Genomic DNA, 72,089 nt, shown 5'->3' on the forward strand with positions numbered 1-72,089 from the left:
ACCCCATGAACAAGCGAAGTGTGTGACACTGTTTTGGGAGGCCCGAGAGGGCTGGCCAAGCAGTTAAAGCGCACTTAGTAGGGTGTTACCACTCCTCCCCTGCCCCCGCCTCCACACACAAATCTGCGTTAATAGAGAAAAATAAAATGATAATAATGTGAGTTATATTATTTTCTCTTTATTTCACAGCTAAAAAGCAGTGAGGCGTTGCTCCTCTGCCTTAGATGAGGAGCCGCCACCGATTAAGTCTTTCTATGAAGATGGAGTGGTGGAGGATGCACTGGATAAAATATTATCATAGGTCGATATTACAGACCTCGATGTAAGGACGTCATACAACTGTGCTGACGCGTGCATTTCTCGGGGTCAGTGCACGTTGTGGATCCGGATGGTCCACGGTGACCCTCTGCTGCTTGTGTTGTTAAAAGAGTAGTTCCAACTTCCCCCATACACACCAGAGTGGAGATGAGGGTGCTTCAGTCTCTTGTTTCCTGTCCAGTCTGGGTAGCTCAGTTTGTGAAAGGCACCAGATGCTGGAAATCCACCTCTTGGTGAGGTCAAGGAAGGCATGGGTTTGTGAGTGAATTTTCTATTTCCAGCCCGAGCTGCAGTTTTCTTGAATACAATGGAGTGTATTTTTTTTAAGTGCAGGCGGAGGTCCCCAGATACCATGCTTCTCTCACTTAACTAGCTAAAAAAGTCAGGTAAGTCGAGAGATGCCCTTTAATAAGTGCAGTTGTGCACTATTCAATTCAATTCAAAAGACCTTTATTCGAATTTCATAAAATTCATAAAAGTACATACAATAAAAACAATCTCATCTCTAAGCAAAACTATGTACAGTAATCATGAATCTTAAAATTTGTTACAGTTCTCATAGATCTAATTATTAGGGGTTTTCCATCATTTTGCGTACACGAGTTATCAGTCTCAAGAAAGTGCTGGTGCGGAAGGTTAATTCATCTGTTTCCAGGGAAAGCAACATTAAATAAGACTCTCCTAGAGAAAGGGGTTTTCGTTTTCTAAAATATGGAGTTAAAAACCAGTTAATATACTTTAAATATAATTTACAAAAAAATAGGAAATGCAAATCATTCTGTGTGCTTATTCCGTCACACGGACATGGGTTATAATGTGCTGTGTGGTGATAGCCCAAAGGAAAGCCCTACAAAAATTTTACTGAGCCTGCCCTTAGGCGAAATAACAGCAATCTTTCCCAGTTAGTCATTGGGAGAATCAGATGGGGTGGGAGAGGTTGCCTACACAGTTCATTCCCCAAGTATGTCACAACAGTAGATTTGAGTGCTTCTCTTTCCATTCTTTCTGAATTATAAAGTGCATACAATGCATTTTTAATCTTGTTCTTATCGCTGGACTCAATCTTAGATGGATCCGAAAAGAGATCTCCCCTTCCCACAGCACATAGTGTCTTAGAAACTCCCGCAAGCCAAGGGATAGCTAAGCCCTTTTCGCATTTAAGCCAGGGATTTATAATATCCTGTGTTAGGCAGGCTAGATTATTCCTCCAGATCTTGAGCCAGAATAAGGCTGGCCTTGACCTAATAAAATCGCATGTATGGGGGAGATTTAGTTCATTGTGACAAATAAACTCAGAGGATGAGATTGGGGCACCCAGTATTTTTCTGCAAAATCGGTTTTCTTCTCGTTGGATACTGGGACTTATCCCTGAACCCCAAACCTCTGCCCCGTATGTGGCTACTGGTGTGCATTGTAACTTAAAACATTTTTAATGGCCCTTGTGGCACCTATTTTCTTTGGGCGTGGCAGGCTCAGGACGGAATTGGTGGCTTTCGAGAACTTGCTCATGGTGTGGGCCAAATGCCCACTCCACGAGCCATTTGTGAAAGGCACCAGATGCTGGAAATCCACCTCTTGGTGAGGTCAAAGAAGGCATGGGTTTGTGAGTGAATTTTCTATTTCCAGCCCGAGCTGCAGTTTTCTTGAATAAAATGGAGTGTATTTTTTTTAAGTGCAGGCGGAGGTCCCCAGATACCAAGCTTCTCTCACTTAACCAGCTAAAAAAGGCAGGTAAGTCGAGAGATGCCCTTTAAGAAGTGCAGTTGTGCACTATTCGCGTGCGTGTCAGCGATCCTTCTGTAAACCTAGCCTTTATCTATAGTCTTTTCACCCCCTCTCTCACTCCTTCCGCGTCTCTGCTGACTCCCCATCTCTGCGTGTGTCCGTTCAGACTTTCCTGCATCCCCTGCGATCAATGCGCAGCTCTGCGGACCCGGCTCCCCTTACACACGTCCTCTCTCCTGCTCTGCGCTCTTTCTCAACTTCTGGGGGATCAGCAAGATTGGCATGCAGTGCACTGCATGGCAGGAGCCATGGTCAAATAACAAAACATGCAAAGACAGGGGCAGGGCCCTCGGCTCCGAAGAGGGAGAGCAGGCAGCAGCATCAGCCCCATCTCAGCAAAGAGCCATATTACAAGGAAAGAAAAGACAACACCGGCTTTTTTGATAGTGAACAAGAATGTATCCAGGTGCAAAATGATAGTTTGCCTCATGTGCCATTCCTGTTGAAGGGCAATCTGTGAGTGAACACCACCAGGGCCCTTAATATAGATAGAGTGTCCTGTCCCCTTCTGCACTATAACCACCTCGAACTGTGGGGCATATTACCAAGCAATAGCGATAATTATCTTTATGCATGGTTAGCGGCTAAAATTATATCGCCGCGCTCCGACAATTTTTACCGCTGAGATACCTTGATATTATCAAGGTTTATCTAAAAAGCGGTAAAAATCCGGCGAAATGCATGAATATCGCTGAAAAATCAGCGATATTCATGCATTATCATGACAATGCTCTTAGCCATGTTATCCACCTTCCATTGGATAACATGGCTAAGAACTGCTCTGGGCAGGCGTTAGCTTTTGGAGATATTCGCGCATAGTGAGAATATTTCCAAAAGTAAGGCTTTGTTGATAATTGGAGATAGCGATATTAGCGACTGTTTCCAGTCGCTAACATCTTGGCACGCCCACTTTGCATGTCATTAGTGATAAATATCACTGACATGCAAAGTGGGCCCCAAGATGATCGCTATCTCCTACTAGCTGTCGCTAACTGGTGTTAGCGACAGCTAGGTAATAGGGCGATAAAATTATCGCTGCTTTACCGGGAAAAAGTCCAGCTAAGGCGGTGATAATGGCCCTTGGTAATATGCCCCTGCCTTCTTCCGGAGAAGGTCAAGATAGTGCACAAAGCTACAGAACATGCTCTGGCCCAAATTTATGGGATTTTGGCGTAGGACAGCGCACCATGGTGCAAGGGGGCCTGCATTGTCTGCAGGATTATTTTTGCGGATGCATTAAAACAATCCATACAGGCATTTTCCTCTTTCTCTGAGTGCTGCAGAATCCAGCAGACAGAGAAAGAGGACAAAAGGAGGAGAAAGACACATATTTCTCCTCATTGCGCCTCACCTCGGGAGGCGTACAGATTTGGCGCTTCCCTAGGATTGCATGATTTTGCAAATCTGGGGCAGTGTCAAAATCCATGGATGTTGTGTGGAAAACCCACTGCAATGTCCAGGGAACGTGTGCCAGGTGTAGAGTAAGGCGATGCATCGATTTGCGCCTTATTCAAGATTTATGCGGCCTCACAAAGCCACGCAGGTTGGCTTTGCGTAGCTTCATGAATCTTTATGAGAGCCTGTATCCCACATGCATCACTTTAGGCAGTGCAAATTTGACGCAAGCGCTCTCATAAATAGGACGCTCTGTCCTCAGCAGCGTCGCAAACTCACACCTGCCTTGGAAGCCGGGCAATAATGAAAGGTGGACCAGCTGTTGGAAGCCACCAGACCACCATTATCTGTGCCTATCCCAACCCAGCCTGCATTTGAAAGTGCCCAGCTCTCTAATGCAAACTTTTTTAGTCACAGGCGAATACGGAACATGTGTGTGCTCCATGACATTGGCCTGTGTTGGACTTGGCCCTTTTGGCAGGTTCACCCCTGAACTTTTTGCCTGGTGTTAATAAATAGATATAGTGATTTCTGGTCTTTGCGCACTTTGACCATGTGGCGCAGGATAAAGTGCGTGCGCTCCCTGAGTGCGTGTGTGAGATTGGCCTGCCCTCCCCCAAGAATGCATGGGGAATGTCTGTGTCCCTGGTAGTTCCTGATGCATGAGGTTATGTTATGTTATGTTATGTTATGTTATGTTATGTTATGTTATGTTATGTTATGTTATGTTATGTTATGTTATGTTATGTTATGTTATGTTATGTTATGTTATACATTTATTTTTATAGCGCACGGCTACTCCAGAGGAGTGTCCCGGCGCTTTATCGAGGCAGCTCAGAATAAAAAACATAACACCATACAGCGAACAACTGAGAAAGAACAACAGAGGTACTAAAGGTTAAAAAGCCAAGTCTTCAGGCTTTTCCTAAAGTGAAGCAGATGAGGTGAGTTTGGTATGTGCGAACTCGTGTGCTTGAATGCTTCGCAACGATGTATGTGGCATGATTGTGTCTTGTGCGGAAGTGCCACTTCTAGGAGTTGGCATATTAGTGTAAAATATGCCTGGTGTGTGATTGGTTGGAGCTGGCTGGGATGCCAGGCTCCAGAAGTCTGTGTGGGTCTGCCCCGGTGGTGAATGGAGTGATTAGCATGCTGATGTGAGGGAGGGGCTGCACCTGGGACCTGGATGAGGTTGGGTTTTCCCCACACAATGCTGGCTCCGCCCCCTGTGGTGCGACTGATGACCCTAGCCTGCCTGTTGAATGAAAGGGGTGGTTGAGCCATCAAGGGTGCTCCAAAACCAGCTGCGACTGGTTCTCCCCCCACCCTGCACCTGAAGACAAAGGGAAAATGTGTATAAAAGAGGGGCTGTGACCCCATGAAAATGTTCTTGTTCTCAACTTGAATCTGACCAGGGGCATGCTGCTGCTGGGGCCCGGGAAAAGGCTTGCCTCCCTGGGCCCTGCCCAGCCCCTGGACTCCTGAAGGACTTTTGTTGGACTGTTGGCTCTTCTTGCGCCTGGGGGCCCTGGATTTCTTCTCTAAGCGCCTGGGAGCGCTTGTTCTTTGCCTCAAGCGCCTGGGAGCGCTTTATTTGCTATTCTAGTGCCTGGGAGTGCTTTTCTTTCACCTATAGCGCCTGGAAGCGCTGCATTGTTGCTAAGCACTTGAGAGCGCTCCATGTGCCTTGGCCGGTGCCCACCCGGCATTTGTCACCGCGTGTGGTGGCCGAGCGGCGCAGGTGCCACCCCGCTCATTGCCGTCTTCAGCTTGCCGCTGTTTGCCCCGGTTATGAATTCACTCGAGAGAGCCTACCTCTCGGTGAGTTTAACCCCCGCCTACAATGCCCAGCCGGGCCGCCGCGCTGCCCGCGACGACCCGGAAGTGGTTGGCCGGCCGGTCAATTACACCGCGGCCCGGCCGGAAGTCCCACCCCTGCAGCCCGGGGAGAGAGGGGAAGAAGAGGAGTCCTGCAGCCGGCGAATTCCCCGGGGGCTCCCAGGAGTGAGGGAGAGCCCCGTGGTATCCGGCATGGAGCGGCAGAGCACAGAGTGTGACCGGAAGCCGAGTGGAGAGCCCCGCTGCCAGCCGCCTGACCGCCAGACCCGGTGAGTGCGTTAAGGGAGAGGAGGGGCGTCGGGGCACAGTGCCGGTGCCCGTCCCTCCCCTCCAGAGCGAGACCCTTTGTGCTCAGAGACCCGTGGGGCCTCCCCTGATGCCGAGTCCCCCGAGAGGGACTCCGCTTATCTAATTCCGAGCCCGAGAGGCTCAGGGGGGCAGTCCACGATAGCGAGTCCCCGGAGTGGGACTCCACCAACCCCCCACCCGCATATTCATGAGCCTGAGAGACTCAAAGGGGCCTAGTTGTTTCTCGAGCCCTGAGAGGCTCCACCTTTTGCGCATTGTTCTTGAGCCCTGAGAGGCTCCAACGTTAGCTACATTTCTAAAGAGCCCACGAGGCTCAAGGGGGCATATTGGTTTCTCGAGCCCTGAGAGGCTCAGCCCCAGTACCTTTGTTCTCGAGCCAGAGGGGCTCCACCTTTGGCATATTTGTTCTTGAGCCTAGAGAGGCTCCCACGATGCCCCTCATCATCCTCTACAGCTGCCAAGCACTTTGTGGGCAGCTGCCACGTTTAAGTCTTGGCGCAGTGGCGCAACCTGGACCCTGGACTTTGATATAAATCATGTGCTATTGTGATTCCTGCGTTAACTGTGGTTTAGAGGCTGGTATGATCTATGTCCTATTGCTTTCGGGTGTTAGGAAATTTACTGCGTGTTGTATGTTTTGCGCACCCTGTGTCCTGCACCTCTGAATGTGTTTTTATGCATCATGTGCCTTGTCCTTACACCGCTGAATGTATAGTGATGCATCATGTGTAATGTGCCTATGCCTCAGCAATATAGGTATTGATTATCAGTATTGTAGTAGTCTACACAATACAGACGAAAAAATGTTTTGAATTGAACTCATGACAAATTGGTCACAGACCACGTATATATTTCTGTACTATACCCAGGTCCGGTTTGACTCATTGGGTTACCCCATTATCTATAATGATTCACCAGGAGTTAGGTAGCACGAGCACGGTGTTGGCATCATGCCATATATAAGTATGAGCGGAAAATCCGTTCCGCTCGCGGATTTTGCGAATTTTCGGTAAATTCGCGATCCGCGAACTCCTGCGAATTTACCGAGAATTCGCAAATCCGCGAGCGGCGGATTATTCCGGGGGCAAAAGTTGAACCTGTTGTAACTATTTTAGGATGGCGCCGGCAAGCTGCCAGCGCCATCCTAAAATAGTTACTAAGTTAGCTACAACAGGAAGCTCTAATAGATAAAATCGAGCAGGTGCTCGATTTTATCTATTAGAGCTTCCTGTTGAAGCTAATTTAGTAAGTATTTTAGGATGGCGCTGGCAGCTTGCCGGCGCCATCCTAAAATAGTTACAACATGCCCTTCCAGTAGCGTCGTCGAGGCAGGTGTGCCTTCTTCACAAATCAACCGTGGAAAATCAGCTGTGATGCTGGATAGAGGCTTTTGCATCCTTGACTTTCACGAGCACAATACCCGTGCTGTTCTTGTGACCAGGGGTTTCTTTCTCTTCATCTGCTGAACTGATCTTTCTCTGACCTTTTATACACACAAGAAGCATGTTGAACGCGCATGGTAGCCCTGCCCGTTTGGCCCCGCCCACACACTCGCGGTTTGCACCGTCTGCCCGCCATTCACCCACTATGATGGACAGCTCACTCAAGGGACCCCTGCGCCCGTCGGGGCGATTGCATAGTAACACACACATGGTCGCTCGAACTAGTTGATGCTCAAATTCAGTGACTCATTCATTAGCCCAAAAACAATCGTGAGCGTCGTCGAAGCTGGACAGGTGTGCCTTCTTCCCAACTCTACCGTGGAAAATAAGCTGTGATGCTGGATAGAGGCCTCACAAGAGGCATGTGCACTCCCATAGAAGCCCCGCCCCCGCCCCAAATCCGCGGATCCGCAAATCCGCAAAATCCGCGGATTTTGCGGATCCACGATCCGCAAATCTGCAAAATCCGCGGATCGTGGATCCGCAAAATCCGCCCATGCTTAGCCATATAGTGATCAGAAGTAGTAACCAGGACCTTTTTACCCTTTGTCTCGGGTCAGAGGCCAACAGGCCTAACTCATCTTTTTAAACGTTCTGCGGCTGTGTGCTTTACTCACCCTTGGCCTACACCAGGTAGTTGTGGAGTAAAGTGCAGCACAGCACTCCACAACTCCACAGTTGGTTATATGTGTGCCTGGCATGGCTACAGTGCAAGGATGAAGCAATACTGTGCAATTGATGTGTGGTTGGTACATGTAATGGATGTATGTATGACTGAGAGGAACATATTATATGAGAGATTTAGTGCTGGGCAGTGAATGTGTGGATAAAGGGAAACTACGCAGTCATTACATCGTACCACCTTTACATAGCAGTCATTACATCGCAACATCCTTTACATAGCATGTCATTACAACACAGCCATTACATTGCATGTCACTACATTGCATCTCATTACGACGCATGTCACTACAAAGCAGGCATTACATCGCAAGTCATTACAATGCATACCATTACAACACATAGTACCCTTACACTATCCAACACTTACCCTACTGTTGGACTCACTGGAGTTAGAATAGTAATTTTACCCCTATACCATCCAACACTTACCTTAAATGCGATGTAATGGTATGCATGGTAATGGTATGCGTTGTAAAGGTATAATGCAAAGTAATGGAGCCAACTTTCAGCTGAGTATCTTAAGGAAACTTAAACCCTTCCTCCCACAGACTGATCTAAAAATGACGGTCCAAGCCCTAGTACTACCAAGACTGGATTATGGAAGCACCACTCTTTGCGGTCTTCCAAAATACAAACTAGCACCGATCAGGGCATCGCTTAACGCTGCGGCCATGCTGGTCACCCCGGCCCTTAAGGCCTTAAACTGGCTACCATACGAGTCAAGAGTACAACTAAAGATCGCCTGCATGACACATGGGCCTAGATGTATCATCGTTCCTATTTGCGATTTCTTAATAGCGATTTTTACCGAATCGCTATCAAGAAATCGCAAAATGGGATGTATGTTTTAAATCGCTATTTTTTTGCGATTCCTTATTATTCCTAATTTGCGAAATCGCAAGTTGGGAATTCGCAAATAAAGAATAATTTCCCATTCATTCCTATGGGCCAGGAGGCCCATAGGAATGATTGCGAAATAATTCTCAAATTGCGAATTCGCAATTTGCTAATCGCAATTTGAGAATTATTGCAAAGGGTGCAGGGGTGTCTCATGGACACCCTGCTGCAGCCCTGAAACTTACATGTGTGTGCATATGGCGCACATACATGCCCTATTACACTTCAAAGGACTAGTCTTTGATTTAGAGATAGATCACAAGGAAGTGGCTTGGAGACATCTCAGAAAGGGGGTCTCCCTGCTGGGTTGGGGAACATCACCCAGGACACTAAGATCACCTGCCCGGGTGCCTGAAGCACCATCAACTACCTGCTTGCCAAGACTAGTGTGTCCTGTTAGAGAAGAACGTTGGAGGGAGCGAGGTCCAGTGGGCAGCCCTGCATGGAGATTCTGAGTGTGGTGCAGGGGTGGCTCCTTCACTAACCCCCACTGCTTTCTGGCAGTGCAAGAAACAGAAACATAAAATGGTAATAACTTTCGGTTATTGCCATTTAATGTTTCTTTCCGCATTGCGGGCGGGCAGGTGGGCAGAGCTGCCCGGGCAGAGCAGGAGTGGATTATGTCATAGGGGTCACTGATGAACCAAATTATGAGCCAGGTGCACAGGACTTGTGACTGCAAAAATCCCCGTATGCCTGGATCGCATAAGGAGAGTTTGTGTTCGGATTGTTGTAGGAGAGTAGGGTCTGCTTCCTAAGGTCACCCCACTTTTTGCTGTGATTCTCTGGTTTTTCGACTTTAGTGTAGCTGTGGGCCTGCTAATCAGACCCACAGCCCAGCTGTTCTCTCTCTAAATTGATACCATGTACTTTAGGTACATACCAAATTGGGTATTTGGTCACCTTTTTGAGCCCCTCTATAGTGTACCATAGGTACCCAGGGCATAGGTGCATCCAAGGGCTACCATGGGCGGCAGCAGGTATTATGCCACCCCTGGCTGACCCCTGGCTGGCCCTCCAATCTGACACCACAGGCTGATCACTCAGCTTGGGTAAGGTGGTGTAATCACCCCTTACCTAGATATATAGATATAGTATACCTATATCTCCCTTATATATAGACATATATGCACCTATAAGTCACTCCTATGGTAAGCCTCAACAATCCTGGAGGCAGAGTGCTTGGTTTCCGTGCGAGGGTGCCCTAGCATGAGCTGAGCCCCTCTGCAGCTTTCGGAACCATCTCCTTATAGCTGTTCTATGATATAGCCATATCATAAACTCTTACGTGCATTATAATACTTGTGGTTAATGCTAACTTTGGTTTTGGCTTTATCAAAACATGTTGTGTAAGGTGTCAAAGTCAAACACTTTGGAATACTACCCCCCCCCCCCGCCAAGTCTGGAGACGGGGTAGCATTCCACCCTTCTAGAGGGAAAAGACATGTAAGTTACTGCTTTACCCGGTTAAAGTTAAACAGAGCTTCAGCATCACAAAATGGATGCTGCTGCCACAACCACCTGGTGCTGGGGGAAACTGGACAATAGGTTTCCTGTCCAGGGAGGTTCCAGCACCTCCCCAGACAGGGGTTATGTGTATTGGGGCAGGGAGGGCTGCATTCAGTGAATGCATCTAGACAATGCCTGGGGCACACAAGGTGCTCCATGCATAATTGCTGGGGCACTCCAGCCCCAGCTCTGGCACGAAACAGGACAAAGGGAAAGGGGTGTAACCACCCCCTTCTCAGGTCCACCCATAGGAGGGACCTAGGCAGGTAATCCGGCCCCTTAACTTAGTATAAGTACAGGAGCTGTGTCTACAGACTTTAGATTATCCTGGAACGAAACTTTGATATAGAACTCTTGGACCTTCGACGTTCTATTTTGACTAGAAGACTGAAGACATCTCCCTTGTGGTCAAGGAGTGACCACCCTGTGCAAACAGGCATCACCAGTAACTTGCTGGTCTGCTTTGTTGATGCTCCTGCCGCAACCCGAAGACTCAGCGACACAGGAACTAGACTCTCGGACTTCTCTAACTCTGAGCCATATCGACAGCAAAGCTGAGACCCGTGGCAGACACGAGAGACGTGGGACCGGACACCATGGACAACCTACATTTTGCTAACAGCTCAACTACCGAGGTACCCTTGCAGTTGTGCATTAGGGTACAGGAAGCCCCGGACCCGAGTGCCATTTGCACTGAAGCTCAGCCCTCCACACTCCAAGAGTGCAGCGTGGGGCCTGCTCTTGCATTTCAGCCCAATGTTTCTTCCTGGTTGCTAGCCTGCTCGCTAGTGAGCCCCCTGAAGACAAACCTTTAAAACCAAACTGCTTTCCTGGTTGCTCCAGGCTTGCTCCAGCTTTACTGCAAAGGAGAAGCTCCTCAGACCTTGCTGGTCTGACTGGAAGCCCATCTTCACTTCCTGCATGGATTGCGTTTGCCATGACTTGTTGGGTTCAATCCAGATACCGACATCGCAGTTAACTAGATCCTTTGTGGGACAGCTCGAATCCAGCTCTTGGTTATCATTGACACCTCCTGGTCCTCGTGGCTGCAGAGACAAGCTTCACCTCTTTACCTAAGATTATCGCTACATCGCCTGGTTCCTTCCTGGTTCCTTCCAGGTCACTGGCTAGTGACCCAGACTCTGTCCCCTCTGCTTTCAGGTTCTTCACTTCATCGATCCACCCTTGGATCCACCCGGACACTTTTCCTCTGGTCGCCTGCAGCACTTCTGTGCAGTTCTCCATAGAAAATGACGATGAAACCCGACACCAAAGGGCACCTATGCACCCGGCTTCCCTGGGTGAGGTAACACGAGTACTCTAGTGCTCCCGTGGGTCTTGACTCTCGAAGCGTCCTAGTCTAAAGGGTTTTATCGTACTACATCCTGAAGTGTCCTTAAATAGTAACTTTGTAACTTCTTCGTTCTCCATTATAGGTCAATGGTACCTCGCGACGGTGTTTAGACACTGCTCGCGTCTCCCGTGGGTCTCCTACTTCCTAACCTTTGGTTGTTTAGTGTAGCCCCAGCGATTCCCTAGGCCCCAGGCCTACTCACTATTTCTGTAGTGGTTCTTATTCCACTTACTTAGTATATGGTTTGTGAGGCCCATAGGGCATAACTGTATTTGTGCAACTTATCATATGCTAATTGAGTAACTTGTGCTGTACTTCGATCTCTGACCTCATAAAGAGTACAGAGGGGTTGTGTTAGAAATAAATACATATATATTTGATATATACCTTGTGTGGTGTCCTTTCATTTGGTATTCAAGGGATTATGATTGGTAAAACAGCTTGCTTCACATGCTCTCTGAAGTCTTAGCCTATGACTGCTGGTCCATGCTACCACTAGGATAGCTTGTCTATAAGGTTGACTTTACAACCACCATCAATAAGGGTTGATTAGACTGGTGCAAGGTGCCCACTAGAATAGTGGACATCATATGCCAGGCTAACTTCTCACAATTGTGATTACCACTGCAACCACCTATGCCAGGAGGGCCTGTTGACACCACTTTGACCTAGCGTTCGTGTCATTGCACAGAATGAAGAACTGCTGTGACAAGAGGATCGAGCCTGCATGCTGTGATATGCACTTGATGTAGTCCCACATTCATCAAGTCGCTGCCATGGATGTTGCATCCTCATTGGAGCACCAGTCAGGGGGCGGAGAATCACACCAGATCTCCCACACCCACTCTGCTAAGTGTTTACCAAGCGAAAGCAGCTCTGATCACTGAAACATACAGGCAATGCTGCTCAACAGGAAGAGCCTGTACCACCGGGGTCTGCCACGTTCATAACAAATGGCCCGGCTTTGCTGTACAGGATCCAGACTTGTGAGTGCCGTAGGAGAGGGTAGTTGCTGCGCCGCTGAACATTACCATACCGCCGATGCGGGTAAGACTGAACCTGGGCCTTCGGCCCCCGGGGCAATTGCTGCTAATGGTGATGCAGCACCATATACACTTCTGACTAACTCCTAAAGAGTTTAAGGGAGAACTCTTGAGAACTCAAGCAACTGGTGTCCACCCCCACCCACCTCGCCGGACACACACTCGACGCAGTCTTCTCTTCCAGCACAGACATCGACTTCAGCCACGCCACAGAGCTTCAATGGACGGACCACAGCTGCGTCCACTTCACCATCAAGAGAACGACGACCCCCACCACCACCAGCAACAGGGCGCCCGCAGAAGCTGGAACAAGATCACAGCAGACCAGCTCGCCACCTCCCTGAGCCAGCACCCTCCTGCCAGCTCAGCGAACCCCAGCCAGGCCGCCGACAACCTCACGAAGTGGATCAGCATCTGCGCGGACGAGCTCGCCCCGCTGAGGACCCCGCCCAGCAGACCCGGCAGCAAGAAACCCCCTGGTTCACCGACGAACTCAAGAGCTCCAAGAAGAACTGCCGAGCCCTCGAGAAAGTCTGGAGAAGGGAACCTACACCGGACAACAGGACCTCCTTCAAGCTTGCCACCCGGAAGCACCACCAGCTGATCCGCGCCGCCAAGAAAACAGCATTCAAGGACAGGTTGGACAACAACGCACACAACTGCAAGGAACTCTTCAACATCGTGAAAGAGCTTTCCAACCCCAGCGCAGGAAACAACGACATCACCCCATCGCAAGACCTCTGCAACTCCCTCGCTTCATACTTCCACAACAAGATCGCGGACATACACAACAGCTTCAACAACCAACCAACGCACACCATGACCGAACAACCACCCCCCACCACCACCCTCCACGCCTGGACCCCGATCAGCACCGAAGACACCATCCGCACGATGAACTCCATCCACTCCGGATCACCGACCGACCCCTGCCCTCACCACGTCTTCAACAAGGCCGACGCTGTCATCGCACCCCACCTGCGAGACATCATCAACACATCCTTCGACACCGCCACCTTCCCTGAGAGCTGGAAGCACGCCGAACTCAGCGCTCTACTCAAAAAACCAACAGCGGACCCCACCGAACTCAAGAACTACCGCCCCATCTCGCTCCTCCCTTTTCCAGCCAAAGTCATCGAGAAGACCGTCAACAAGCAGATGGCCGCCTTCCTCGAGACGAATGGATCCCTCGACCCCTCACAGTCCGGCTTCCGAGCCAATCACAGCACCGAGACCGCCCTCATCGCCGCCACCGATGACATCCGAGCCCTGATGGACAATGGAGAAACAGCGGCCCTCATCCTCCTAGACCTCTCCGCGGCATTCGACACTGTCTGCCACCGCACCCTAGTACAGCGCCTCAGCAACATCGGAATCCAGGACAAGGCGCTGGAATGGATCATCTCCTTCCTCGACAGAAGAACACAGAGAGTCCGCCTACCACCGTACAAGTCAGAGGCCTCCGAAGTCATCTGCGGCGTCCCTCAAGGATCATCTCTGAGCCCCACCCTCTTCAACGTCTACATGAGCCCCCTCGCGGCCATCGCACGCAAACACAACCTCAGCATAATCTCCTACGCCGACGACACCCAGCTGATCCTCTCCCTGACCAACGACCCCGCCTCCGCCAGAGCCAACCTGCACGAAGGGATGAAAGAGGTAGCCGAGTGGATGACGACCAGCCGCCTGAAACTGAACTCTGACAAGACGGAGGTCCTCATCCTGGGCTCTTCACCCTCCGCCTGGGACGACTCCTGGTGGCCTCCCGCCCTGGGCACCGCACCCAAACCGACAGACCATGCACGCAACCTGGGCTTCATCCTGGACTCCTCCCTCTCCATGACCAGGCAAGTCAACAGCGTCTCCTCGGCGTGCTTCAACTTCCTACGCATGCTACGGAAGATCTTCTGGTGGATCCCCACCGAGACCAGGAAGACCGTCACCCAGGCCCTCGTCACCAGCCGACTGGACTACGGCAACGCCCTCTACGCCGGTACCACCGCCAAGCTCCAGAAGAGACTCCAGCGGATCCAGAACGCCTCAGCCAGACTCATCCTCGACATCCCACGAACCAGCCACATCTCCGGACATCTGAGAGACCTTCACTGGCTCCCCGTTAACAAAAGAATCACCTTCCGCCTCCTCACCCACGCACACAAAGCCCTACGCTACCTCAACAGCCGGATCAACTTCTACGCTCCCAAACGCCACCTCCAATCAGCCAACCACGCCCTCGCCGCCGTCCCCCGCATCCAAAGAGCGACTACAGGAGGAAGGTCCTTCTCCTACCTGGCCGCCAAGACCTGGAACTCCCTCCCGACCGACCTGCGCCTGACCCAAGACCACCTCTCCTTCAGGAAGAAGCTGAAGACCTGGCTGTTCGAGCAGTAGCGCGCTCTATAAGTGTCATTGATTGAGTGCGGCCTAATAGTTTGCATTCCTTGGATGCGGCCACAAGTGAATGGGGAATAACCCTAAACATGTTACTCAAAAGAGGGTGGGACAGAGATTTGCTAGACAACAACTAGAGCTCCGGCCTCAAGGGTCATTGTGTTAGTGCTTCTAAATCTTATATACCTTTGCTTCTCTAGGGTTAGAAATAAAATGCTTCCTTTTTTCTATAAAAGTGAAAATTGGACTGGACATTGATCTACTGTATGCACAATTTGCTTATTGAGTTATGAGTCCTGTTCACTGATCTGTATCTACATCGCCCCCTAGGGAGCCTTTGGCTGCTGGTCTAAAGCCACCGCTGAGAGTCAAATGCAAAAAGCTTGCTTGGACCAATTGCTTAGGATCCATAGTAGCTAGGTTCACTAATAATAATAATAATAATCATAATACTGTAATTTGTAACGCACGAACAGCTACCTCCTAGGAGGTGTCCCGGCGCTACACCAACTGGTGGCATGCAGGATGACCTGCTAGCAGCAGAAAGTACAGCAGGTTAGTCCAGATTAAAAAGCTAAGTTTTAATTGATTTCCTGAAAATAGTTTCAGAGGTGATTGATTTGTCGCATGGCGTTGGGCAGAGTATTCCAAAGCATGGCAGCCCTGACAGTAAAGGATCTGCCCCCCAATCGAGCTTTCCTAACTCGGGGGATGCATAGCAGGTTCTGAGAGCTAGATCTAAGTAAGCGAAGCTGTTTGTACGCACCAAGCCTCTGCTTCAGATAATTGGGGCAGGACCCATGGAATGCCCGAAAGGCTATGGTAAGGCCCTTGAATTTTATTCTGTTGGTGACAGGCAGCCAATGCAATTCTTTGAGGTGCGGAGATATATGTTGCTTGAATGGGACATGTTTGAGCAATCTAGCAGCCGCATTTTTGACCAACTGCAGTTTCTGTATCTGGTACGCTGGAAGTCCTAGATAAAGCAGTGGCGTAACGAAAGATGAGGGGGCCCCCTGCAAGGTACAATGGAGGGGCCCCCTCTCCAGATTTAATCCGGAGCTCTCAGGCCTGAGTACTGTGTTAAGGCGGTCTCCTGCAGCTCGGGGCCCGCAGAGAGGGGGCTGCGGGGGCCTGTGTTACACCACTAGGGGTAAGTCTGTTTTTACTGCTTTTATCAACTTCTCAACAGCTTGCGGTCATGTCGATAAACCAACTCTTTGGGAAAAACGATCTGCCCTCGAGATCCCCTTCTGAAATTAATAACTGCTGTAGGCTCTTCCATGTGGTGTACAGTAGTTATGCGCGGAGATAGTGGAATCTCCGTATACATAAAAACTCTGAATTGTCTAAGATAGAGATATCTATTAGCTCCCCTTCTATTTTCACTATACCTACATGATTTACCTGGAATATTTACTAATCGAATGGAATCTCATTCCATTTACCTTGATGCATGCTGACAAGTTGATTTTGTTAGACCTTATTCCTCTTGGTCTGAGACATCATTTGCTTAAATGCACATATTGCAAGTAAACATTTCCTTAAGAGCAACGCGCAAAAAAGTAAGGTTGTGACAGTTAATGGCAGAAAGTAAAATAGCTCTCATAATTGGGTGTTAGATGAGGACAAAAGCAACAGCCTCAATCCTTGTCCGGGTGAACCACAAAGGTCAATCAATTAACCGGTGCTTAACCCTTTGGTAGCTTGGCACAAAAGCAGTCTGGCTTAACGTAGAGGAAATGTGTAAAGTATTTATGCAGCGCTTAAACAGTAAAGTGTGGACAGAACACAAAAAAAATACCACACATATTTAGAAAAGTGGAGTAAAATGTAATATTATTTGACCCCAAAATGACTAAAATCCGATTAGTAGAACTGACATGCAATTTTAAATATTTAAGATTAAGCATTGAGCTTGAAAGCAAAAAGCAAAAAGTGCCTCTTGCGGTTCTCTGGTCGTGCAAGTCCGGGTGAAAGTCCCAAGTTCAAGCAGACCCTGCTGGAGCGCACGCCGGATACAGGGACCACGTTAGCCCCGCTGAAAAAGTTACCTTCTAAAATCTAGCATAAAGAGTCCAGTTTGCGGTGGAAGAGGCCGTGAGGAGGAAGGACAGTGTCGGGGATGGTCGGCGCTGGAGTGCGAAGAGTAGGTCAGAGGTCGTAGTCGGTCATCCCTGTGGCGCGAAGGTCCTGTTGGGAGTCGCGCTTTGTTTTGGCTGCCACTGCGGGCTGTCGATGCTGTAGCGCTAAGTGAACATCGTGCGAAGGCAGCGGTCGCTGTAGTATGAAGAGTCTGGTTCAACAGAGCTTCTCTTTGGCAGTTGAAAGGGCATCAAGATCTTGGCACAAACTGACCCATTAACACTCACAAAGAGCTCAAAACTTCAAGATGTCTCCTTTTCTTCTAGGAATAGCTCAACTGATGCCACACCAAGGGTCCAGGAACTAGAAGGCAGGACCTCACACCAACAGAAACCAGGCAGGTCCACTTGCAGGTCCAGTGTAGCAGGTCAGCTAGTCCGTTGCAGTGAAACATTTGGAGCTTGTTATATCCTGGTAGCTCAGAACAGGAGGGCAGTCAGCTGACCCTTGGAGCCACTTCAGCCTGGGATGAAGGGTAAAGGCTCAATTCTTCTTTCCCAGACAGCAGTCCAGCCCTCAAGCAGCAGGGCAGTCCTCCTTCTGTAAACACATGTCGAGGAGTGGTCCCTTTTTATACCTGTGTCCACTTTGAAGTGAAAATTTTTTTTTGGGTTCCCCCGAATTGTCTGGAATTTCCTGCCTCCGTGCCTTGGTTCCAGGCTGTCTGCAGGCACAATTGGCTAGTGAAGAGTCCTCAGTGTGCGAGCTAAGGCAGTCTGTGAAGTGCAAGTGTGACAGGTGACTGCTCAGCACCTCTCATCAAGTCAGGATGGGCCACCCTAACCAGACCCTCTATTCTGTGGCTGTCTGGGAGGAATACACAAAAGCCAACTGCCAACTGCCAACTACACTAGTCATGAGACCGAGGAAACAGTCTGCAGGCACCAAATGGTTAGGACTAGAAAATGGCAACTTTCTAAAGGTGCATTTTCAGAATTGTGACTGAAATCTGACTTTACCATTAAAGAGAGTTTTACATTACAATTCCCCAGTCTCCAAACATAACAGTCTTACCTGCTCTCAAACAAACGTTATCACTTATTAAATGTAATAAGGTATCCCAATGTAATCCTATGGGAAGGGTAGGCCTTACAATAGGAAAAAACAAATTTGAGAGGCATGTAAAAGTTTAAAGTGCATATCCAACTTTTTAAATACAAAGCACCCAGCCCTATGGGTTTTTAGGGCTTACCCTATGGGTGACTTATATGTAATAAAAAGGAAAGTTTTGGAAAAAGGTCTATTCTGTCAGGCCGAAATGGCAGTTTAAAACTGCACAAACTGGCTGCAATGGCAGACTGAGATGGGGTTTAAAAAGGCTACTTGAGTGGGTTGCACAATAAGTGCTGCAGGCCCACTAGTAAGAATTTAATATACAGGCCCTGGCTACATGTAGTACCAATTTACTAGGACTTACAAGTAAATTAAATGTTGTAATTGGGTGTAAGCCAATTTTACCATGCTTAGAGGAGAGAGAACAAACACTTTACCACAGTGTGGCAGTGGTAAACAGCGCAGAGTCCTAAAAGGAAACAAAAACTGGTTCAGATAACAGACGGGGTGAAGGCCAAAATAATGGGGGTGACCCTACACAAAGGGCTAGGTCCAACAATCCTGTACTCCCTTTGCTCGGTGGGGATCTCTGTCCCAGTGCAATCTCTGCAGCTTGATTTTGGTTATTCAGGCATCTACACCTAGCCCTGGCTGCGGTTATCCACTGCAGACACCTACAGGGCACTCAAAGGAGGGCTCGCTGAAGTTGGTTTTAAAGCAAGACTTAACTTAAAATAATTTGTAACATTGTGCTTTTTCTAGGCATTTCAATGATGCACTACTGAGTTTTTAATTGCCTTAGAAGAATGTAACAGATAGTTCACCAGCCAATTAAAAGTGTCCTTGAAAAGGGCCATCCCACAGGCTATTTACATATTAGATAGTGAACACTGCATGACATTTAAGTGAAAAAAGATCTTAGCTTACTCAGCCTTGGTCAATATGCAGCGATCCTATGTCAATTTCTCTTGAAACCAAGGGTAGAATGAAATTTTGTTGAGAACAGACAGATTATCATTACAAGCTTCAATGGGGGTCTGGTGGCCCAAACCCAAGACTGGCTGATTTGTCACCACTGAAAGGCAGGTGTGTATAACCTTCCTCGTGTATTATTTACCTGATAATGAAAACACAGCCATGTAGGTTTTTATATCCTCAGTTTATGAAATGTGCGGAAAAATCATCAAGTGAGGTCTACACAGAAATATTGTCTCCTCTCAATCAACATATCTGTTACTCTATATTTACATTTTTATAAAGCTTCTTAAATATATATTAATGTATCGTATAACAATCTTTATTTTTCATGTTACTAATGTATTTTTAATGTCTTTGAAGGCTCATATACATTTATAATAATAACCTGAATATAAGTTTCATACAGTGCACTATTACCAAAACAAAGTGTTGGTCCTAGGTCTGGCCAAACAATAGTGTCAACAAACAATATGCAAAGTGTTGGTCCTAGGTCTGGCCAAACAATAGTGTCAACAAACAATATGCAAAGTGTTGGTCCTCGGTCTGGCCAATCACCAGCGTCAACAAAAAATACCCAAAGTGTTGGTCCTAGGTCTGGCCAAACACCAGTGTCACCAAACAATTCCCAATGTGTCGGTCCTAGGTGTGGCAAAACACCAGTGGCTGAAATACAATAATAATAGGTTGCATGTACATAGTCATTGCATACTACTGCCATTTGTGCATGCTGTAACTGACAGATATTATTTTCACCCAGTTTATGGCTCTCATTTTACCAACCTCGAGGCATGGAAGTCTCAGCTTCCCTTACCAGAATCCGAACTTCAGACATTCAGGTCACTAAGCAGTGAACCTTCCTGTTCATTGAGGCCCATGCCAGCTTACCTGGTTAGGAAAATATACCCATAATGAGATATTACACTGTCAAAAGTATTAACTCCGAACGCAGGGCTTTCAATACTGAGCTTGGATTTGGACAGGTTCAATTAACTTTCATATTAAGTCAATTGATCATTTTCTAGAAATTTCACCAGACATTAAATTTTCGGGCCTGTGGTGAGTGCTGTGCATAACTATGCTATCAGATTGCCTTAAAAGTTTTCATTACTCACCTCTTTTCACTGCATCATAGGGCGTAAATACCAGCGCTCAATGTGTTGCTTAAAATATTGATCTATTTAAGAATTTGTGCTTCAAGACTGTGGGTCTGGTTGTTCAGTGAATAATTCCATCCGCTAAAGTGAACTACGATTGAGCCCATGTTTATAGGTTCAATCCCTGCTGGGTCCACACAGGCTTTCATCTTTCTGAGGATGATAAACTGAGTATCATTGGGCTGGGCAACCATAAACATCTGTTAACTGTCAATAGCACCAAGAGTCACTTCGGAGTGCTCTCCACAAATATGACAGTTGTTAGGAGTGTCCTGCTATGCTTATTGCCGCAGAACCTGAGCAACTACAACATTAGTGACTATCAAGTTTTAAAAAAACAAGTTACACACTTAACACGTTCACAGACAACCACATGTCTCTCCCTGGCTAGCTTTCTTGCACCAGGACGCAACTCAACAAATACCAATCAGAGCCTCATGGAATGGATTAAAACAGGAAGCAACAAGGAAAAAAAGAACTTAAGAAGGGAAGGCACTGAAGAACGAACTGCTTACCTTGCATAGCTGTAATATTTTGAAACACAGCAGTGTTTTGATAAATTGGTAAATATTTCACTGTGTAACGTCAGGATTCAATTAGGAGGGCTGCTAATTTCAGGTGGAAACTGCAGCGCTCAAAAGAATGCAAGTAGTGGAAAGTATTGGCGGCCTCAGTTCAACGCTCAATAAATATTCAGTGCGGCCCATACATTTTTCTTGAGGCTCCTTCCAGAAAGACCTCGGCATGGTGGCAGTTACCGAGTGTGGTGAACTGATGGGACAGTTACTAGGGAAACGTCACGAGGGCCATGTGGGTGTCTAGAGACGTAGTGGTAATAGAATTTTCATGGTGGAAGAAAGTCCGAGACAAACCTTTAGGCCAATATTACCTTTTACTTTTAATCACAGCCGCCCGCGCCACGACGCATCTCATTCCACCCTAGCCCACCCTCTGACACGGACTGACGTGGACGGATGGACAGACTCACCTGCTGGCAGCAGAAAACAGGGCAACACTGCAGTGAAAAGCCAGCCAGGAGCTAGAAATATTTAAATGATGCCCTGCGGCCTCACGGTCCCTATCTGTCATCTCTGGTCTCTGTGAGGCCTTGCCTCACACACGCGATTTTAATTGAGCATGACAATGGTCCCTGACCCCAGACAAGCCCAGCCCCACCCTGAGAGTGAAGAACTCGCAGCCTTCTGCGCACCTTGCACTAATATGCAGAGGCCACGGCGAGGTGCTGCTGCAATGAACGAAGTCGATGCCGTTACCATTTAATCACCAAATATACTGTGACGGATATGTATTCCTTGCTGGGCTGGCTCGGCTGATGGGGCCCCTGGAACGTGGGGGCCCCCCCGCAATGCGTGGGCTGCGGGGGCCTGTGTTACGCCCCTGAGATAAAGGGCATTTGCGTAATCCAGCCAGGAGGTCACTGTAGCATGAACCACTGAGCGACGGCAGTTTTCTGGGAAAAGGTGCAAGACTTTGCGCAGATTCTTCAGACTACCAAAGCAAGCGCCTGTCACCTGCTGAATTTGGCCCAAAATAGATAGATCCACCTTCCATTTTATTCCCAGGTTTTTTGCGCATCCTGCGGGGGCGGGGGGACAACTCAGTTCCTCCGACCACCAAAGGTCCGCGGAGGGAGGTTGGTTGTTACCGAAGAACAACACCTCCGTTTTTTTGGCATTCAACGTGAGTTTGTTGTTATTCATCCATTGCGCTATGTCTTTTAACCAACTCTTAAAATTCAGGAAAGAGGCACTTGACAGATCTTTGAAAGGAAATACCAGCTGGGTATCGTCGGCGTATGAGATGATCGCCTTCACTCCCCTGTTGGCAATCACTGAAAATAATGGCGCCAAATAAATGTTAAAAAGCAGTGGGCTCAGGGCTGACCCTTGAGGGACCCCACATCATAGGGGCTTGTGTTTGGACTGATGGGGTTGAAATGCCACCCTCTGCGTGCGTCCAGAGAGGAAAGGTTTAAGCCACTGCAGGTCTGTGTCCTCAATTCCCAGATCCTGAAGGCGCTGGGAAAGGATGGAGTGGTCCACCATATCAAATGCTGCAGAGAGATCCAGGAGCACCAGCATAGCTGATGCCCCTGAATCCAACTCCATCCTAACTGAATCCGCCACCTCTATTAGCGCGGTTTCCGTGCTGAATCCCGCGCGGAACCCTGATTGTGTGTCATGCAGAATGTTGTGGCTCTCAATAAAGCTGGCCAGCTGTTTCTACACTATTTTTTCTAGCATTTTTGCAGGTGCAGCCAATAGAGAAATTGGTCTATAGTTATTGAGCTCACTTCTTCTTGAGGGGGAGGAGCATGGCATGCTTCCAAAATCCGGAAAAATGCCTTTGGACAAGGAGGTGTTCCAAATTTCAGACATGCCTGAGAGGATGAGTTAGCTAGCTCCTTCCACAATTTTGAAGGGCATGGGTCCTCCAGTGATCCTGACTTGCAGCTCTGAATGGCCGCCAGAGCTTCCTTCTGTGTTATCAGTGTGAAATTAGAGAGGAGAGGTCTGGGATTTTTCCTTATCAATATATCAGGTTTAGCCGTTTCAACTGCGGCCGAAAATGTGTTGTAAATCTTACGGATTTTATTATCGAAGAACTCTGATAATTCCTCGCATAGTGCCGCTGAGGGTTGAACCTCAATCAGCAACTCACAGGGTTTAAGGAGGGAATTAACAACTTTAAAAATAACTTTATCAGGTTTATCAGCCTCCCCAATACAGTTAGCTATATGATCTTTCCTGGCTTTCTTCATAGACTTGTGCAATTCTTTTAGTGATTTTTTGTATGCATCTTTAGCAGAGTTGTCGTAATTCACTCTCCAGTGTCTCTCCAGCTGCTTAGATCTACTTTTCATGCTTCTCAGCTTCTCTGAAAACCAGGGGGGAGGAGGGCGATTTCCTAAAGGATTTCATTATTTTTGCTGGGGCAGTGACCTCCACTGCCTCCGCGATCCACTTATGAAGGGTCACGGAGTCAGGGTGGGCAAAGTTGGCAGCCCAATTAATAAAACAGAAACCTCCCATACCTTTTGCTAAACAGCAAGTAACTATGGTCCAGATGAAGGAAGCCTAATACCGGTTGGTAACGGCCGAAATTACCGAATTTCGGCCGTTACCGACCGGTATTAGGCTTTTCTGATGTAGGGGCCTAATCTAAGAATTCGGTAATTTACTGAATCGGTAATTTAAGGAATCAGTAAAATACCAAATTCTTAAATACCGATTCAGTAAATTACCGAATTCTTAAATACCGATTCGGTAAATTACCGAATTCCTAATGTAGGGAGCACTTAAATGCGTGCTTTTCCCATGTTAGGATTTGTTATTTACCACCAACTACAAGTTGGTGGTAAATAACAAAAACCCCCAAAAAAGCAATTTAATGCAAATTATTTCAGTGCCATGTGGCAGACATACATGCCCTTAGGGCATGTATGTGTGCCACATGTGCACCGATACACAATTGAGGGTTGCAACAGGGTGTCAAAGTGACACCCTGCCACCCTTCAATGTTTTCCCCCTTTTACCGAATCATTATTTACCAATTCAGTAATTCCCATTCATTCCAATGGGCCTCCAGGCCCATAGGAATGAATGGGGAATACAGAATCGATAAATACCGATAAGGTAAATACCGAATCTTAACGATTCGGAAATACTTACCGAATTTTTCCCTACATAGCATTTACCGATTCTAAAATACCGAATCGGTAAAATTCCGAATTTTAGAATCTGTAAATGTCCCTCACCTACATCTGGCCCTATATCTTTACATGCTAAAATGCATATAGCATTCACTGCACTCTAGAATCTTGTCCCATAATGCTTTGCAGAGCCTTTGGATTAGATTGTATTTTTGGCCATAACTGTGCTTGAGGTAGCCATAGGAGGATGGGACCACCACTGAATCGTTCAGCATGATGTATATGCATATAGTCATCTCACGGTCATGAGATGACTATATGATGGTGAGATGACTATGCTCATATCACTATCATATAGTCATCTCTCAAAAGTGAAAATGAAAATATAGCAAGCAGTGAGAGAGGTGAAGATGTTGGGGTCCTCCCTCACCTAGGGAGAGAACCAAGCAGATACATTGAACACAAAGAACACATCACGCTGAACGATTCGGTGGTGGTCCCATCCTCCTAGGTCCACCCCAAGTACAGTTATGGGCATAAATACAATCCCATCCAAAGGCCCTGCAAAGCATTATGGGATGAGATTCTAGAGTGCAGTGAATATTATAGTATCCAATATAAAAACATTCCTCAAGCAGCAACACCTCTCCCAGCTCAGCTGAGAGCTAATACTATAATATTCACTGCACTCCTAGAAAGCCAGACACAATAGACAGCTTAAGTGCGCCTGCATGGTCCATTTCTGGCAGAATGGGAGGGCGGACCTGGGCACTACCCTACTTACACTTGAACAAGTTGTGTCCTGCCTCTGCACAAAGGGCTGCATACCCCCTTGTATTTAGTCTGAATCAAGGTCAGGGTATGCAGGAAATCTGTGCACTTCAAAGGGTCACCTTTGGAAGCTTCTTCCACTTCAAAGGAGGCACTTGGTATAACTATTGGACCTCAGACACCAACTCAGTGTTACCTAGATAGGTTAAGTGATATGGAAACTTCCAACGATAAATGCAGTTACTGATATTGACAGTGACATAATGTTATTTTCTATTTTTTGTTCCACTGTGTAGATCTGCCACAAGTTCACCCCGTATTCATTATTTAATTAGAATGGCCATAAGGAGGAAAGGATATGTGCCTCTTTTTATTTTTCCTGAAGTTTTTGTGACATTGTGTGTAGCCAGTTTAGTTCTTCAAACTATGAGCCAGATGTACTAAGCAATTTTGCTTTTTCAAACTTTGCAATTCCTAAAATTACACATGTTTACAGACCACAAAATGGATCTTTCAAATGTACAAAATCCATTTTATGAGGTCAAAAAAAGTTTTCCAGATCATAAAATGGATTGTGTGACCCATAATGAATTACAATGTGGAAGGTGCGTAAAAGGGCATTCCTTCCAAATTGTGATTCGGTATGCAATGTTTTAATGCTTTGCAGCTGCAATTACAGCCGCAAACCTTTTTACCAGAGCAGCTTCCCCAAGGGATCCTGCTCCTGTGGGGTTCATACTTGCAGCCCCAGGGTGGAGTAGGCAGTGGTCCCCACTGGAAATATTTTTTCTTTTAATAAAAACCTTCGTTCCTTAAATGACTGTTTTGAAAAAAAAAGATGTTTATTGTTTGCAAATGCAAATATATGGGTAGTGGTCTAATGTCTGTCGCAGGTATCACCCCTGTGTTTGTAAGCAACAATCCAGGGTCACACATTGCGGCCCGCTGAATTAATAAGCATTAGGCACACAAAAGGATGATTTTGCAAATTGACCTAATAGTAAGTAGACCAAGTCACAAAATCAAATTTTGGTTGTAAAAAATATAGGGCCAAATATATGTAGCACTGTTCACAAAAATAATGATTTTGGTAGTTTGACAGCTGATCTATGCACTAATAGGCCGGATTGCAAATTACTGATTCCTAGTGGGCCATAATTCAGACCTACTTCATGAATATTAATGAGGTAGTTTGCAAATTGTGACCCACAAGGAATAACAGCCATCACAGGGATGGTGGGCAGCGGAGCAGACCACTGTGTCTTTGATTGCTTTTAAATACAGCACTTCTTTTTAATGCTGCCCATTTTCCTTACAGAAAAAAGGGTTGTGTTTCAAAATTAAAAAAATTAAAAGTCTAAGTTTCATTCTTTTAAGAGTAGGTAGGACCCCTGCCTACTCTTAAAAATGCTTTTGTGAACATTTATAAAGGGGAAAGGCTGAGCACGAGTCGGGGGTACACGTCGGTGGATGGCGTCCACCCACTTTTTTCACAGGGTGGACGTCGTCCACCCTGCCAAGAAGTTGGGCCATACTGAAACAAAGGCTGAATTTGTCCCGGTGTAATTTCCAAACACCAGGACACTTTCAGCAGCGCCTGCATGTGGTTATCTGCTTTCGATCCACAACAACGTGCAGGCGGGGAAGGGATGTGGCTCTTTTATTTCGGACACCTGCTCGGCCCATAACAAAGGCGAATCTGAGGGGTCATCAGGCATCCTTTTGTACGAGTCTCCTGGCTAGCAGCAGTCAGGAGCCTCACACCTAGAAGAAAATGCAGCAGAGGGGAAACAAAGGCTCACATCTTGTTAGCACTTCCCACATACTTAAGAGAGGAAGCTTTTCACTTTGTTCAGGCAGTTTAGGAGATATGCATGCACTGTAAGAATATCAGATGTGTTGATCTTTCCTAGTATTTGCTCAAAATAAATAGCGTTTATATAGCGCTTACTACCCCTGAGCAGGCGTGGTAATAATTTAAATAGCACTATTTTTTCTTTTGAAGCACTATGGCTAGAGGAAGCTTTACGCTGACAAAAGGCAACATTGTTTTATGTGTAGCGTACAAAAGTGTGAATCTTCTGCCTAAATCAGGAGGGTTTGCAAGTATACTCGAAATGTGCTCAAATGTACCCATGATACACCTGCTAAACATAAAGGAGACGGCTTAAGATCTGATGCCACTTCCTGTGAGGTCACACGCCGTGATATCACGTGCTGCAATGTAATGCGCCGCGATATCGTGTGCTGCAATGTTGTGTGCTGTGATGTCACGCACTGTGATACCACTTGCATACTGATTAACTAGGTTAGTCACCCAACTTCTTTTTTTAGGACTTGTGCCCTGGGAAAGGGTCCCCATTTGCGAATGGTTTACCACCTCATTTGAGAAGATGGTAAAAGAGGACTATTTAGCAACCAGAATTCAGTTGCAAAACATTTTACATACCAATCTGATTCAGTATTTGGAAGGGATGCCCCAAACAAGCCCCTCTCAGACAACTCATTAGTATTGGGTCACAAACCCAAATTGTGATACGATTACTTGTTCATAAGTAAAAATGCATGTTACTTGAAATATTCCATTAAAGTCATGTACTTCTATAAGTAAATTCCAATGTTCCATCATAGTCTTTTTAATGTGAAACTCTATTTAGAACATTTTGAGGCAAACACCTCTCTCCTATTTCCATGAATGCATTGGCATAACTGGGAGCTAAACAAGAGCCCATAGATGTGCCATTCACCAGGAGAAAATATATTCTCTTCTAAGTGAAGAAGCGATGATCGTGTGTAAAGTGAAAGTGAAGCAAAAAAAACATTTTATTTAATTCCTGTGTGTCATGTTCCAGCGTCCTCCATTAACCCCTTTTCTGCGGGGGTTATTACTGGGCTGTGCTGGGGGGTAGGGGGGTGTGCAAAGCTCCCGCATGCTCATGATGAGCTGAGCTCGTCATGAGCTACAGTGCTCCTGTGCTCATGACGAGCTCAGCTCGTCACAGGTGCATTGGCTCCATGGAACGTTCAGCACAGCGGGGGAATTCTCCCCGCACCTGAGCGTTCCACGGGCCATGACGAGCTGAGCTTGTCATGAGCACCGGAGCGCTGTGGCTCATGACGATCTCAGCTCGTCATGAGCATTGAAGGAGTTAATACAGAGGGCAGGTTAGAAACCCTTTATACTTAAAACTAAGCTCAGCACACAGACCTCAGGCCAGAAATCCATTGCCATTAAAAGTGAGGGTGTACGGCACTAGCAGCTAGCTCGGATTCTACTGTCAGTAATAAGAACAGGTTTCTTTCAAGCACACAGGTCATCATGTTTCTTATTAAAGGCGCCGTAAATAGCAGTTTCACTGTTACCCAATTGAATAGTGCTCTCTGCGTAGACCTGGTAAGGTAAAAGGCTGGGCTGACTTTATTGGATTGTGAGCATGTGGCCTGGAGGTCACATGGGGGTCAGGATTGAGTTTGCTTTTTTGGTGGTAGTTATCCCTAATTCTCCACATGTTATGTGAGATGAATCAAATGTTTTGTGTTACACCACTGCCCCGAGAAGGGATAGCCTGGAGGGTTGCAGCTGTGCACGAGTAAGGGGCTCGGCCACAGGAAGCGCACTTCAATGTGTGTCAAGCTGGCAACATGTCCTCCTTTCACCCCAATTTAAAGATGTTAAATGATGGGCCATCATCTGCCCATGAGCTAAGTAAGACCTTTCTCCCAGATTTCACAAACTGTGATAAACTCCTCTTTACCACTCACCTGCAGCTGCACTCCTGCCATGTTTATTTCTGGTGAGGAAACGGAGCAGCGCTGTCAAAGCAACGCCAAGATCACACAGTTTAATCAAGTGAAACATAAGGTGTTCCAGCCCTGGTCACCTAGATATAAAGCTTGTGACTAGCGACCTGACCAAAGGAGCCATCACTGCCAACCCATAGCCTTCCGCACTCATTGCACATTGAAAACATTTTGGAAATAGACAGGAGGATACATATATAGGACAATTTTGTTTTTGAACCTGCTTCGCTGTTTTTTTAATTTCTATATATTAGAATATGAGAAACTTGTTAAAAATGTTCACAGAATTCAGTATATTTTATCAGCAATTTTCATTTTAGCGTATGTTTCTTTTCCTGATCTGCTCTCCACGTGTTTTCTCTACTGTGTGAGATGCTAGTAAGTGCATCCTTGTTAGATGGTGTAAGTAGTTTAGGTGTGTTGGAGATGGCCTTCTTTGGGGAAATTACCTCAAAACGTTTGCTTTTAAATCCTAGTCTTTGCTGACTCTCTCTGCCAAACCTTAGGAATCTGGGCTCCTTCCCACTGTACTGCAGGGGGAGGGTGCATGCGGCCGCCATGCCCGTATTGGGATGGGGATATGTATGTGATGGGTTTAGGGGCCTTACCTTTGTGTGCCCCGTTAGCATGCACACCACATACCCGGGGCAGGGACCACACTGGCTAGTAGTGGGACGTAGCACTGAGTGTGCCACCCACCAGATAGCCATCAACCCTATCTCAGGTCTGCCTGGACAGGCCTTTAGGGTGCCATTGAGCCCCTGCCTTGATTGGCATCACTTATGCCTCAGCCAACCCTGAGTGGGTCATCCCATACCATGAGGGCACCCCCCCGGGAAGCCCTGATGGGCACCATGGGGGGTGGTAGGTTGAAGGTCGGGTGGGCACATATGGATATTCCCTGCCCAGGTAGTGAGGAACCCCTAAATGGAGCTCCACCTGCCTTAGAGTTCAGATCTATCCATGGATGCTCCTGGGGTGTTGCTGATTCTCTGGAGTGGCCTCAGATCCCTGCACACATCCTCACTGTCAAGTCCATCTGGAAGTTTGTATACTTCCCTACACATATTAGGAAGAGACACTGAGATCTGTTCCAGAACATTGGCTGGTCTTCCAACGAAGAGCGAGGTGTGTGTACCTGCCCTGAAGTTGTTTTGGATACGTGTCTGGGCTGCAGAGGCAGGCTGTAGGATGTGCCATGGCACCTCTGGCATTTATGGATACATGCCCAACCTGCTATCACAAGCTGATGAGCGTATACCTGCATCCCAGGTGTTCTAACCTCTGGGTTAGGCCTGCCAGTGTGGCATGTGTCTACGTGCTTGCATTGATGGTGCTAGCGGCAAGATGCCTGGTCATACATCGCTGGCCAGGAGTGCGCCATCGCACCTATAAGGGTGTCAACGCATGTCCAGCAAGTCAGAACGGGGTGCTGTGTGCTCACTTGCATCAAAGCTGCTAGGGCCTGGGGAAGCCATGTGCCCAACCTGCCGCGCCCTGTGAAAGTGCGTTCGCCCTTCCTATGTGTGTTGGAAAGTGGTGCTGATTCCATGTTCTGAAACACGAGCCATTCTATCATTGCAGATTGGTGGGCACACACTGGCATCTATTGTGAGTAAATTCATGAGAAGCTTGCCGTTATAGGCTGAAGTGAGTGCGTATCCAAACCTCTGGTGCCCATGATTGCGTGTGCAGCCTGCCAATGCAGGACTGTGCCCGCACACCGAAGTTAAACCGGTGCCCAGTCTGTTGTGCAGACTCGGGCAGGCACACTTGCACCACTGGAGCAGGGAACCGTGTGTCCCTCCTGCCCTCGCAGGTCGACGTGTGCAGTAGGGCATGTGCGCCCACGAAGTGAGCAATACCTATGTGTATTTCCACTGCCTATGAGGCCTGCTCTTCCCATAGGTTAACATGAGGAAGTGGTTGACATTATTTCAGACTTCAATAATGGGTTGCAGTGGAGCAACCTCATGATATTTCACATCAATGGATTTGCAGTGCCAACGCCTTTCCATCGGAAAAGGGGCTTTTGCCATTACTCGCTTAGAAATACCACATGTAGAATATGGGACCTTTCGATGCTCCAAGAGTCTTGGGGACCATGTTGTCTTGCTCCAGTGGACACCTGATGTTGGGGGGGGTGGGGGGGCACAACTGTGCATTTACCTTTGACTACCAGGAAAGGCAGACCTCTGCTATTTATGGGATAGATTGAAGATAGAGATTGTGACACTTAGCCCCTAGGGGGCGGATCATGGCCCCACTTAAGATTAAGATCTGCATTCCACAGCCACATAATAGACAGGCCTACAATTTAGGGGAGACATATGTGGTTCAAAGGAAAACCACCCAAATCACCTCGAACTTCAAAGACACAACAATATAACTACGGGTGCCATCTTTCAGCAAAGGGTGAGATACGCTGGTGGGGACGTTTGACCGGAGAACCCGGACTGCATGGTGCGCATTGTCAGAGGACTCTGTCCTTCACAGCAAGGATAACGGTCTGAATAGAGGCTGCCTGGGCCGAGGACCTGCTGAAGTATGGCACCCTGAAGTGTGCTCTCCAAGGGCCCAACCGCGGGCTTCTTGTTCTCCCGGAGATCTCAGGGACATCAAAGATCTTCCCCAAGGGACCTACACCATCTACCTGTGACATCTGGAGAGAAATGTCCTCTCAAGTTCCCATCTTGGCTTTTGAATCCCTATAGGTAGTGTGGTGTGAACGTGGAACTAAGACCTGTGTCTGCAAACCGGATTGTCTGGTGCAGAGCCTAGAAATCTTGCCTGCATCTAGAACGTGTGGTTCCTGTACTATGGGGACCCCAAACATCATAAGCATCTAGTTGGTGGTGAGCGGATTTACCAGTTGTGGGACCCCGGTGGCCCTTTTTGTTGATTGTGTCTTATCTCTCTTGTGTGAGATACAGACTGCTTGCTCGTTGCGTGCTGTGTCCGATTCACGGGGTGCAAGCATTGGAGGTCAGAGTGTACCCATAGTAGTACCTCATTCTACCCCATGTGGCTCTGCTGAACTTGCACCTTTGTGTGTGACCAGACTCGTCTGAGGCAGCCTGTATCCTCATGCACCTGAGATGGTGTCTCCTTTCCAGAGAGGTATGGAATTTCATCTCTTCGCCGTGCCTGACCATTATTGCCTGGTGCAACCCATCTCAATGTGCACCAGTCATTGTGCCTCCTTTCCTGGGAGGCGTGAAATTTGACACTCATCGCATTTAAAATCTGAAGTGCCTTTTACCACTCATACCAAAGTGCACCAGGATTGCCTGGGCACGACCCAGATCATTGTGTACGATCAGGGCACCTCATCCTACCGACACCCTCTCTCCAAAAAATTGGAAGTGGTCAAATCTTACACTTTTTTAGGGAAAATTATGCGTAGCAGCTTGAGTAAAACTGACCATATCTCGCGCAGTGTGTGTAAGGCATAATCCCAGGCTAAGGAACTGGAAGCATTTTACAATGCTGTTGGCAGAAGACACTTTTCTCATCTTATATCTATCTGGCCAAAATCCCTTACATCCTACTGTATGCAGTCGAACTTATTGATGTGTCATGATATTGTAAGGTGAGTTGCAGGTGCACAAAGAAAATGAAAATAAACTCAAAAAAACAGAAACACAGATGAAGAGACAATTTCTTACAAGTCCCAGGTCTTGTTTATTTATAAAGCAATAAATATTTCAAGCACAAATAAACTGCTTGTGTGTGTAAACAAACTGTACAAATTGGGGTAGGAGGAGCTTTCAGGATGTGGGGTAGGGGCCAGGTGGCTCCAGAGAGAGAGGCCCGCGTCTTCTTATCCTGAGTTGGAGATACGGTGTGAGATGATGTAGGGCAAAGAGAGAGACAGACAGAGACAGAGAGAGAGAGAGAATGAGACAGAGAGGAAGAGAGAGTCTGAGCAGCTTTAGAAGCACTTGCGGTGAACGATGGAGGGACCGGCCTCGTCGTACTCCTGTTTGCTGATCCACATCTGTTGGAAGGTGGACAGAGAGGCCAGGATGGAGCCACCGATCCAGACAGAGTACTTGCGCTCTGGGGGTGCAATGATCTGTGGAAGGAAGGGAGAACAGGAAGATGTCAAACGCAGGAACTAATGTTTCTGAACAACTACAGGCAGTGAATTCACGCTCCGTATTGCATCCGTCTGGTGTCAGTGTGATGAACTGGGATATCCACCAGGCATTCAGGTGTGCAGCCCACATCACCGCTTAGTTGGTGATTGATATCAGTTTACAGGCTCTGACGTCACCTATATTCAGATATATTCCACTGTGCTGCTTCTGATTCCTGCTTGTAATATCGGCGTGATATGGCGAGTGATGCATTAAAATCGGTTGCCCGTTTATTATGAAGTGAGGTTGAGTGGGAGATGGTGATAACGCGTCTGCGACTCTGTACAGGCACGGATGCAGCTGAAGCCTGGTGTTTAATGGCATTAGAACTATATCCTAGGGTCTTTACCTAGGGACATATCTCTAGTCTGCCCCTTGCACCATTCATGCTGTGTCTGTGTGTGCATATGTGTTTAACTGTGTGTCTGCATGTGTGGAAGAATTCCAAATGTTCCTGGTGTGGAGTGAGTGTTTGTGTGTGTGGTTACAGTAAGTAACAATTCTACCTCTTTCTGCCTGAATATTTCCATTTTCACTTTTGATTGGCACACACTACCAACAAAAGTCCTTCTAAGGCATTCCTGCCATGCAACTGTGGCATCCCCAGCCCTCTCTGCCTGCCTGAGCCGTTGCCTTACCCCCTATAGGTCGGACTTCCTCCTAGGCACATTTATTTACATTCTTTCCAATGCTTATAGCCCGTCTGACTTCTAACCTTCACCCGGCTTTGTAAAGTGTTTTCCATACCCCGTGTGCTTTCTAAAGCGCTTTATCAAGGCGCTTGTGCCAGCCCTCTGACTGTGTTTAATACTTTGCATGGGAGAGTGCGTCTTGCCCCCAGCCCTGCAGGGGGCGCCTGCCCCACACCCACCTTGATCTTCATGGTGCTGGGGGCCAGGGCGGTGATCTCCTTCTGCATGCGGTCAGCGATGCCAGGGTACATGGTGGTACCCCCGGACAGCACGTTGTTGGCGTACAGGTCCTTGCGGATGTCGATGTCACACTTCATGATGCTGTTGTAGGTGGTCTCGTGAATGCCGGCAGATTCCATTCCTGTGGAAAGGGGGGATATGTTAGTTCACAGGCAAAGGAAAACTGGTCGACAAAAGAGGGGATATACTGCTATCTGGGTGCCCCCTATCACCATCTTAGCCTTTCCTGTGTGTGAACAGGTGCTTCCCAACACAGGTGACCCTGGTCTGCAGGACGCCAGCTGTGGAGCAGCTGTGACTGTGGACAGGGCTGTGTGGTGATGGACAGGTGCAGCAGCACCCTGATTGCACTTCAAACGCTACTGTGCAGGAGAGGCCACGCCCACATCGTGGAACACTATGCAAGGATGGTGATAAGGCGCCCCCTAAGACAAGGGAATCTCGGGCGGATGGTGACAAACAGGCGCAGCCGCACCTTGACTTCAGGGCCAGAGAGACAGCGCCGAAGTACGAACGAAAAGCACCCCTCCGAGCGCAGGCATGGTGGGATGGGCATACGGGAAGCAAGCAGTTTACAAACGTTTTACCAGCACCTGTGAGTCCCCTGACATCTTCATGAAAGGTCAGATGGTCTCCACCCTTGAGTACCACTGGTGCGTTGTGTCTCATCCATGCCTTTTAGAAGTTAATTACTCCAGCCACCCCCTGTCCTCACTCCCATACCATGGCCTACTGGCCAGGAGCCTCGCCTCTAGGCGCAAAAACATGCCATCTAGCTCCTGAACTCTCTCTAGGCACTTGATGACAAGCCATATAGCTCCTTGACTCTCTCTAGGCGCTTGATGACAAGCCATCTAGCTCCTGGACTCTCTCTAGGCGCTTGATGACAAGCCATCTAGCTCCTGGACTCTCTCTAGGCGCTTGATGACATGCCCATCTAGCTCCTGGACTTTCTCCAGGCGCTTGATGACATGCCATCTAACTCTTGAACTCTCTCTAGGCACTTGATGACATGCCATCTAGCTCTTGCACTCTCTCTAGTCTAGAGTCTAGACGCTTGATGACATGCTATCAAGCTCATGAACTCTCTCTAGGCGCTTGATGACATGCCATCAAGCTACTGGACTCTCTCTAGTCGCTTGATGACATGACATCTAGCTCCTGGACTCTCTCTAGGCGCTTGACGACAAACCATCTAGCTCTTGGACTCACTCTAGGCTCTTGATGACATGCAATCTAGCTCCTGGACTCTCTCTAGGCTCTTGATGACATGCCATCTAGCTCCTGAACTCTCTCTCGGCGCTTGATGACAAGCCATCTAGCTCCTGGACTCTCTCTATGTGCTTGATGACATGCCACCTAGCTCCTGGACTCTCTCTGGGCACTTGATGACATGCCATCTAGGTCATGGACTCTCTCTATGCGCTTGATGACATGCCTTCTAACTCCAGGACTCTCTCTAGGCGCTTCATGACATGCCATCTAGCTCCTGAACTCTCTCTAGGCTCTTGATGACAAGCCATCTAGCTTCTAGACTCTCTCTATGTGCTTGATGACATACCACCTAGCTCCTGGACTCTCTGTAGGCGCTTGATGACATGCCATCTAGGTCATGGACTCTCTCTAGGCGCTTGATGACATGCCTTCTAACTCCAGGACTCTCTCTAGGCGCTTCATGACATGCCATCTAGCTCCTGGACTCTCTCTAGGCGCTTGACGACAAACCATCTAGCTCTTGGACTCACTCTAGGCTCTTGATGACATGCAATCTAGCTCCTGGACTCTCTCTAGGCTCTTGATGACATGCCATCTAGCTCCTGAACTCTCTCTCGGCGCTTGATGACAAGCCATCTAGCTCCTGGACTCTCTCTATGTGCTTGATGACATGCCACCTAGCTCCTGGACTCTCTCTGGGCACTTGATGACATGCCATCTAGGTCATGGACTCTCTCTATGCGCTTGATGACATGCCTTCTAACTCCAGGACTCTCTCTAGGCGCTTCATGACATGCCATCTAGCTCCTGAACTCTCTCTAGGCTCTTGATGACAAGCCATCTAGCTTCTAGACTCTCTCTATGTGCTTGATGACATACCACCTAGCTCCTGGACTCTCTGTAGGCGCTTGATGACATGCCATCTAGGTCATGGACTCTCTCTAGGCGCTTGATGACATGCCTTCTAACTCCAGGACTCTCTCTAGGCGCTTCATGACATGCCATCTAGCTCCTGAACTCTCTCTAGGCGCTTGCACTGAGTGACTGCACCCATTCTCCTTGAATGGAGGCAGACTCTGGTGGAAGCCTAGGGACTTTCTTTTCCAGATGTGGAGGCCCCGGGCGGCCTCCAGCTTGCCCCGCTCTCACTCACCGATGAAGGAGGGCTGGAAGAGGGTCTCGGGGCAGCGGAAGCGCTCGTTGCCGATGGTGATGACCTGTCCGTCGGGTAGCTCGTAGCTCTTCTCCAGGGAGGACGAGGAGGCGGCGGTGGCCATCTCGTTCTCGAAGTCCAGGGCCACGTAGCACAGCTTCTCCTTGATGTCGCGGACAATCTCCCTCTCGGCTGCAGGGGTGAGACAAGAGGCAGTCAGAGGGAGGGAGGGCAGAGGACCTCGGTGGGCAGAGAGAGCTCATGTGCAGCTGCCATGCTGCGTGACTCCATGACACTATCACACCGCGATTCGTGCCCCGGGCTTTCGCTTTACTGACCAGTGCATTCTGGAAGGTGTTGTCCAACTGTTTGAGCGACACCAAGACTACAACTCCCAGAATGCCCCACTCTGTAAAAGGAAGCCTGGACTCGTGGCGTCTGGGTGGCATGGATCGCCGTGGCACCTCACGCCAGGCCCCGGGCTGTGCCGACAGTACTCACCGGTGGTCACGAAGGAGTAGCCACGCTCGGTCAGGATCTTCATGAGGTAGTCAGTGAGGTCACGGCCAGCCAGGTCAAGGCGCATGATGGCGTGGGGCAGGGCGTAACCTTCATAGATGGGCACGTTGTGGGTGACGCCATCGCCGGAGTCCAAGACAATACCTGTGGGTGGGAACAAGACCGGTCATGAAGTGAAACACCATCAGAGAAACTTTTCTTACCCCAGGGGACTGTGGGAGATTTCACCCTCAGGCCGCGGTGCTGGGCACAGAGTCTGACACGGCCCTAAGACTAACACTGGGGACTACTTCTGCATACATAGCGCCCAGGGTTGGAACATATTTTGCCTGTTTCTAGGAGCCCTAAATGTTGTTATATATGCTAACACAGAGTGTTAAAGTGATTTGCCCAGGATCACACAATTTTCCGAAACACCTAAGCAGGGACTACATCCCTCTGGTGGGCATTGGATGTCTTAGCTTCTAGGACACACCTCCTCCCACCTACAGAAAGGACTTTGGAAGACGTATTACTCAATAGGTGGCTTCCTTCCACTCACTCATCAGGTGTTGATCTTGGCTGAAGAAAGAACATGCAAGGGGCAGGATGGAGTTAACTTGTGAGCTGGGCCCATGCAGTGGGAGGTGTCTGCATTGCTTTTCAGTCAATTGCACTAAGCATGCTGGGACTTGTAGTTTCACTATTCCCACCACAAGTCCCAGCATCTTTGATGCTTGTGGGTGGCACCACGACTGTCTGGAGCCGGCCACCGCGGCATGGGGGCAGCGGGCGCCGCCGGTAGCTGGTCTGAAGCCGCCCCCCCCCCCCCGTGGCATGGGGCAGTGGGCACCGCCGGTCGCTGGTCATCTGACCCCTCACCTGTGGTACGGCCGGAGGCGTAGAGGGACAGCACGGCCTGGATGGCCACGTACATGGCGGGCACGTTGAAGGTCTCGAACATGATCTGCGTCATCTTCTCGCGGTTGGCCTTGGGGTTGAGGGGGGCCTCGGTCAGCAGCGTGGGGTGCTCCTCGGGGGCCACGCGCAGCTCGTTGTAGAAGGTGTGGTGCCAGATCTTCTCCATGTCGTCCCAGTTGGTGATGATGCCGTGCTCGATGGGGTACTTCAGGGTCAGGATGCCCCTCTTGCTCTGGGCCTCGTCACCAACGTAGGAGTCCTTCTGACCCATGCCGACCATGACGCCCTGCGTGGAGAAAGGGGGCACACGTTACCTCAGGGAGTGGGGGCACCTGACGCAAGAGATGCGTTCACTGGCAGCGCGGTGTGGGGGGTCCGGTGAATGAGGCCAAATTACAGAAATCGGGTGTTATGGGGGGCAGTGGGGGGGGGGGGGGCTGCATAGACTGTATTTACAAACTTACAGCGCAGGCCTGTGAGAAAACTCTAGATTTGCATATGGGCCAGCTGGAAGATGCTTGTCTTCTGTGACATACATTTAGGTCGGATACAACCAATCAGGTTTCTCAATACAGAAACACAAGGGACTCCAGTCTGGTGATGAGCAACAGAAAACAAACTACAAGGGACAACAGGCCACTTGTCACATTTTCGATCCCAGACAAAGCATTTATTTGGCCACTATGTGTGTCTGTTGCATTGGTCTTTGGGAGTTCGTCCAATTCCATACAGTGGCCGGTAGGTGTCACTGCAGCCTGTATCTATGAAGCTCAGCCTATGCCAGGGCGTTTTTCAACAAGGAGCTTGGTGCTACCAGGGTGTGTGATAATATCAGAGGCAGGCTTTCTCCTAAGGAGGCCCGAGGGATTCTGTACCTTCTAAATTACCCAAAACAAAAAGAAAGGCTTGCCACATCACTGCTGTGTGTGTCAGTTTCTGAGCCCCACCAAATGCCCTATTCCACTTCATAGGGAATGGAGTACCCCGACTGACCACAAGGTGTCAGCGTTGCACCAGTCTCTTTCCATCTTGACATTCACTAGGGATGACATTAAGCTTTACTCGCCCCTTCAAAGTCTTCTGACTCTGAAGGCTGCAGCAGCGTGTAATGCTCCTGCCAGCATCAGTGGGCGAAAAATTGCGCCTGGCAGGAAGACACTTGGCGCTGCTCCCGAGCCCCAGTGCTGTGTTTCACGAGCCTGACTCCCTGGCGGGGCACGTGCAGGCATTGGTTGCCAAGGATGCCATGACTGGCATGTGCCAGCACTTGGTGCCAGGGAAGGGCACCTCTGTCCCTGCCACCTGCTGAGGCCGAATGTCTCGTGCGGTCCTCGGAGGGAAGTGGCAGCCTCTCGGGGCCCAGTCCCTGGAAGGAGCCCGGGGGCTGGCAGTGGAGTTGGGGGTCCAGTAATGCCATGTGTGGTTTGGAAGAGGGGGGCCGCGGCAGGATACCCAGGAGCCCACGCGTGGCACAAGGACCCCCAAACTATCCCTGGTTGAAAGATGGCCATTGATAACACGGACATGCTTGAATGAACCCCGGGAGTGTCTGGGTGTGCTGTTGACGTGAAGAGGGGCGGGGTGACGGAGAGCGCAGGGGTAGAAAGAGGGGCACAGGAGGGCGCCACTCAGGGCCCTTTGCTGCAAGTACACTGCGTAAAAACAGCCTGAGATGGGGCACAGCTGGGAGGACAGAGGGGCATGGGAGGTACAGAAGGTGTGAGGAGGAAAGGTCGGAAATGATGGATGGATAGGTGGATGGACGGATGGATGGGTGGATGAACGGATGGACCAGTGGTTGAATGGATGACAGGTGTGAAACAAAATGTAAGGAGATGTGGCTGGAGGCCAGAGGCGTCCTCCGGGACGGAAGAAGGTGCGAGTCTGGTACCTGGTGGCGGGGTCGGCCCACGATGGATGGGAAGACAGCGCGGGGAGCGTCATCTCCGGCGAATCCGGCCTTGACCAGCCCGGAGCCGTTGTCGCACACCAAGGCGGTGACCTCCTCGTCGTCACACATCTTGAGAGGTTGGGGTCTGAAAGAAAGAAAGAAAGGACACCAGCTCAAACCCAGGCCATCTTCGCCACCACGCACCGCTCCAACATGGCCGCCCGTTGGCACACGTGCAGCCAGGGAGGTGCGCCTTCCCGCCCTAGCTGTCAGACCTCCCCAACATTTTACCACAGAAATAACCCCCCCCCCCCCACCACCCATTAACGAGCATTGTCTGGTTTGTGTGCACGCCTGCCAGTGCACACTTTGTGCAGGGACCCCTGTCGCAGCGTGGCCTCTTATGCGCGACTTTACCACTTACATTGTGCATTTTAATTAAAGTACCTGGAACTCACCAGCAAAACATAAATACGTAAAGCAGCGTTAATGCGAGGTAAAAACGGAGACAACTTGATCACACGTATACCTTAAAACAAACGTCCATGCTCTCGGTTGTTTTTATTAAATACATCTGCTTACGGATGATTTGTGGTGTTTCCAATAAATGCAAAGTTCACAAATCAAGGATAAGCGCTTACTACCCTTATGTGGAGCGCAGTAGTGCGTGCCTACAAGGGTGTCGTGTGTTTGAATTGTGTTTACATTGTGTTTGTATAGTGCTTACTACAAGGCGTCAGAGCGCCCAGTAGCACTCTGCAGGGCGTTGGTAGGTGGCTAGAAGGGTGCTGTCTTTGTTTTGATCCTGTGTGGGATGTGTTTCCATGTCGTGTGTGTTGACCCCCGAGGGGCAGTTATCATGTTATGGGGCGCAGCGCTTAGCAGATGCAGCGCTCTGAGTTGCGGATGAAAAAGTGCGGGAGAGACACAGAGGGTTTATGGTTTACAGTAAACTGACAGCTTTGCTATGCAGATTTATAAAGCGCATAGATGCCCGAAGCCTTCTCTGCGCTGTGTGAGTCATAGAGTCCACTCGCGAGTTTCTAAAGCGGGGCGTGTCTAGGGGTAGTTGGATATAGCCATGTTTTAAGCATTTTTCTGAATGGGTCTTGTTCAGTTCGTTTCTGAGCTCAGCTGGCATAGCATTCCAGAGTTCAGGGGTCAAATGCCAGAAGGATCCACCCCCTCCCCCATCTAATCGTTTGGGTTCACTGAACCTTTAGTAGCCACACATTGGAGGACCCTAGGGTCCTGCCATGAGTGTAGGGTACCAGAAGGGCCCTATATTCAAGGAGGGTCTTTTCTGGTTAATTCCCCTTTGTGCCAAGTGGAGCGCCTCGAATGTCGTCCTTTCCTTCACTGGAAGCCGGTGCCAGGAGGCAGTGAACGTTTTGCTGAGTAGTGTTTGAGTAGCTTGAGGATGGTCCTTGCTGCCGCGTTTCGTCGAGCTGGAGTCTCTTGATAAAATATGTGGGTGAGCCCTTCTATAGGGAGTCCCCATAGTTCGAGCGGGAAAGACTCTGCAGGTCTCTTTATGGTATTTCTTATGACCACAGTCACTAAGCCCGTGACTGCTCTGGTGACTCCATTCTGAGAGCTGGTCTATGGACAACAGCAGACGCGGCTGGAGAGAGAAGCGGTGTGGACGTCTGCAGGGATGGACTTTGTAAATATCACCCCACATCTGTCTGTCAAAATGAACAGGGCCACCGGAATTAAGCCATTGTGCACTTTTCACATAATTAAGGATTTGCCGCATTTGCCGCATAACCCATCATTTGCCGCATAACCCATCATTTGCCGCATAATATACAGATTGTATCTAAAAACATTGTTTCTATCTCAAATGGTTCAGAAGTTACTAGAAACGCAGCCATAGGAGTTGTCTGTGGCGGAAGGCCCTTGGCAAAGGTTGACTTGTCACCTTTCTCCTGCTTATTGCTATATTTGGGTGTTTAACTAGTACTAATGGGGTGCAGCCTATGCACAGACAGGGTTAGCAAGTGTAATGACAATATAATGAAGTCATCTATCCTGCCGCATTATGCCACATAATTTGCCGTTTCTTGCCACATAATTTAGTCAACCCTGACGCATAATGTAACCTTCCCTTGCTACTAAATTCTAGCGGCCCTGATTATGAGATGTTAAAAACCTGTCCTGGTGTGTAGCTTATCAGAACCAGCAGTTGTGGGCTGAATGAAGAAGCTCCGCGTGGGTGACGTGGCTTCCTGCAGGGTCGATCACTGTGGACTGCGTCCCCTTCTCTGCTCCGGGCACTCGGACCCTGCCACTGCCTGGCTTCACCCTTGTTTTCTGTTTCTCAGCGCCTCTGCCAATCTGTTCACTGTCGTTGCCCCTGTCACAGCTGCTGACAACAGCATCCCTGTGCTTCGGTCGGTGTTTTACTAATTCAGCGTCCATGTTTGCCTCACTCCGCCCATTCTTGTGTGTCTTATATGCAGTTTGTGTGTATTTAGTGAAGCGCGGGGCCTACAGGTCCCAGAATGCACCGTGCTCTTGGCTACAACCCCGCCGGAGGCTCAAGCTCCCGCTTACGTCACGAGGCCATCTGTTGTCAGCTGTGCACAAGCGAGGACAGCTGATACAGTGCCACTAGCAGACAGCGCACACGAGCGCTTTATACAAAGCGGTATTTGTACGAACTGGCAGGTGCTCCACAGAGGGCGCTCTCACGTCTACTTGGAAAGCCCCCTCCCCCCTCTACCCCCCGCATGATAAAGCAGGAGGCGGCACAGCTGAGGGTGTGTTGTTAAAATGTTTAAATAACTTAAGGTGTGGCCTGTTGACGCCGGAATGTAGTGTCTGAATCCAGTGATGGCAGCAACCTGTATAGCGCGCCATCTCCAGGGCTTTGGCCACTTGGCGCTAGGAGAGCGGAAGGGGAACGCATCAGAGGGAAACCAATGGGAATTCAGACGCGCCCCTTAGAGGTCCGCTGGAGGAAAGGTGCTGCTTAAAAACAGCGTCTGGAGAACACCCAGTTCACATTTCAGCGCTATAACCCCCGCTCCCCAATGAAGCGAAGAGGCATGTGTAGCTAATTAGCTTTAGCTGATTAGCTTTGAAACCAAGAGACTTCGGCGCTACCCCTAATTCCTCCCTTGACAGAAAGTGTGTGATCTTGGACAGAGTCTTTCTCTTCCCGTCACCCAATTCCGTTATCACGAACATGTCGCGTGCTATTACATGGATTAAACACTGATCCAGGGAACAAAATGGACTGTTTCCTTGAGTGTGCAATGCATGCGCCTAGAAGCCACGCACTCCGCAGGGGTTTGATGTGTTATGCATGTCTGTTCACCCCGACCTGAGGCACGCGCCACTTCAACACACAGCAGTAAGTTGGTAAAACGACTTATACACAAATAAATAGATCTTTGAACCGACAATCGAAGGCCATTATGTGCACGTTTCATCTTTATCTCTACACCCATAAAGCGCTTCCTGCGCTCCTGCAACCAAGCGCCTTATAAATAAATATGAAAGTCACAGCACATAATGGTTTTAAATCCCTAGCAATGAAGTGGCGAATCAGGAATCTCTCACACAACATGTATACAGTACTTGCATTCTAGCATAACACGTTCACGCCTTGGATATATTAGGTTAATTGCTCAGCTCGCCGTCTCTGCAGTACATTCAGTACAGCGTAATCATTACACCATCTAGTAAACATTACGCGCTATCGTACATCGCCCAAATACTAGTTCACGTGCTCAGTACCGTCATCAGCAGATTATATATACGTAATAAAGTCAATGGTCATTGCAGCCTGCATATTATACTATAAAATCTGTGCTTCGGCATGCATAATATAAAACGCAACAATTAGGGGCAGATTTACAAGAACCCTGTGCCACTTTTGCGTCACTTTTCCCAATGTTAAAAGTGACACAAAAGTGGCGCAAGGGCTTTGTAAATCTGCCCCTGTGTTTCATAAGGTACATTAATGCACTCCCGATTTAAATTGCGAACGGAGAGTATGAGAGCAGGGTTCAGTAAAAGCATAAGAAGGTGCCGGCGAGCACAAGACGTGTCTGCTCTTCTCAAACAGCGTCTCATTAAAAAGTAACGCACAATATTTACAAGAATAATATTAACCCTTCTTATAGCGACCAACGCAGACTAAAAATGCATCTTGGCGCTAGAGAGCTGTCAACCAAGAGGAATTCAATTGCAAGTTCAGTTTCCAGCAAAAAACAAAAAGTAGAACGAAGTCCCCCAGGTCACTTGTCCAAAAATCCAGATCCGAGCTTGGAAGGTCGTTTTTGGTCCATGGTGCCCGAGCAGCGTTGAGTACTCACCAGTTCAGCCGCGAGGAGCTTGTTCCAGAGATGTCAGGTGCTGGGTGCAGGCCTCTCCGCCAGCTGGGAATATATAGAGGCCGCCCAGGGGGCTGCGCCGGCCGCCCGCGCGGCGGGGACGCGCCAGGCCCATATTAGGTAGCCTCGGGGCCAACAGGAGCAGCCGGGCCATTCATGGTGCAAGGGAGGGGGGAGGCCGGCCTCGGCCGGGCAGGGCTAGAGCCATGTACGGGGGCCAGGGTGGGACCCACCGGGACAGGCATCCCTGCACCAGGCATGTCCAAATAGGGGCCAAAAACCTGCATTCTGGGCCGGAGCGATGGGGTGTTGTACAATGGGTGATGGGCACGCGTGTGGGATGGGGGATGCAGACGGGGCTGCGCTTGGAACGTGGTGAAGCACCGATGGGGTGCTGATGCAGGAGACGGGAGTTATAAGTGGCAAAGGTGGAGTCGCCAGCCGGCACCCCTTCGTCAGGGATGCCAACTAGGAGGCTAAAAAGCAACATTCTGGCGTGAAAAGGGAGGGCTTGCGAGGGGGGTTGTAGCAGCCTGGGGCGTGGATGGAGAGGAGGAAAGCAAGCTGGATGTGGCTGGATATTGGGGTCGAAACTAGACCTGGGCGGAATTTCAATTCCGCCGGAGTAATCAAAATAGTTTAGGTTATTACGCCTTAATGTAGAATGACTGATAATAATGCAATTACACCGCACCCATAAGTAAGAGTAATTTGAGGAAAAATCCTCCTGCAAGAGCGCATTTGGGGGCATATCATCAAGTGGCGCTGGCCACACTCAGCATGAAATATGTTATCGCTGGCTATCCTTGGTAATTATCGCAATGCTAGCGCTGTATTAACAATGCAAAGCGCTATGGCGATAATTATTCCAGCAATAGCGGTGTTTTCCATGGAACATCGCAGTTTTTTCCGCGATGATCCATGGAAAAAGGCGATAACTTTGCTGATACGACCCTGCGGTTGTATCAGCATAATCCACCCCCAATGGTAAATATTCCTTAGTCAGCATTTTTGCAGACGCTAGTTTTTGGCAAACACCGCGGTTTTCACCAAAAACTAACGTCTGTAAAAATGCGTAAGCCTCCTTGTAAATATTGCAATGTGCACATCAGCAATAATTTACAAGAAGTACTGCCCAGTGACGCCCACTTTGCATCTCATTAGAGCTGCAAAGCGAGGCGTCGGGAAAACACGTGCTAACATGCGCTAATGCATGTTAGCATCCCCATGTAGATAGGTCAATGTCATTTTAGCACGCTTTTTTGGCTTTTAAAGCCAAAAAAGCGTCGAAATGGCCCTTAATAATATGCCCCTTCAAGAGCGAGAGCGCGCTATTATGGTTCTGTTGCATGTAGCACTATTCCAGAGCGCCCAAGAGATCCGTGCATCCATTTTGGACTCAAGGGTGTGTTTTGCATCAAGTAAACAGCTCTAAATGCCAGGAGTAATTTAGGGGGGAGTTCTACCCAAGTGCACATTTAGCGAGCGCGAGTGGCACCTTGTGTTGCATGTTCTCTTCAAATTAGCAATATTTCTTAGTGCAAAATGCATCCTCACATCCTTTTTGGATGTCAGGGGACTTTTTTGCCCGAAAAAAAGAACACTAAATACAGAATTACTCTTCTCGTGTAAATCTACGTAATCTCGCGGAATATGCGGGTAATTCCACAGGATTGCGTAGCGTCATGTGACTTCCACCCTACCCTAGCGGAAACATGTGTGTGCAAGTAAACCTATTTGTAGCACAGTACAATATTTGGCATTACAGAGACAGGACTGCTTGTGAGGGGAGAGGCAATGAAAGGAAACTGACAGCTAACCAGAGAGTGTGTAAGGAGGGCACTGAGGCTTTGTATGGGGTGAAAGTGAAGCCCCAATCCAGACTTTCAAGTGCCAGGGATAGCCAAACAGAGGGACCTCTGCCTCTGAGAGCACGGGGTGATTGGCAGATCTGTATGTGAGGGAGAGGTATGTATGTTCGCCGGGATAAGGGTGGAGATATGCAAGTGATACTGCACACGAGAGGATAAACACTGGACTGTGCATGGGGTAGAGAGAGGGATGCAAGCATAACTGCAAGGCATGACAACAAAAAGCATTCCAAATCGTTTATCCATGGGGGCAATGCAAGGTGTGAAGACATGGCTGTATTTGGGGGTACTGAGAGGTTTGCAGTCATGTGTCCATGAGGGAAGGCTTGCAAACATGAATTTGCTTGGAGGAGGCCTGCAAACCTGACTGTGCTTGGAGGAGGCTTGCAAACATGAATGTCCTTGGAGGAGGCTTGCAAACATGAATGTACTTGGAGGAGGCTTGCAAACATGACTGTGCTTGGAGGAGGCTTACAAACATGACTGTGCCTGGAGGAGGCTTGCAAACATGAATGTGCTTGGAGGAGGCTTGCAAACATGAATGTCCTTGGAGGAGGCTTATAAACATGACTGTGCGTGCGTGGAGGAGGCTTGCAAACATGATTGTGCTTGAAGGAGGCTTGCAAATATGACTGTGCCTGGAGGAGGCTTGCAAACATGAATGCACTTGGAGGAGGCTTGCAAACATGAATGTGCTTGGAGGAGGCTTGCAAAAATGAATGGGCTTGGAGGAGGCCTGCAAACCTGACTGTGTACGGTGGAGGCTTATAAACAAGACTGTGCGTGCGTGGAGGAGGCTTGCAAACATGAATGTGCCTGGGTGATGCTTGCAAACCTGACTGTGCCTGGCGGAGGCTTGCAAACATGAATGTGCTTGGAGGAGGCTTGCAAACATGACTGTGCTTGGAGGAGGCTTGCAAGCATGACGGTGCCTGGAGGAGGCTTGCAAACGTGACTGCGCCTGGAGGAGGCTTGCGAACATGAATGTGCTTGGAGGAGGCTTGGAAACGTGGATTGGCTTGAAGGAGGCTTGCAAACCAGACTGTGCCTGGAGGAGGCTTACAAACATGACTGTGAATGGAGGAGACCTGCAGACATGACTGTGCTTGGAGGAGGCTTGCAAACATGGCTGTGCCTGGAGGAGGCTTGCAAACATGAATGTTCTAGGAGGAGGCTTGCAAATATGACTGTGCTTGGAGGAGGCTTGCAAACGTGACTGTGCTTGGAGGAGGCTTGCAAGCATGACGGTGCCTGGAGGAGGCTTGCAAACGTGACTGCGCCTGGAGGAGGCTTGCAAACATGAATGTGCTTGGAGAAGGCTTGGAAACGTGGATGGGCTTGGAGGAGGTTTGCAAACATGACTGTGCTTGGAGGAGGCTTGCAAACATGACTGTGTACGGAGGAGGCTTATAAACATGAATGTGCGTGCATGGAGGAGGCTTGCAAACATGAATGTGCCTGAATGATGCTTATAAACAAGACTGTGCATGCATGGAGGAGGCTTACACACATGACTGCGCCTGGAGGAGGCTTGCAAACATGAATGTGCTTGGAGGAGGCTTGCAAACATGAATGTGCCTGGATGATGCTTGCAAACATGACTTTGCTTGGAGGAGGCTTGCACACATAACTGTGCCTGGAGGAGGCTTGAAAACATGAATGTGCTTGGAGGAGGCTTGCAAACATGAATGTGCCTGGAGGAGGCTTGCAAACATGAATGTGCCTGGAGGAGGCTTGCAAACATGAATATGCCTGGAGGAGGCTTGCAAACATGAATATGCCTGGAGGAGGCTTGCACACATGACTTTGCTTGGAGGAGGCTTACAAACATGACTGTGCCTAGAGGAGGCTTGCAAACATGACTGTGCTTGGAGGAGGCTTGCACACATAACTGGGCCTGGAGGAGGCTTGCGAACATGAATGTGCTTGGAGGAGGCTTGCAAACATGAATGTGCCTGGAGGAGGCTTGCGAACATGAATGTGCTTGGAGGAGGCTTGGAAATGTGGATGGGCTTGGAGGAGGCTTGCAAACATGAATGTGCTTGGAGGAGGCTTGCAAACATGACTGTGTTGGGAGGAGGCTTACTAACATGACTGTGCTTGGAGGAGGCCTGCAAACATGACTGTGTACGTTGGAGGCTTACAAACATGACTGTGTATGCATGGAGGATGCTTGCAAACATGATTGTGCTTGAGGAGGCTTGCAAACATGAATGTGCCTGGATGATGCTTGCAAACATGACTGTGCTTGGAGGAGGCTTGCACACATGACTGTGCCTGGAGGAGGCTTGCAAACATGAATGTGCTTGGAAGAGGCTTGCAAACATGAATGTGCTTGGAGGAGGCTTGCAAACATGAATGTGCCTGAAGGAGGCTTGCGTACATGAATGTGCTTGGAGGAGGCTTGCACATTTGACTGTGCTTGGAGGAGGCTTGCAAACATGACTGTGCTTGGAGGAGGCTTACAAACAGGACTGTGCTTGGAGGAGGCTTGCAAACTTGACTGTGTACAGAGGAGGCTTATAAACATGACCGTGCGTGCGTGGAGCAGGCTTGCAAACATGGTTGTGCTTGAAGGAGGCTTGCAAATATGACTGTGCTTGGAGGAGGCTTGCAAACATGAATGTGCTTGGAGGAGGCTTGCAAACATGAATGTGCCTGGATGATGCTTGCAAACATGAAAGTGCAGACACTGATGGGCCTTTTTTATTTTCCATCACTGAGGCCGTGACACAAACCAAACTGCCCAATCAAGCAGACTGCGGACTGGGCGAACTCTCTGTGATGCGATTTTACAGTGCAGGTTACCTGGTAATCAATGGCAGGTCGGCGGGTGACACCCCTTCAAACTGGTCTTGGACAAATGGCAGCAAGCAATCTTACATGGACTACACCATCTGCAACTCAGCCTTGCTTCACTGTCTGTCCAGTTTCCGTATCCACCCACGAATCGAAAGTGACCTGAGGCCCCAGGTCATATCCTTTAACACAAAACCAGTGAAGCATAAACTTGCTCCTTCAACCTGCCGGGGAATATACACGGAGAACCCAAAGCGCCTCAAGTGGAGTGAAGACATCACCCTGAACATCCTACAAGAAAGCATGGACATCATAAGAGGCGGAATCAACCAAGATGCCTCACTGATTGCGACATGGTCGATGCACTGCTCTCACCTGACCAACCTCTTTCCAGCAAAACAGCAGGCCCAAAGGCCAATCCAGCCTTGCAAGTTCACACTGTCAATACAGACAAAGTCACTTAAGAAAGCCAGAAACCACGCTTTGCGGTTACTTGCAAAATTTCTGGGGAATAGCGAATGCTTTAACCTTTACCAAGCTGCCCTAAAGTCTTTCAGGCTGGCGATGATTAAAGATAAACAGACACACGAAAACCAATTCTGGTGCAAATTGGTGTGGGAGAGTAAGAGTAAAAACTCAAGACAATTTTGGGCCCTAATTAACCACACAAACCCGAGCACATCAAGCTTTGGATCAGCAAATATCCAAGAATCAGATTGGGAAATATTCCTCACCAACCACTTTAGGTCTTCAGATCACCCAGGACCAACAGGATACAGCCCCCCAAGAGAGACTGAGTGCTCATGTTCTGTCAACGAGGACCTTGAGGTGACTCAAGAAAGGGTTGCCACAGCAGTGACAAAAGCAAGATCAGACGGAGCACTGGGCCCAAATGGCCTGCCACAGAGTCTGTTTAAATCTGACATAGCCTTCTGGTCAAGAACACTAACAAACCTTTTTAATTATGCTTTGAAAACTGCAACAATCCCTGACTCATGGCGGGGAGCCATTATCCACCCAATCTATAAATCAGGATCCCGCGCCTCGCCGAACAATTACAGACTAATTGCCCTCCTGGACATTGAGGCTAAGCACTACGCAGGCCTTCTCTTGGAGGACCTGAGGCTATGGGCTAAGGAAAACAACCTGATACCGATGAACCAGACAGGCTTTGTTGCCAACTCAGGGACCATGACCAATCTTTTAGCAGTGTCAACCATTGTCGACAAAGCTATTTCAACATCTAGGTCAGTGCTTTGCTGCTTTGTCGATTTCAAAGCAGCATTTGACAGGGTCCCTAGGGCGGCTCTATGGGAAAAACAAAGGAAGTGGGGGATCCCTGATAAACTACTGGAGGAAATCATTCAACTTCACTCCCGTACCTGGGTCCGGATGAAGTTGGGGTTCGGCCCACATTTCTCGCGGAAAATTATGACAACCAGAGGTGTGAAGCCGGGATGCGTGCTGGCCCCTCTTCTCTTCAACCTGTTTATATCAGATCTGTCTAGCACTCTGGACGATACAAACAGTCATCCCCCAAAGGTGGGAGGCACGGCTTTAAGTAACCTTCTGTATGCCGATGACCTGGTTCTCTTTAGCCTCACCAGGGTCGGGCTGCAAAGGCTCCTCGACAAATTGCTTAGTTATACAACCACGAACCAACTAGAGGTCAACCTTAAGAAAACACAAGTTGTCCTCTTTGGTAAGAAACGACACGCCGGTGGCGGGTGGTCATTTAACAACACAAGCCTCGCTATAGGCCAGTAGTACAAATAACTAGGTGTCCACCTGGACTCCAGATGTAATCTTATAAAACAGCGCAATGAGATCGCAGTTAAAGCTACGACCCTTGCGGTGTCACTAGGTAAGCTCTCCAAAAATCTCTCAGGCCCAAGACTAACGCCTCTTTTGGAAGTCATGAGAGCAAAAATTGGCCCTACCCTATCATACGTATAGAGATATTCAGGGGAAAATTAACATTGCTTTAAATCAACACACGACCAGAATATATAAAAGAGTTCTTCAGCTGCCAAATTCTGCATCTGCAGCACAGATAAGATTAGAGATGGGGTTGCTAAACTATGAGGCTTCCAACGTCGGCACATACCTAAACCTCTGTCACAAATTGAGACAAGCGGACCCAGGCACATTAGAATCTTTAGTCTGGCTAGAAATCACCCAGAAAAATCCAGGTGGAACGTTTGGTCACCTTTTTAAGGACACCAGTCATCAAATGTCAGCGAGTAACCTATGGGTCCTTAACCCCAGTCAGACAGCATTTAAAATGGGCATTAAAAAATGTGTGAGAATGAGATCACTTATCACAGATAAAGCACTTTTTGCGAAACGTAGTCACGCTTGGGCTCTCATAAATTCATACAGACGGCTAGCCCCCGCCACTTACCTGTCTTGTACATACCCATTGTACGTAAAACGTAGCCTTATAGCTAATAGAATGGGTGACTGGCGATTTCTGCAAGACCTGCCTTCCTGGGGACGCACCGTGGAAGACCTAACTTGTAGAGGGTGTTGTAAAACGACTGAAACTCTGTTGCATGTGGTCTGCCTTTGCCCACTCTTTAATTCCCAACGCAGGTGCAAACTTAAAGCTGAATGGAATAGGCTGGGTGCCCGGACCTGTAGGCAAGACATTATTGTGGCTTTGAACCCTGAAAATATAGTCTTAAATATAAGACTAGCAAATTTCATTCAGCAAGCATACCGTAATTTTAAGCAAAAGAGGTCCCATAAAGCTTCCCCCTTATCCATTTTAACCATTTAACCACTTCCATGCTAGTGACAAGGTCAACTCGTCATGGGCTTTACCTGCCCTGTGCTTATGACGAGTTGACCTTGTCACAAACAATGGTAAATGTGGGAATCCAGCACCGGGGGGAAAAACCCTTAGCAGCCAAGGTGTTAATACACCTTATAATATACCCCAACTTCTAAGGAGGACAAAATGAAAAGAGCATGAGCAGTACCCCTAAGAATATTGGGTTGTTTTTATATGTATGATACCACTGACTGCGAGAGTAACATAAAAGGGGTGAAGAGTTTTGTATATTATGTGTTAACCTACCCTCCCTTTGGTTCATTACATAATTGTGTTTTTATATTTTATTTTAAAATGTTACGGAACAAGGAGGCTCAAGATGTGGATGATCTCTATTTTTATTACGATTGTCAATAACCGATCGCTTTTCTGTTCTTATTTTAACATTTGGTACACAATGTGAACTTTGTATACTTCTTTTAAAGACATCTGTGTTATATCTAAAAAAAGATATTTGATCAATGAATGTGCTTGGAGGAGGCTTGCACACATGACTGTGCCTGGAGGAGGCTTGCAAACATGAATGTGCTTGGAGGAGGCTTGCAAACATGAATGTGTACGGAGGAGGCTTATAAACATGACTGTGCGTGCATGGAGGAGGCTTGCAAACATGACTGTGCTTGGAGGAGGCTTGCAAACATGAATGTGCTTGGAGTAGGCTTGCAAACATGACTGTATACGGAGGAGGCTTATAAACATGACTGTGCGTGCGTGGAGGAGGCTTGCAAACATGATTGTGCTTGAAGGAGGCTTGCAACTTGCAAACATGAATGTGCTTGGAGGAGGCTTGCAAACATTAATGTGCTTTGGAGGAGGCTTGCAAACATGAATGTGCTTGGAGGATGCTTGCAAACATGACTGTGTACGGAGGAGGCTTATAAAAATGACTGTGCGTGCGTGGAGGAGGTTTGCAAACATGATTGTGCTTGAAGGAGGCTTGCTAATATGACTGTGCTTCGAGGAGGCTTGCACACATGACTGTGCCTGGAGGAGGCTTGCAAACATGAATGTGCTTGGAGGAGGCTTGCACACATGACTGTGCTTGGAGGAGGCTTGCAAACATGAATGTGCTTGGAGGAGGCTTGCAAACATGAATGTGCCTGGAGGAGGCTTGCGAACATGAATGTGCTTGAAGGAGGCTTGCAAATTTGACTGTGCTTGGAGGAGGCTTGCAAACATGACTGTGCTTGGAGGAGGCTTGCAAACCTGACTGTGTACGGAGGAGGCTTATAAACATGACTGTGCGTGCGTGGAGGAGGCTTGCAAACATGATTGTGCTTGAAGGAGGCTTGCAAATATGACTGTGCCTGGAGGAGGCTTGCAAACATGACTGTGCCTGGAGGAGGCTTGCAAACATGGATGGCTTGAGGAGGCTTGCAAACATGAATGTGCTTGGAGGAGGCTTGCAAACATGACTGTGTACGGAGGAGGCTTATAAACATGACTGTGCGTACGTGGAGGAGGCTTGCAAACATGATTGTGCTTGAAGGAGGCTTGCAAATATGACTGTGCCTGGAGGAGGCTTGCAAACATGAATGTGCTTGGAGGAGGCTTGCAAACATGAATGTGCTTTGGAGGAGGCTTGCAAACATGAATGTGCTTGGAGGATGCTTGCAAACATGGCTGTGTACGGAGGAGGCTTATAAAAATGACTGTGCGTGCGTGGAGGAGGTTTGCAAACATGATTGTGCTTGAAGGAGGCTTGCTAATATGACTGTGCTTCGAGGAGGCTTGCACACATGACTGTGCCTGGAGGAGGCTTGCAAACATGAATGTGCTTGGAGGAGGCTTGCACACATGACTGTGCTTGGAGGAGGCTTGCAAACATGAATGTGCTTGGAGGAGGCTTGCAAACATGAATGTGCCTGGAGGAGGCTTGCGAACATGAACGTGCTTGAAGGAGGCTTGCAAATTTGACTGTGCTTGGAGGAGGCTTGCAAACATGACTGTGCTTGGAGGAGGCTTGCAAACTTGACTGTGCTTGGAGGAGGCTTGCAAACTTGACTGTGTACGGAGGAGGCTTATAAACATGACTGTGCGTGCATGGAGGAGGCTTGCAAACATGATTGTGCTTGAAGGAGGCTTGCAAATATGACTGTGCCTGGAGGAGGCTTGCAAACATGACTGTGCCTGGAGGAGGATTGCAAACATGGATGTGCTTGAGGAGGCTTGCAAACATGAATGTGCTTGGAGGAGGCTTGCAAACATGACTGTGTACGGAGGAGGCTTATAAACATGACTGTGCGTGCGTGGAGGAGGCTTGCAAACATGATTGTGCTTGAAGGAGGCTTGCAAATATGACTGTGCCTGGAGGAGGCTTGCAAACATGAATGTGCTTGGAGGAGGCTTGCAAACATGAATGTGCTTTGGAGGAGGCTTGCAAACATGAATGTGCTTGAGGAGGCTTGCAAACATGACTGTGTACGGATCAGGCTTATAAACATGACTGTGCATGCGTGGAGGAGGCTTGCAAACATGATTGTGCTTGAAGGAGGCTTGCAAATATGACTGTACCTGGAGGAGGCTTGCAAACATGAATGTGCTTGGAGGAGGCTTGCAAACATGAATGTGCTTTGGAGGAGGCTTGCAAACATGAATGTGCTTGGAGGAGGCTTGCAAACATGAATGTGTACGGAGGAGGCTTATAAACATGACTGTGCGTGCATGGAGGAGGCTTGCAAACATGACTGTGCTTGGAGGAGGCTTGCAAACATGAATGTGCTTGGAGTAGGCTTGCAAACATGACTGTATACGGAGGAGGCTTATAAACATGACTGTGCGTGCGTGGAGGAGGCTTGCAAACATGATTGTGCTTGAAGGAGGCTTGCAACTTGCAAACATGAATGTGCTTGGAGGAGGCTTGCAAACATTAATGTGCTTTGGAGGAGGCTTGCAAACATGAATGTGCTTGGAGGATGCTTGCAAACATGACTGTGTACGGAGGAGGCTTATAAAAATGACTGTGCGTGCGTGGAGGAGGTTTGCAAACATGATTGTGCTTGAAGGAGGCTTGCTAATATGACTGTGCTTCGAGGAGGCTTGCACACATGACTGTGCCTGGAGGAGGCTTGCAAACATGAATGTGCTTGGAGGAGGCTTGCACACATGACTGTGCTTGGAGGAGGCTTGCAAACATGAATGTGCTTGGAGGAGGCTTGCAAACATGAATGTGCCTGGAGGAGGCTTGCGAACATGAATGTGCTTGAAGGAGGCTTGCAAATTTGACTGTGCTTGGAGGAGGCTTGCAAACATGACTGTGCTTGGAGGAGGCTTGCAAACCTGACTGTGTACGGAGGAGGCTTATAAACATGACTGTGCGTGCGTGGAGGAGGCTTGCAAACATGATTGTGCTTGAAGGAGGCTTGCAAATATGACTGTGCCTGGAGGAGGCTTGCAAACATGACTGTGCCTGGAGGAGGCTTGCAAACATGGATGGCTTGAGGTGGCTTGCAAACATGAATGTGCTTGGAGGAGGCTTGCAAACATGACTGTGTACGGAGGAGGCTTATAAACATGACTGTGCGTACGTGGAGGAGGCTTGCAAACATGATTGTGCTTGAAGGAGGCTTGCAAATATGACTGTGCCTGGAGGAGGCTTGCAAACATGAATGTGCTTGGAGGAGGCTTGCAAACATGAATGTGCTTTGGAGGAGGCTTGCAAACATGAATGTGCTTGGAGGATGCTTGCAAACATGGCTGTGTACGGAGGAGGCTTATAAAAATGACTGTGCGTGCGTGGAGGAGGTTTGCAAACATGATTGTGCTTGAAGGAGGCTTGCTAATATGACTGTGCTTCGAGGAGGCTTGCACACATGACTGTGCCTGGAGGAGGCTTGCAAACATGAATGTGCTTGGAGGAGGCTTGCACACATGACTGTGCTTGGAGGAGGCTTGCAAACATGAATGTGCTTGGAGGAGGCTTGCAAACATGAATGTGCCTGGAGGAGGCTTGCGAACATGAACGTGCTTGAAGGAGGCTTGCAAATTTGACTGTGCTTGGAGGAGGCTTGCAAACATGACTGTGCTTGGAGGAGGCTTGCAAACTTGACTGTGCTTGGAGGAGGCTTGCAAACTTGACTGTGTACGGAGGAGGCTTATAAACATGACTGTGCGTGCATGGAGGAGGCTTGCAAACATGATTGTGCTTGAAGGAGGCTTGCAAATATGACTGTGCCTGGAGGAGGCTTGCAAACATGACTGTGCCTGGAGGAGGATTGCAAACATGGATGTGCTTGAGGAGGCTTGCAAACATGAATGTGCTTGGAGGAGGCTTGCAAAAATGACTGTGTACGGAGGAGGCTTATAAACATGACTGTGCGTGCGTGGAGGAGGCTTGCAAACATGATTGTGCTTGAAGGAGGCTTGCAAATATGACTGTGCCTGGAGGAGGCTTGCAAACATGAATGTGCTTGGAGGAGGCTTGCAAACATGAATGTGCTTTGGAGGAGGCTTGCAAACATGAATGTGCTTGAGGAGGCTTGCAAACATGACTGTGTACGGATCAGGCTTATAAACATGACTGTGCATGCGTGGAGGAGGCTTGCAAACATGATTGTGCTTGAAGGAGGCTTGCAAATATGACTGTACCTGGAGGAGGCTTGCAAACATGAATGTGCTTGGAGGAGGCTTGCAAACATGAATGTGCTTTGGAGGAGGCTTGCAAACATGAATGTGCTTGGAGGATGCTTGCAAACATGACTGTGTACGGAGGAGGCTTATAAAAATGACTGTGCAGGCGTGGAGGAGGTTTGCAAACATGATTGTGCTTGAAGGAGGCTTGCTAATATGACTGTGCTTCGAGGAGACCTGCAAACATGACTGTGCCTGGAGGAGGCTTCCAAACATTAATTTGACTGTAATAATGGGGAAAATAAGCAAAATGACAACGAAATTTCACAAAATTCACTTAAGTGATCTTGAGTGATAAGTGAGTATGAGTGTTACCTCAGATTAAAAAATCATTTGCGATATGGGCAAGGCGACTGGCTTGAGGAGTAAATGTGTTCTGCAACACAATTTTTGCTTAAAGCCCTCGCCGAGAGCAATAAAATACGCAAAAATCCACAGTTGTTCTGAAATTATAAATCTTTTGCATAATGCAAAATACTTGAAATTTTGCAAATTACACAATTACAAAGAAAGTTTCACTTAACCCCAACTGAACTCGTGGATAGATTATGACATCAGGACTTCCCTATTTTTAAAGTTTAGCCTTTAGAAGTCAGATCCCGGTTGTAACGCTCTCCCAATTATTAAAGTAAAGCTAAAATTAAAGAGATTACATGTAGAATTTACTGCGAAATCGTAAAATAATGGAGGCCCAACTCACACTGCAGACTTCACTGGAATGTTCTCGAAGGAGAGACAAAAATGTGGCATGGATTGTGATTGCAGGCAAATTAAGTGCCACCTTCAGGGGCATTAGTACTTCGTTTTTTACAGTTTATCACAAACATTGATCCAAAATAAACCCAAATGATGTAGAAAACACAGATATTACTTTAGAAACAAAACTGTACAGATTCCGGAGACATTGCTAAGAATCCTCGCGTCTGCAGTGAATGCTTTAGTCCAGCAGGGGTGAGCGGGAGCCTCTTTGCATCAATGCTCCTTATCTGCCTCCAGGAGTAAACTAGCTGGAGTACAACACAAACAATGCTGCACTCGGAGGAGAGCAAACGTCCATGTTCACACGTCTAATAAAAGGTGTGAATTTTTACTCTGTGCACGACGCCTACGCTGATTGGCCCTTTCTTTCGAAGGCCAATTTCAGATTTATTCTGCTAAGGCGATGGAGAGGCCCCGCCTTGCAACAAGAAACAGCCCAGCAGTGCAACAGCATTCAACACATTCTATTGACCATGGGGCTTATTATAGGGCTGAGCGTAGTTTGTGAAGTAGCGCTACGCGTAGCTACGCGAAGTGCACTACGCGAGCTACGCATAGCACTACGCAAAATGCGTAGTACCCTGTTCGCACTGTACAAAATGCCGTTTTCAATGATTGCACAGTGCGGACAAGCATCCGGCACTATGCAATCGTTGAAAACAGCATCTTGCACAGTGCGAGCTGTAGTTTTCTGCTGCTTGAGTAGATTTTCACTCAAGCAGCAGCTTTCTCAACGCGGACTGGTAGTTTCTCATCGCGAGCGGTCGCATGCATATGCGACCACTCGCAATAAGAAACCTGACCTCCCTGCTTTGAGAATCTCGCCGGGAAGTTTATTTTCAACGCTCGCGATTGACAACTTGATGATGCTGATCGCGAACGAGGAAAAAGTCTCGCCTGGATGTCATTTTACTCGCTCGCGGTCGCCAACTTGATGTTGAGGACTGCGAGCAAGCAAAAAATGACCACTGCACTATGCTAAGCTACGCATGTTGGCACTGTGTTACGTGCAGTTCACGTAGTGTGAAGTAGCACAAACTTCGCAAACTACGCGAGCGTAGCGCTTTGCCCAGGGTTACTTATTTACAAGCCCCTTCCACTGTCGGTGCATCAGTTTTTCCTAGATTCAAGTCTGATACTGTGTTCCTGACAGTGCTTAACTTGTAAAATATTAATTGGCAGAGCCCTGACCAGGAGGCCACTGCCACTTGCACCACCGATTGCCCCTGTCTTCGCTGCCAAACCAACAGCTAACCATCTCTCTCGCTTGCAAGTGTAACAGTTTGAATTATTCCAGGTCCCCAAAGCTAAAGGAATGGATGGGGAGGCAGGTATTAGTCATTTTTAATGTATATTGTATTCACAAACAACTGTTATTTTGCAATTTTTCTCTAAATTAAATGAGCATCGCCACCATGTGCAGACTGCAATAAGTGCAGTGTTGACAAATAAGTGCAGGGGCCCAGTACTGGCAACCATTAGGTGCAGGTGCTGAGCACTGGAAACCACCGCTCAAATTAGGCACTGGATCCTGTACCTCTAGAAATATTATAAATTGCTGAACCCCTAGACAGATTACACAGCAATGCCAGCTCTTCGCCCTTGAATTATTTGAGCGGATGGAAAAGCATTGGCGCTCCCTCCAAATTGTTTGTATTGATTTTTAAAGTCCAAGGCAAACTTACCTTCTGGTATTCAGACGTGCCCTATTGTCTATCAACAAGGCTTCATAGGGTCATTGGTGGGATGTAGTGAGGCAGGTGTCTGCAGTGGCCTTAATGTGATGCTAGGAACACTGGTCCCCTCCTTCCTTCCAATCCATTGGAGCTCCCTCCACGGGACTGATACTGCCGGGGGGGGGGTGTTCTTCTTTGAAAAGTATCTTAGCTTCCTCTGATGGAATCCATCTCATGGGCCGGATGTAAATTGAATACTTGTACAGCGCACTACCCACCCGCAAGGGTCTCAAGGCGCTTGTACGAATACCGCTGTGGAACCCGTCCTGGCTTTCCCTGTGAGGCGTCCACTCCTGGGCACCCCCAGGGTGAAGGCCAGGCATCCTTAGCGTTGTGGGGGCCGTTGTGGAGATTAAGCACGCTATTGCCCAGAGTTGCAGAGTGGGACTCTATGATTAGAATAGGCACCGAGGCGAGAATTATCAGGTCCGTGGAATTTTTGAGCCCAAGACCCGCCGAGGCAGGGAGTTGAACCCTGGTCCCGGGCTAGACCTCTGCATCAGGGTCTGCCGCTCTAACCATTGAGCCACACTTCCTACCACATGTATGACGTTACAACGCATACTTTTACAACGCATACCTTTACAACACATTTTTTACAACGCAACATCCATTACAACACATTCCATTACAATGCATGCCATTACAACGAATTTTTAAAAACTACCTTTACAACGGATTCCATTACATCGCATACTACCTTTACAACGCATACCATTACAACGCATAACATTACATTGCATGTAAGGTAAGTATTGGATAGGGTAGGGGTAAATAATACTATTCTAACTCCAGGGGGGTGCAACAGTAGGGTAAGTGTTGGATAGTGTAGGGGTAAAAATTACTATTCTAACTCCAGGGGGTGCAATAGTAGGGTAAGTGTTGGATAGTGTAGGGGTAAAAATTACTATTCTAACTCCAGGGGGTGCAACAGTAGGGTAAGTGTTGGATAGTGTAAGGGTACTATGTGTTGCAATGCTATGCGTTGTAATGGTATGCGTTGTAATGACTGCGTTGTAATGACATGCGTTGTAGTGGTTTGCGTTGTAGTGTCATGCGTTGTAATGGTTGCGTTGTAATGGCATGCGTTGTAATGGGTGTTGCGTTGTAAAAGTTTCGTTGTAATGGTAGTGCGTTGTAAAAGTTGCGTTGTAAAGGTTGTTCACCCATGGGCCCACCTACTTTGGCTTCTGTTCATCTTCTAATTTAAGGGGTATCCTTTATGCCGAGGCTCTGCTCAGTGGGCAGAGCAAGTTGTCTGGGATGAGTAAAGTTTTGGCTTTAGAAGTTTCTGCAGAAAACATCTGTTAAAAATGGGGTTTCTGGTTGTCAGAGAGTGCACCCTGTACAAACAGGTAACACCACTCTAGTCATGGTAACCTAGATGTACAGTAAAAGATAACCTTGGCTCACCCTCCGGTAGCTTGACAAGCTTATCGAAAGAGGCGATTTGTACACCACAAAAATACTCCACACAAGGTTAGAAAAATGGACAAAAATCCAATAGGAAGAACTGGAGTTATGAATTTTTAAAGAATAAATCAAAAAGTAGTGCTTAAAAGCAAATAGAGCTTAGGGGTAACTTAAGGTCATGCTGGACTCACACAGGTCCCTCTGAAAAAGTACCTTGGTTGGAGCAAGAGTTGATGTCGAAGACTCCTTTTCTTGGTTCTGATTTGCACAGGCGATGAAGGATTCTTCGTTGAACCGCTTTACAATGCAGGTACTGCATCATCTTCGAGCCGCAGTGTCCATCATCATTGAGCTGCGCAGTCCTTTGAAGCGATGCTGTCTATCATTTCCTGCGTCACTGCCAAAGGGAAATGAGCAGTGGTGGCCGGCATGACTCCCAGGTGGGGGGGCGAGGGAAAGTGCGGGGAGGGGGGTCGCTCGGTGAGGGGGGATTAATAAAAAAAAGTTACATTAAACTTACCTCCGGTCCCGCGCTGCGTCTCCTCTCTCTGCTCCTCACAGGAAGCAGGCAGCCTCCCCTCCTCCCCTAAGTCAATCACAGCGCTGAAATGGCAGTGTTATGATTGGGGTGCTCTGAGGTCTCTTTCCAGCATACTTGGGGCCCACATACCTGTCTCCTGTTGTTTCCTGCTGCCAGTCCCCTGCTGCCGGTCTCCCGAGTCTTCTCTCGCCGCTGCCACAGTTTCCATCAACGCGGCGCGGCCACGGTGAGAGGACCACAATCCCCAGGAGTCCTAGCGGCGGAACCGCCACCGCCCACATCGCGCCTGGAGTCGCTTAAATTTGAACAGAGCCCCCGCGTCACGAGATCGCGCGCGGTTCGCCCCGGGTTAAGCCCGGGACAAAGACGGGACCGTCTGAGGCCGTCCGAGGCCAGATGAGGCTGGGCTGGGCCACCCCTCTGACGTCCCAACTATTGGAAAGTAAGAACATTTAACTTTGGACTGCTGCATTTGGCTGCAGGGGGTTTGTTTGTGGGTTATAACACTTGAATGTGTATCTTACCTTTGTAGTATAGATAAAAGGAGTGTGGGGGACAGGGTGGTGGGATCACTTGATGCCTTCCTTGACAGAGCGGAATCTGTATTGATCCATGAGATTGAAGCCACCGAACGCAGACTCTCCCTTGACCCCACTCTCTTAAGGAGAGGATCGCTACCATGTGCCCAGTTACCCACCACTCAGATAACCCCTGCTATTGTCGCTCCTAGTAATTACTCGTTGTTTGGCTCTCCTAGGTTGCTTCCCCTTAGCCCAGAAAATCTTGATCCTCTGCTTTCGAACAATGTAAATAGCCCAGCTATGGTCACAACAAGAGGGATGAAGGCTATGGATGCTATAAACAAAGAACCTGCAAATAAAAAAGGAAGGGCAGAGGAACCAAGATATTAAAGTCACCCCAGCATCTAAGGGTACGAGTGGGGTTTTTATATTTGGTATTACAAACCCTAAAATCCCTGCAAATCCCCCCTTGGCCACTACCACCCCCGGTAGCTATTACCACCCCTCCCCATTGACCATAAGTGATATTAGTACCTTATTAAAATAGCAATTGACAGCCCTACTTGAGCCGATTTTTAAAAGGTTGGACTCTGTGGATAGTAGACTCTCAAAGATAGAAGTGGCGCTTGCGCAACCACCCCAAGCTAATCAGACAAAGTCCAGTATGCAGGCTGCAGCAAGTACTATCCCTGTTAGAGTAGGGGAAATTCATAGGGATCAGTGGGGTGTCATGGCGAATGTACAGATAGTGGCGGGAGGAGATCACCAAGTTGGGAGGCACAGGAGTTCTATTGTACCAGACGCAAGTACGGACGAAACCATGCCCACAAGAAGGTCACCAGAGCCAGAGGGATCCCAGAAGTTGACAACTAAGGAAAATGATGGACAAATTGAGAAGCACTCTAACCTCCACCTACCCCCGGAAGCTACTCCACACACTGTAATTCTAGCCAATGTCCCACCCTTAGCACACAGTAGTTTTGAACACTGGTCAAATCTTAAAAATAAAGCCCTCCAGTATCTGAATAAAAAAACTGGTTCGGGGGATGTTCTCTTCCAGGAGTACAAAATGGTCAGGCGTATAGAGTGGGTTGGACATACCACCAAGACCATGCCAGGAGACTGTGTAGTTGTAAGTTTTAGGTCTCCAGCCCTGTTCCGCCATATCTTAGAGTTGGCTAGTTATGATCAATTTGATAAGGCTGCCATCGGTATTCTTCCCCTCAGTTTCTTCTATAGCCAACACTACGCTTCTAGACTTAGGAGAACTCTAGGACCACATGAAGATTCCTTTAGGCCTGATCACTCCATCCAGCTTAGAAATCGTTATGATGCTCTTTCCACAATTGAAGAAATAGATTGACTGGGGTCATTCGAACAGGGTGGTTTAGTGAGTGGTGATAGGGATGAACCTGAAGGGGTTATACTGACATCTGATTCCCATACCAAAGCAGACTATAAACTTTTAACTACTCCTCTAGTTCCTGTGATGTTGGCGCCCGATAAACACCAAGTGGTAAAAGCTCATACAACTGGACGACCCGTCCTTGCCCCTCAGAAGATTGCTATGGTTATTTCTTCCTGGAACATAGCGGGTTTGGAGTCTAAGGCTGCTTCTGCCGATTGGTCGCTCTTTATTGAAAGTGTCGACGTTTGGGCATTCCAAGAAACATGGTCAATTGAACCTGTGTTTCATGCTGGTTACTTAAGCTTCACAAAACCAGCGATTAGGAGCCAAAGGGGGAGATCAGTGGGTGGATTAACTTGCTGGGTAAGGCAACTTGAGGGGATTACTGTAGAGGAAGTTTATTTTGACAGTCCAGATATCCAGGTTATTAGAGTCCAATCATCTAAAGGTCTTGACGTATTATTGTTCAATGTTTATGCAAGGGGCCACCCGGGTGGTAGGTGTTCACAGGTAATTGCTGCCCTGGAGTCTTTTTAGCAGAAGGAACACATAATGCTAACATTATAATAGCAGGTGACTTTAATACGTTGAGCCCCTGGACACAGAAGATGGTAGCCTCAGCGATGAGGTGGATGAGCATTGGGGTGTGCCCCAACTGGTCCTCCAGCTCATTAAGAAATGGACGGAGGCTGCCCTTCAACTCAAAGGACTGTGTCTGGAATGGGGACTTAGGGCGGTCAACGGCAGGACAGCGTCCGACATGCAGGGTGTAGCGACTTTTGATAATGGGCGCTTCAAAAGTCGCATTGATTATATCTTAGTAAGTGTGGAGTTGTGGTCATTTGTTTTAGATATGGAAGTCCAAAGTCGCCCCGAAAGTCACCATAATCCGCTGGTCCTCACAGGGGATGATAGCAGCTTCTGTACTAAACCTACCACGGAGGCTGCTATATGCCCCATCCAAGTAGTTTTGGCAAATGATTTACAAAGGGTTCGGTGGGCTAAGGTAGCCCTTGATGAAAGCGCAGTGCAAGGGATTAGGGCCCTAGTTTCAGGGTCACTAAAGGCGCTAAATGAATGTGGCAATCAAGAGGTTATTATGTTAATTTACCTAGGATCCATAACGAACTCTTTACTGGACTGAAGATTTTTTTATTAATAGCAAGCCAATTAGGAAGAGTCCCATTCACAAACCTAATACATGGTACAATGAATCATGTAGGTCTGCCCACAAGGTTTTAATAGAAGCCATTAAATGGAGGAATTATAGCTCCATTAAACAGTCTCGAATTGCTTACAAATCTACTCTTTGTAAGGCAAAGAGAGATTGGGACGAGGAGCGATGGCAGGAACTGCTGGTAGCATGTAAAGGTAGGAATATGACCCAGTTTTGGGAACTGATAAAATGGGAAAATGGGCAAAGGACTAAAATCCCTAACAATAATGTGGAACCGCAGCAGTGGGTTGCCTATTTTGAATCACAATTTAAGAAGGGCACTCATAGTGAGGCTACAGCCTCGCATATTATCTTAGATACAACTTTGATATTTAATACTAAAGAGATCGAGGTAGTCTTAAAGACCATTCCAAATGGCAAGGCTCCTGGGCCGGATTGTATCCCAGCTGACTTGTTTAAGAAGGACCCTGATCTTTGAATTCCATACATTACAAATCGAATTAATGCGATAGCAGGGAGGGCTCCAATTCCAGCATCTTGGTGCGGCGTGGAAATTATTCCAATTTATAAGAAGGGCGATCGTGCCCGCCTGCCAATTATAGGCCTATAAGGCTCATTGATGCTTTGCAGAAAATTGTAGCAAGAGTTATACTAGGTAGGATCCAGTCTTGGATGCTCGAAGAGAACATCCTTACCCCATTGCAGGCAGGGTTCCGGGCCCATATGGGTCCCTAGATCAAGCCTTTAGATTCGTTCTGTTATATTGGAAAGAGGTTCTGTTGGGAAAAGGTATGATCTTTGCTGCTTTCATGGATTTAAAATCCGCATTTGACCTGGTCCCAAGATCTAAATTGTGAGATGTATTACTAGGGTTAAGGATGCCAAAGGAACTGGTCTCTTTGTGGGTTAGGCTTCACTGTTCGAATTATGCTCAGGTCCGCTGGGGGAAACCAGGGGAGGGTTCGCAGACGATACCCTGATTTTATCCAAGACGAGACAGGGGCTACAGTTGGCTTTGACTCGTTTTGAGGAGTTCTGCTGCGATCACAATTTGGTGGTTAATGTTGAGAAGAATAAATTAAAGTTTTTTCACAGGGCTAAGCCAGTAACTTTAAGAGTCTTCATGAGCGGAAGGCTCTTGGAGCAGACTAACGTCTTCACCTACCTGGGGGTCACCTTTGGCGATAGACTGAGTTGGTCGCCACAATTGAAGCTAATGGCACTTAAACATTCACAACTAGTGGGCGCATTAATCAAGGAACATAGGCAGTCACACACTAAGCCTATAGCCCCTGTTGTCAAAGTGTACTCCTCGAAAAAAATCCCCACAATTCTTTATTGGGCTGAGATTTGGGGAGCCAGCACCTTGTACCACCTAGCACTGCTCAGAGCAAATTTTTAAGATTAATTGTGGGCCTCCCGAAATCTACCCCGCATACCCCCCTCTTGTTAGATCTTAATTGTCACGCCATAGAGGACATTGCGCGATATAAGATGTTCACTAGTATTGAATCTCTACTTATTGATATGGGGATGAGGGATTTGTGGGATAGTCCAGAGACTGCCGAATTTCCAACTAAAGCAATCTATAGAGCAGCATACTGGCATCTTATTAAAGACAGGAGGTACTCCGCTCTGTCTAGCTCTACCCTGACTAGTGATTTCTGTGAGTTTAAAGATGAACCCAGTATGGAAAGCTATTGGGATCTAATAACGAAACCTAGAGATCGCAAGCTTTACCATCAGATCCGAGTTGAGTCTCTCCCGCTAAGGAAGTTCACAAGTAAGTGGGCAATACTAGGTACAGGAGATAAATGCCCGTTTTGTCCCGAGCATATTGAAAATATCGGGCATCTCCTTTACGTCTGCCCTGCTTACCAGCAACCACGAAGTATGTGGCTTAAACCCCTTTGCAGATCCTTGGGAACCAGTTCAGCTCTGTGCGCCAAAAGGCTACTGAAAATCGGCTGCAATGACATCGCAGTCATAGGGGTTGCTAAATTCTTGAGCTGTCCCTGGGCTATACGGGAGAAAAACAGGGGGGTCTTAATAGTTGGTCAGAATTATTCCTGAGATTGGCATGGTATGAATTGATAGCTATTGCCTTTTAATCTATCTTTTTATATGGAAAAGTCTCTGTACACGACAAATTTAATCTGGTCTTATTGAGTGTTTTTTAAAATGTAATAAATGGTATTTATGAATAGTTAACTTTACACAATGTTTTATGGTGTATCAGATGTAATGTGTATTTTTTATATATTCATGTCTTTTAAGATGAACAATCGAAATAAAGACTTTTTTGAATTTTAATTTGATTGGCTGGGACGCCAACCATACAGGCATCTATGGGGAGGCCTTTTTCTAAAACGGTAGAGTGCCTATGACTGATTTGGTCGGCCCTGGAGCTGATCAAACAGTCAGCACCCACAACCGTGGGCAAGCCATTCCTCCCCTGCCCGGAGCAGGACCGCCCACCCACCAAACGTTTCTGCTTTCTCGCAGTGCAAGAAGCGGAAACATAAAATTGTATTTGTAATACCATTTTATGTTTCTGTTTCTCGCACTGTGAGAAAGCAGTGAGGCAACGCTCCTCCGCCCTAGTGGAGGAGCCGCCCCTGGCAATTAGTCAGTTAGGATCAGCGCAAAAGAAGCAGGAGGGAGCTCCAATTTTACAGCATAATTTAGCAGTTTAATTGTGAAAAAATATATTTGTCATTCTGGGAGGTATAGATAAAATTATTTTCCACTGCTCTAATTCCCTTGTGTCCCTTCTGTGGGTCCTTAGTTGATTTCCCAAATGAGCATAAATTGCTTTAGTCCTCTTCCTGTTGCATTATGACCCCCACTCTGTGCCACAAAGACTTGAGTTTAGCATCCAGTGGACACCCTAGTGTCCTGCCAGTACCACCATTCATCCAGAAAACAAGTTCAAACCTCTCCTTGTGTCTCAGATATCCACCTCCCTCTCAAAGCAGGAATGATGGCTCAGTGGACTGATGCACCCACTGCAGGGACACATGTTGGATACCGTGGCTGCAGGTTCAAACCCAACAGGTCCACTCGACCCTTCCCCGCATCTCGATGAAAGGAGTACCATTGAGATGGGTAACAATAAACATCTGTGATTCAAAGACAAGAAACCTAGCGGTGGACAAGCTCTTTGCTAATACTCATTATGCTCAGCTGTTGTACATATCTCTGTGAATAGGAGAATGCTCAGCTTGAGTATCTCTTCTCTGGCACCTCTTAGACTTTCTTCCAAGTTTCTCCTCTAGGACTCTCCTTTCAGCTGACTCACTTTGCCCTTATGAAGCTGCTGCTCCTCAGAATCTGTCTCCTCTGCCAGCATATGTCTCTATGCGCTCTAGATACTGCAGTTTGAGGACCACGGCGGCGTCATGAAGACACCTCCCACAATGCCATGGGGCCTTATCTTATTGGGAAAACATATGATAAATCACCTTCTACATTGGATGAGTGGGTCCACAATTCTTTGTCACTCATGGAGTCATTGGTTTTCACTGGGGGCTGCTCCCTTACTGGAACAGTTCTGATGGTAGTGAACCAACTGAGATATTTTTCAGTATTAAAAGTCTGCACACTGCAATGATCAAAGCTCCTCTGATGAGCTTTAATCACAATAACAATGTGTGATCTAATGAGACCGCCTCAATAAATATTAGACAAAATTACTTAAATGAATGATAAATATTAAAGAACAAACCTACATGAAGATATTTTGAAATAGAAGAGCAAGAAACAGAAGGACTACATGTACCATAATGCTATGGGATCTGGCTTTAGCCACAGGCTGGCGATGAGACCTGTGTTCCTCTAGCTGAGTGCATTCTCAACTGTATGTTGAACTTATGTTGAGCTGGCAGCTGGTACGGGCCAGGGAGTGCATGCAGGACTACTAGGACAAGACAGGGATGACCTTGGCCTAGGCCAGTGATACTCAAAGTACTGCCCAGGGGCCGCATGCGGCCCTCCTGACCTTTGCATGCGGCCCTGGGCAGTTGCAGCACCGGGCTGCTGTTTACTCGACTCTGCACTAACATGGAAACATTTTTTAAATATACAGCAAGCACTTATTTAAAGTTTAATTGCAGTTAAGGAAAGGAAGTAGCCAAGCCCTTAACTTTAGAAAAACCTTCATTTTTTAAAGACAGCCACTAGAAATACATGCTTTCCTTCCCCCCACCCACTTTACACCCCTGCTGGCATCAGTGTGTACCTCAGTCACACCATAGACCAAACTTTGCGCCCCCTGGGGAAATGTTTGTGAGTACCCACGGTATAGAAGAACCCAGTAGGGACCCAGCTGCAAGCCTGTCAAAACTCCAGAAGGATGTGGTGTAAGTGAAACATCTAGAGGCATTGGAGGAGAAGAGAAACTCTTGCGCTCCCTTCACTGGTGATTGAGACTATTCTGGTCACAGTTCTAGGTAAGATCCGGGACTGTAGTGATGATGGAATCCAATCATGCATACTTATTGGATGTTCCCCATCATTCAACGCTGTTAGCAGTGCACTCCTTGGTTGCCACCTGCTGTCTGTAGCATTGTTATTGAGTGGTTTTGTCCAGTCCTTGACCATCAGGAGACTCGGTGAAACTGGACCTCAATGTCTAATGATAGTTGGTTGTAGCATCCTCCACAGTCTGGGTACTTGCAAATGATCACACCACACACAAGGTTTGGTATTACACGTCTTTATTCGTCAGCGTGTAACTGTTAACAGAACATTCTACATCATGAATTATATTACCCACACTCAAGCACTTATGTCACTGTTCAACGGAGTCCATCAGGAACCAAAAGGGTCTCATCATCGCTAACTCACAAGACACTACAGTGGACGTACTGTGGCTCTGTGGATTAATGTCCCCACTGCAGAAATGTATGTTTGATCTCAGAATCTCAGGTTGAAATCCTGAAGGGTCCACTCATCCACACACTTCATGCTTGCTAAGTTAATAAAATATGTACCTTTGAGTTAAGTAATAATAAACATCTGTTATTTCAGCACCAATAGACCAAAGGGTGAGCACGTGCATTACCGAAACCTAAGTTGGGTCAGATGTACTGGCACTTTGCACTAGTGAAAACTAACGCAAACCAGTGCAAAGAGGTGACGTGTTTTTTACTTTCCAGTGCAAAAATATTTTTGTTCTGAAAAGTTGCCTATGAGTAACGTAAAAAAGTGGTTTGCACCACATTGCATTACCTTTTTATCAAGGTGTCACTCCCCTGGGTGATGCATGGGCATTTCCAGGCTACCTCTTATGTTTTTCTACACAAATTCCAATCTAGCAGCATTTATAGACATCACTTTTTTACCAAAAAATAAGTCTGGTGCTAACTTGCAGAAATGTTTTTATTTCAATGTTTAAAAGTTTTTAAAGTATGTCTTAGTACAGCTTTACTCTATTGGAAAGATACCCTTCCATTACCAAACCTTTGCTAAACATCACACACACACTTTTGCACTATGGTGCCACATTATGTGTGTGACACTAGGCAGCCGGTTTGAGCACCGTATCTTCGTAAATATGTTTCAGTTCTGTGCTGTCCCCTGGTGCAGTAAGTACAGCACAGACACTTTGATTGCTCTGCTGAATTGTGCATCTTTTTAATAGATCTGTGCCAATATGTCTCCAGCTGGATCGCTTATAAATGCAATAAAGTCAAATGTGTCACAACCAGGTTTGACCTTCCATCCCACACCATTTATTAACCTCTTTGGTGCTCACGACGAGACCAGCTCGTTATGAGTCACGGTGGAGCTGTGCTCATGACGAGCTGGTCTCGTCATAACAGCACCGCTCCGCCTATGCGCGGTTAATTCCCTGCCTGTTCGGGTGAATTATTCAGTGGGCGGGGTCATGACGAGACCAGCTCATCATGAACACTGCTCCACTGTGACTCATGACGAGCTGGTCTCGTCATGAGCACTGCGGCGCCGCGCTCATCCCCCTGCCCCCCGCACTGTGGGGGAATTACCCCCGCAGAGAAGGGGTTAAACACTAGAAGTGACCCCTGGTGCTCTATGTGCACAAATATATTACACAAAAAATAAAATTTTGCAAAAACATGTATAACTTACGGCAGACATAAATAACATCCTGACAATGATGTAAGTGACGCCTGTTTGACTTAACCTCAAAATTATGCCTGGGCGGATTTTCAACTAGGCCGGAGTACACAGAGTAAATGCGGTAATTCTGCATTAATGGTTGACGCACAATGACCAATAAGATGGTAGTTATGCCCACTTGCATAATTTGGGTATATATCCGACAGCAAGTGCATATTTACGCTCTCTATTTGTGTTCTGTTGCATTTAGCACTATTTCTTAGCACTAAATGCATCCTTACAAAAATAGTGGTAAATGGCGGGAGTAGGTTGGAGGGAAATCCTACCTCAAGTGCACATTTAGTGAGCTCGAGCAGCTGCTTCCGCTACCTATTTACGTTCTCTTTCATTTAGTGCTATTTCTTAGTGCAAAATGAGTCATTCTGTCCATTTTGGAAGCAAGGGGGTATTATTGCACTAAGAAAATAGTGCTAAATGCAGAGTTACTCTTTTCACTTAATTCTGTGTACCTCATGGTATTTTTTGGGTAAATCAGCATGATTAAGCTAGATGGAATTAAGCAAGTTATGTTCACCCCTACTCAAAATGCTTCTTTTCAAACTTGTATTACTCCTACTGAAGGAACAAGAATAATGAGGGGGGAGGGTGGTGTGTGTGTGTGTGTGTATGTGTGTATGTGTGAGTGTAGGTGTGTGCAGGTCTTTTATTTACTATTCAGAAAAGGGGGTGGTGATGGACAGAGTATCTGAATTAAACAGAACACTCGTACCCAGTCAACAGATCAGGGCTTGATCCATCACCGTTTTTTAGCTCACTGCACCATCCCAGCTCAGAACCTGGCTACATGCAAATTAGTCTGTCCCTGGCCCAGTGCATCACCGAACAGGGCAGACCAAACTACCAAGCCAATTCTTATACTGGGAAGGAAACAAGCTTCCGGGGACCGGTTTCTGGCATTACAGCCGTCTTCGGCCCGGCTTGCTTGAATCCTGATGGTGCAATGAGCAAGGGACTGACATCTGAGTATACCCTTCCACGCTTATGGTGGACAAAACTATTCAGAAAAGGGGGTGGTGATGGACAGAGTATCTGAATTAAACAGAACACTCGTACCCAGTCAACAGATCAGGGCTTGATCCATCACCGTTTTTTAGCTCACTGCACCATCCCAGCTCAGAACCTGGCTACATGCAAATTAGTCTGTCCCTGGCCCAGTGCATCATGGGAACAGGGCAGACCAAACTACCAAGCCAATTCTTATATTGGGAAGGAAACAAGCTTCTGGTGACCGGTTTCTGGCATTACAGCCGTCTTCGGCCCGGCATCACCACCCCCTTTTTGAATCGTTTTTGGCCACCACAAGTGTGGCAGGGTATACTCAGACATGAGTCCCTAGCTCACTGCACCACCAGGATTCAAGCAAGCCGGGCCGACGATGGCTGAAATGCCAGAAACCGGTCCCCGGAAGCTTGTCTCCTTTCCGGTGAAGAATTGGCTTGGTAGTTTGGTCTGCCCTGTTCCCATGAGGCACTGGGTCAGACTAATTTGCACATAGCCAGGTTCTGAACTGGGGTGATGCAGTGAGCTAAATAACGGTGATGGATGAAGCCCTGATCTCTTGACTGGGTAAGAGTGGTCTGCTTAATTCAGACACTCTGTTCATCACCACCCCCTTTTTGAATCGTTTTTGGCCACCACAAGTGTGGCAGGGTATACTCAGACATGAGTCCCTAGCTCACTGCACCACCAGGATTCAAGCAAGCTGGGCCGACGACGGCTGAAATGCCAGAAACCGGTCTCCGGAAGCTTGTCTCCTTTCCGGTGAAGAATTGGCTTGGTAGTTTGGTCGGCCCTGTTCCCATGAGGCACTGGGTCAGACTAATTTGCATATAGCCAGGTTCTGAACTGGGGTGATGCAGTGAGCTAAATAACGGTGATGGATGAAGCCCTGATCTCTTGACTGGGTAAGAGTGGTCTGCTTAATTCAGACACTCTGTTCATCACCACCCCCTTTTTGAATCGTTTTTGGCCACCACAAGTGTGGCAGGGTATACTCAGACATGAGTCCCTAGCTCACTGCACCACCAGGATTCAAGCAAGCCGGGCCGACGATGGCTGAAATGCCAGAAACCGGTCCCCGGAAGCTTGTCTCCTTTCCGGTGAAGAATTGGCTTGGTAGTTTGGTCTGCCCTGTTCCCATGAGGCACTGGGTCATCCTAATTTGCATATAGCCAGGTTCTGAACTGGGGTGATGCAGTGAGCTAAATAACGGTGATGGATGAAGCCCTGATCTCTTGACTGGGTAAGAGTGGTCTGCTTAATTCAGACACTCTGTTCATCACCACCCCCTTTATGAATCGTTTTTGGCCACCACAAGTGTGGCAGGGTATACTCAGACATGAGTCCCTAGCTCACTGCACCACCAGGATTCAAGCAAGTCGGGCCGACGACGGCTGAAATGCCAGAAAGCGGTCCCCGGAAGCTTGTCTCCTTTCCGGTGAAGAATTGGCTTGGTAGTTTGGTCTGTCCTGTTCCCATGAGGCACTGGGTCAGACTAATTTGCATATAGCCAGGTTCTGAACTGGGGTGATGCAGTGAGCTAAATAACAGTGATGGATGAAGCCCTGATCTTTTGACTGGGTAAGAGTGGTCTGCTTA

The 72,089-nt window shown here is 47.9% G+C and overlaps 1 protein-coding gene across 1 annotated transcript; it reads right to left on the bottom strand.

The window, feature by feature from the left end:
• Positions 1-32,201: 32,201 nt before the first annotated feature.
• On the bottom strand, positions 32,202-43,730 carry ACTC1 (actin alpha cardiac muscle 1). Its single transcript, XM_086937001.1, has 7 exons — positions 43,622-43,730; positions 39,294-39,438; positions 37,364-37,688; positions 36,485-36,646; positions 35,984-36,175; positions 33,555-33,736; positions 32,202-32,619 (listed from the first exon to the last, which is right to left on the bottom strand). Exons 2-7 carry the CDS (start codon positions 39,420-39,422, stop codon positions 32,476-32,478), a joined length of 1,134 nt encoding a protein of 377 aa, XP_086793127.1. The 5' UTR covers positions 39,423-39,438; positions 43,622-43,730; the 3' UTR covers positions 32,202-32,475.
• Positions 43,731-72,089: the final 28,359 nt, after the last annotated feature.

This window comes from Lissotriton vulgaris, chromosome 9 (genome assembly GCF_964263255.1).
Source record: "Lissotriton vulgaris chromosome 9, aLisVul1.2, whole genome shotgun sequence".
Taxonomy (NCBI): domain Eukaryota; kingdom Metazoa; phylum Chordata; class Amphibia; order Caudata; family Salamandridae; genus Lissotriton; species Lissotriton vulgaris.

What these genes read in the sequence shown, in the direction of transcription:
- ACTC1 (XM_086937001.1), bottom strand. Translation starts at nt 39,422, where the DNA reads ATGTGTGACGACGAGGAGGTCACCGCCTTGGTGTGCGACAACGGCTCC. An exon ending in CGCCTCCGGCCGTACCACAG is followed by an intron (nt 36,647 to 37,363) that starts GTGAGGGGTCAG and finishes TCCCACCCACAG; the next exon opens with GTATTGTCTTGGACTCCGGC. An exon ending in CCAGCACCATGAAGATCAAG is followed by an intron (nt 32,620 to 33,554) that starts GTGGGTGTGGGG and finishes TTCCTTCCACAG; the next exon opens with ATCATTGCACCCCCAGAGCG.